The sequence below is a fragment of the Nerophis lumbriciformis genome, linkage group LG02, assembly GCF_033978685.3.
Source record: "Nerophis lumbriciformis linkage group LG02, RoL_Nlum_v2.1, whole genome shotgun sequence".
In the NCBI taxonomy this organism is placed as follows: Eukaryota; Metazoa; Chordata; class Actinopteri; order Syngnathiformes; family Syngnathidae; genus Nerophis; species Nerophis lumbriciformis.
The window spans coordinates 46393084-46465172 of record NC_084549.2 but is presented as its reverse complement, the minus strand read 5'-3'; positions in this window follow the sequence as shown (position 1 = coordinate 46465172).

Below are 72089 nucleotides of genomic sequence, written 5' to 3'. Positions count from 1 at the left end.
TTTAGAGAATGCAGTGCACAACTGCGCACACAACAAGGAGACGAAGCAGAAGAACGAGGAAGATACAGCCGTGGCGACGCCGATGACGAGTAAGATGAAGAAATACGCTTGTAAGTTCCAAGCAGCAGCGGCGATTGGACCTGGATAGCCTCCGGGAAGAAGTAGTGGAGTACCAAGTGCTTGGCAGTGAAGATCTTCCTCAGGAAGCAAAGATTGACCGGTTTTGGGCCATGCTAGGGAGAGATGGAAGATTCCAGACTCTAGTGCATTTGATGAAAGCACTTTTGTGCGTGCCACACAGCAATGCATCATCAGAGAGGGTGTTCAGCATGGTTAGAAAAATAGTGACAGAGAATAGAACAAGGATGAACAATTCAACCCTTAACTCAACAATGAGTAGATGAGTGTTATGTGTGTGTATATGTGTAAATAAATGAACACTGAAATTCAAGTATTTATTTTATTTATATATATATATATATATATATATATATATATATATATATATATAATAAAATAAATATATATATATATATATATATATATATATATATATATATATATAGCTAGAATCCACTGAAAGTCAAGTATTTCTTATATATATATATATATATATATATATATATATATATATATATATACATATATATATATATATATATATATAGCTAGAATCCACTGAAAGTCAAGTATTTCTTATATATATATATATATATATATATATATATATATATATATATATATATATATATATATATATATATATATATATATATATATATATATATATATATACTGTATATATATACTTGACTTGGTGAATTCTAGCTGTAAATATACTCCTCCCCTCTTAACCACGCCCCCAACAACGCCCCCGCCCCCACCCCCCACCTCCCGAAATCGGAGGTCTCAAGGTTGGCAAGTATGTGCGGGTGATCTACTAAGACTGCGTGTACATCACATTCATGCAGGTGTCGCTGTGATGCAAAAAAAATAAATAAACGGGTAGGATCTGATAGGACTGAGCAAATGTATGTTCGTGATAAATTTCAGGTTGAACACAGTGATCAGCTGTGCGCTTATATAACTCGATCAAATATGGCGGAACAGCTAATCCGAGTCGACTTTTTACCGCCCTACTTCCGGTTACAAAGTACACAGAAGTAAGCAGAACCCTAGATATGAACAGAATGGCCAAACTTAAAAATGACATTGTGAGCAGTAAATGATTATATTCATCATAAACCCAATCTTCAGTCTGATCGCATTCATTCATCCAACCTGTATGTCTTCGAAAAATTAATAATGTCATAATTCTTCGCCTGCGATGAGGTGGCGACTTGTCCAGGGTGTACCCCGCCTTCCGCCCGATTGTAGCTGAGATAGGCTCCAGCGCCCCCGCGACCCCAAAGGGAATAAGCGGTAGAAAATGGATGGATGGATAATTCTTCGCCAAATAGTTGGTCGTGAAAATATATGATTGACTAATAACCACAAAACAGTCAGTGGCGGAAGAAAGATGCTTCAAAACTCACATCAATGTCCAAACACTTTATATGAGTGGTTATAGGAATATGTGTTTAAATGATTTTGGCCTTAAAAGTGTTGGCCATTTCTATGGTATTAATTGTAAAAGACTTTTGTAGATCCACCATTGATGTGCTAAAACCGTTTTCTTGTTTAAAAGCTACATACAATATTAACTGTCAGTGACGTGCGGTGAGGTTCATGGCTGGTGAGGCACTGACTTCATCACAGTCAGATTTACAAACATATGAACCCTAAAGAGTATCTTATTCACCATTTGATTGGCAGCAGTTAACGGGTTATGTTTAAAAGCTCATACCAGCATTCTTCCCTGCTTGGCACTCAGCATCAAGGGTTGGAATTGGGGGTTAAATCACCAAAAATGATTCCCGGGCGCGGTGCCGCTGCTGCCCACTGCTCCCCTCACCTCCCAGGGGGTGAGCAAGGGGATGGGTCAAATGCAGAGGACAAATTTCACCACACCTAGTGTGTGTGACAATCATTGGTACTTTAACTTAACTTCAACTTTACACATACAAACTGTAGCACACAAAAAAGCAAATTTAATAAAAAAACGTTATTATGGTCTTACCTTTACTTATAAATGAAGTCCATGCGCCGCTGTTGTGCTGGATTAATGCACCCCCTGACTGGAGTGTTATATCAACTAAAGCCCTCACTTCAACTTTCCACGTGCAAGATTGAATCTATTTAAAAAAGTGTGACCGAGGGTTTATAAATGTCGCCGATACTGTATGAAACTACAAAATAACAAACACGGAGGCTCCAGTTTACACGAGGACCACTTTATTTACCTTCTTTCAAAAACCTATACTCCACTCCAACGTGTCATCACTTCCGCTCTTAGCGCCTTCAAAATAAGAGCTCAAGGCATATACTGTATAACAGCGCATAACAGGAACTTAACATCACAAAGAGGAAAGCCCATACAAATAGGTTACAAAAGTTATTTAATAAGAAGCCAAAAAGTGCAAAAACAATAATGTTCATGTTGGAGGAGTTGTGAATTAGGTACACCTGCAGTCTGCAGGTGTACCTAATGTTGTGGCCCTGCAGTCATTCACAACTCCTCCAACACGAACATTATTGTTTTTGCACTTTTTGGCTTCTTATGAAATAACTTTTTTAAATAGATTCAATCTTGCACGTGGAAAGTTTAAGTGTGGGCTTTAGTTGATATAACACTCCCGTCAGGGGGTGCAAATTCTACGGCGGGGGTGCAGGAGGCGGATTTCTGCGAGCCTCAGCCAGTGCGTCTTTTGCAGCCGTTTTATGATCGCTCAGCACAAGAAATACGTTACACACATACAGTTGTTGACAAAATACACTGTATATTATATACCTCAGCTAACTAAACTATGGAAATGTATAATATAGTTCATATAGCAATACGGTCTCCTTGCACAGGAGGCCAGCAGTTAGCCGAGTCCGCAATCCATGGTGAGGCACAAATGAGTGACGTGCCTCAACTGGCTGCTGTTCACCGCATCGTCTCTTCTCAGTATTTGAACGGCAAATGTGAAAATTCAGCGATTTTGAATAAAAATAATCTAAAACTGGTGACGTTAAATGGAAAATAACTTTATAGTATAATCACTGGATACATTTAACAATTTAATAATTTTTTTTTTTCTTTTTACATTTTTTTTCTTTCCATGATGGCAGGTGAGGCGGGGCCTCACCTGCCTCTAGTGACTGCACGTCACTGAACTGTTATTTGTTCAAGCACATAATACATATTAATAAAGTGTTTGGATGTATTCATTAAATCAATGTAGCCAAAACTGTCAGGTATGGAAATAAACACACAGGTCTGGCTATAAGAATAACACAATTGCAATGTATTCTTGGTTGCCAAAAAGTGATGTAAAGTAATATTTTGATATTGACACCTCTCATCTGTGCATACATTACTAGACTACCCTCAGTAGAAAACATGTGTCTTTATCAACATATTATTTTGAATAACTAAAATGTCGTTTGGGGTTGATTTTAGCTTTTTAAAGGGTGCTTCAACACGTAAGTAGTACAGTACTGTAGGTACTTTATTATTATATATGTAATTATTTTATGGGTATGAAACACGTAAACAGTACAATAGGTACATTATTATCATATATGTAACTCTCTTATGGGTATATAGTGTACTTCAAAACGTAAACAGTACAGTATAAGTATTTTGTTATCATATATGTAACTCTCTTGAATGAATACATCCAAACACTTGATTAAAATTAATTATGTGCATGAACAAAGATTAGTTATTATTCTATGTAGCCTCTAAACAAGAACACGGTTTTAACACATTAACATCGGATCAATAACAGTCCTTTACAATCCCGTTATTACCATAGAAATGACCAACTCTGTCATTTATCGGACACGATAAATGCTTAGATCATTTCAAACACATATCCTTACGATATCAGTTGTGGAGAGAAGAAGCCCGAAAGTGTTAAGTGCTTTTGTGGCGCGGTGGCGGAATACATTTTTGACGCGGAATCAGTTTTTGGCGCATCACTGATAGCAGCAAATAATATATTTGACTTACGGTTGTGTCGATGTCAGAATCGACGTCTCACCTGTAGATAGCATCATAGCAGTAAGAATTAAACGTGTCCTGTTCACTAGCTCCCTGGTGTACGAATAGTACATGTTAAGCCACATATATTGTTTTGACGGTGACTTCCTTATCCCACAAGGAAAAGCATCTGGTTGGCTTTTGTTCATACCTAACCCAACCCCTCTTTCAACTTACGCCATTTAAGAGCTGTGATTGGATATATTCCGAATTTGACCCACCCATCGACAAGACAAAACTAAATCTGATTGGATTTCGTTTCTGTCAACTTTGTTGTCTTGTAGTTTTACTTTTACTAACATGACAGTTAATTGTTTTATCGTCTTAGTCAACGTGCCTTTGTTTTGATTACTGGCCATCTTATTATCAAATGCTCCGAAGTTAAGAATAAATAAATAAAATAAACACCTTCCAGCCCAGTGTGAACATAGCCACAGATAATAGAATAGAATAGAATGCCTTTTATTGTCACTATACACGGGTACAATGAGATTAAAATCAACTCCAGTATCAGTGCAACAGTCTACAAATGTGCACATTATAGGAAAGAAAGAAAAGAAAAATAGTGCAAAAGGAGGTAAGGTGCACAGTCCAGTCCTGAGAATGAATGTTCTGAATGTGTTGTTTAAATATTATACTATATGCATTTATACAGAAGCATTCAGACTGTGGGTGGAAAGTAAAAATTGCACACAGAGAGGTGCTAAACTAAAAAATCAGTGCCTATGAGAGTTCATGATAGTGCACGATGTACCTATTCTTTATTGTAGTCTTTCAGTAAGTGATGTGATGTGTTCAATGTGAGCTTCTGCGTGTGGTCATGTGACTACCTGGCTGTGTTGGATTGGTGAAACAGAGTCATGTGATAGCGTCTCAGGCAAAAGTCTCCTTCACAAACCAAGACAATGACATCGTGCAAGCAGAATGATAAATAGATACAAATAAAAGCAGTGATCAGAACGGAACTTGATGTAAATACGTTAGAGTAGTGCTTTCGTCACAAAAAACCCTAAGTAAAAGTACAAAGTATGTTGTGTTAAAACTGGGTGGGGGTGCAAATCTTTGCCACACCCCAGGCACTGGTAATCAATGATTCCCTGCCTATACTCTGGAGGGAATGGTCCGCACAGAAAACAAGTCAACGTCTCAGTCATCCAGCATGTTGTTTAGTTCTTCTGCTGTCAGGGTCCACTGCTGTAGTTTTTTCTCAGACTTCACTTCAAGATTTGACTCAACATCAAGTGGGAAAAGCTTTTAGTAAGAGCACTGTGTGGCGCTCTCTAATGCTTTACCAAATGACAAGAGAGATTGTGCAAGGATGTGATATGCACAAATTGAAATGATAAACTATATTTTACAGTGGAGGGCAGCGGTAGATATACTGCTTGGTAATAGAGCTTTCAGTCAGTAATTAGGGAGCATAAAAAAAACCTGGGCTGAAGTGATGAATACACCACATGGACACACAAACAAACATATTTCAAAAGCACAGAAACACATGTCTTTACTGCAGGTGATTCTGGAGGCCTCACGAACCGCCTGGCACCCAAGCAGGTCTGACAAGGGGCTGCATCCCTGCTTTTAATGACCCTCCGGGGAGCCCTTACCTGATGGGCCAGCCTAGCCAATGTGTCCAGGTGCAGCAACACAAGCGTTTCATTAAAAATTAAAGCCAACGTTTTGGAGCAAAGCTCTCAGTCGGCACAGAGGGGGAAAACGGGAGAGAGTATGGTGATTAAAAAAGAAAACGGTAATCCATGGCACAGTTCCAAAAGCTTGCGCAGGCCCCTTTACCCAACAACCGGCTTCCCAAACTATTTCTCTCTTTTTCTTTCTCATCGGATTCTAACGTCACCTTGGCAAAGGATTGTGTGGAGCATATTTCCAGTGGTGACGATCATTGCACTTATTGTACATGTTCAGTCAATTAAACATCGATTGTTGTTGTGTGCTTGTTGAAATAAGAACAGAATGACAGGATAGTGTCTTTCGTCTTAGTATAAATATCATGTGAATTTAAAGTGTCTATAATTAAATGCAGTTATCAATTACAGCCGTATATATTTTGATTATGGTTGTTATGTAAAACTACAATCAATCCCTTTGAGGTACAGTACTGGCCAAACGTTTGGAAACACCTTCTCCTTTCAATGCGTTTTCTTTTTTTTCATGACATTGTAGATTGTCACTGAAGGCATCAAAACTATGACACCTGTGAAGTGAAAACCATTTCAGGCTCTTGAAGCTCATCGAGAGAATGCCAAGAGTGTGCAAAGCAGTAATCAGAGCAAAGAGTGGCTATTTTGAAGAAACTAGAATATAAAATATGTTTTCAGTTATTTCACCTTTTTTTGTGAAGTACATAACTCCACATACAAACTCTGTTTCCATATGAGTTGGGAAATTGTCTTAGATGTAAATATAAACGGAATACAATGATTTGCAAATCCTTTTCAACCCATATTCAGTTGAATATGCTACAAAGACAACATATTTGATGTTCAAACTGATAAACATTTTTTTTTTTTTAAATAATCATTAACTTTAGAATTTGATGCCAGCAACACGTGACAAAGAAGTTGGGAAAGGTGACAATAAATACTGATAAAGTTGAGGAATGCTAATCAAACACTTATTTGGAACATCCCACAGGTATGCAGGCTAATTGGGAACAGGTGGGTGCCATGATTGCCATGCTCAGTCTTTCACAAGAAAGAGTGGGGCGAGGTATACGCCTTTGTCCACAACTGCGTGAGCAAATAGTCAAACAGTTTAAGAACAACCTTTCTCAAAGTGCAATTGCAAGAAATTTAGGGATTTCAACATCTACGGTCCATAATATCATCAAAAGGTTCAGAGAATCTGGAGAAATCACTCCACGTAAGCGGCATGGCCGGAAACCAACATTGAATGACCGTGACCTTAGATCCCTCAGACGGCACTGTATCAAAAACCGACTAAAAGATATCACCACATGGGCTCAGGAACACTTCAGAAAACCACTGTCACTAAATACAGTTTGTCGCTACATCTGTAAGTGCAAGTTAAAGCTCTACTATGCAAAGTGAAAGCCATTTATCAACAACATCCAGAAACGCCGCCGGCTTCTCTGGGCCCGAGATCATCTAAATGGACTGATGCAAAGTGGAAAAGTGTTCTGTGGTCTGTCAAGTCCACATTTCAAATTGTTTTTAGAAATATTCGACATCGTGTCATCCGGATCAAAGGGGAAGCGAACCATCCAGACTGTTATCGACGCAAAGTTCAAAAGCCAGCATCTGTGATGGTATGGGGGTGCATTAGTGCCCAAGGCATGGGTAACTTACCCATCTGTGAAGGCACCATTAATGCTGAAAGGTACATACAGGTTTTGGAACAACATATGCTGCCATCTAAGCGCCGTCTTTTTCATGGACGCCCCTGCTTATTTCAGCAGGACAATGCCAAGCCACATTCAGCACGTGTTGCAACAGCGTGGCTTCGTAAAAAAAGAGTGCGGGTACTTTCCTGGCTCGCCTGCAGTCCAGACCTGTCTCCCATCGAAAATGTGTGGCGCGTTATGAAGCGTAAAATACGACAGCAGAGACCCCGGACTGTTGAACGACTAAAGCTCTACATAAAACAAGAATGGGAAAGAATTCCACTTTCAAAGCTTCAACAATTAGTTTCCTCAGTTCCCAATCGTTTATGAGTGTTGTTAAAAGAAAAGGTGATGTAACACAGTGGTGAACATGCCCTTTCCCAACTACTTTGGCACATGTTGCAGCCATGAAATTCTAAGTTAATTATTATTTGCAAAACAAAAATCAAGTTTATGAGTTTGAACATCAAATATCTTGTCTTTGTAGCATATTCAATTGAATATGGGTTGAAAAGGATTTGCAAATCATTGTATTCCATTTATATTTACATCTAACACAATTTCCCAACTCATATGGAAACGGGATTTGTATGTTCATTCATAGTTTTGATGCCTTCAGGGACAATCTACAATAGTCATGAAAATAAAGAAAACGCATTGAAGGAGAAGGTGTGTTCTGTATGTCAAATATTTTGGTTATCTTATGAACAAAATATAATTTATTTACCTTGGTGTTAAAGAAAAAACACTTCTAAGAATGTGTCAAAACAAATATTTTGTTAGCTTGGCAGTTAGTTGTTTTATGTCATGACTCTTCATGACTATTTGGTGTTAGCTGTATTATTTTTCTGTTTTGATGATATTTCCATTCCAGCGATGTTATTTTTAGCTTCCACTTCCTGTGTGCTTCCATTGTCTGCCACTGAGCGCTGGCCCCCACACCTGTCCCTGATTGGCAATCAGGACACACCTGTTCCAAGTTGCCAATCAGAGTGTTTCTTTATATGCCAGCCCTTATCTTTAAACATGACTGGTATATAAAGACTAAATGCAACCACGTCAAGTGTAGGCTTTTCCGTGCACTCACTCCGTAGCTGAAATAGGTTTTATTTGCATTCATTAAATAGATTTTTTTACCTGCATTCTGCCTCCCATCTCTGCATTTTGGAGTCCCGCTGCCACGTGACAGTTTTAATGCACAATACCACCACCGAGAGTAGTGGAATGTAGTGTTGGTACCGGTACTGGTACCAAAATCGTTTCGATACTTTTCTAAATAAAGGGGACCACAAAAAATGTCATTATTTGCTTTATTTTAACAAAAAATCTTAGGGTACATTAAACATATGTTTCTTATTGCAAGTTTGTCCTTAAATAAAATAGTGAACGTACAAGACAACTTGTCTTTGTCAAGATGGGGACTATGGTGTGGTTTGTTTTCCCGTGGTGCAAAGCGACTTGACCGGACACGACGTGAAGGTAAGGACATGTTTAATATTTTAACTCAAAAGGCTCAAAAAGGTATAAACCAAAGGCGCTCACAGCGGAGGTAAAAAAAAACGTGGCTATGAAAACAAAAGGCGCACACAAAGGCGGAGAACAAACTTGACTACTGAAACAAAACTTGCAAACTATGGCATGAATAAAGAAAACTTACTTGGAACGGGAAAAGAGCATGAAAAAGAACAGCATGGATCATCAACAAGGGTAGAGAGTGATGTCGCCAGGCTGACTGCCTGGCAACTACAGGCTTAAATAGTGATGACATGAATAGTGAAAACAGGTGCGTGACTCAAAATGTGAAAACGTGAGACAGGTGCGTGACATGACGATGTGAACCAGGTGAAACTAATGGTTACTATGGTGACAAAGGGAGTGAAGACAAGAACTAAAGTGTCCAAAAACCAAGCAAAACATAACTAAACAAAACATGATCACAGACATGACAGTCTTTTAGTAGTAAGTAAGCAAACAAAGGCTCCTAATTTAGCTGCTGACGTATGCAGTAACATATTGTGTCATTTTCCATTCAATTATTTTGTCAAAATTATTAAGGACAAGTGGTAGAAAATGAATTATTAATCTACTTGTTCATTTACTGTTAATAACTGCTTACTTTCTCTTTTAACATGTTCTATCTACACTTCTGTTAAAATGTAGTTATCACTTATTCTTCTGTGGTTTGATACTTTACATTAGTTTTGGATGATACCACAAATGTGGGTATCAATCCGATACCAAGTAGTTACAGGATCAGACATTGGTCATATTCAAAGTCCTCATGTGTCCAGGGACATATTTCCTGAGTTTATAAACATAACATACATTTAAAAAAAACGAAAGAAGATGTTGTGATGCCAAAAAGTATTGACGTAATCATAGTAGTATCGACTAAATACGCTCCTGTACTTGGTATCATTACAGTGGATGTCAGGTGTAGATCCACCAACGGCGTTTGTTTACATTTTGGCGTCGGTGAGCTACGGTGCGTAGTGAAGCATGTTTAGCTATTTAGAAGTAGCTAAAACACTGCCGACTGGGGCTGGACTTTAGCCGCTAGCTAGCTAGCCATGTCTTAAAGCACCTCTTCCGGCGGGCGTTTCAGTGTTATAACTTCACCTTTATCGTTAGTTTTTAAGCCAAAATGCATCCATTCTCCCTTTTCGGTCTACACACATTGTCTGTTTGTAAGTACTCCGTGATTGTGTGTCGCGGAACATGCTTGTGTGCTCGTAAACCAGCAATGAAGTGAAGACGACCGGTACTTTTTAGAGGCGGTATAGTACCGAATATGATTCATTAGTATCGCGGTACTACACTAATACCGGTATACCATACAATCCTGGTGGAATGGAACAGTATTGATTTCTATCAATAAATGCCAATACATTAACTCTGACCTATTTTTACTGTCCTCATCAGGAATAATATACATAGGGTTCAATTGTGTAGCATCTCAACTTGCATCAGAATTAACATCCAGTTCTATTATCATATATAATCTGAACAAGGGCAATATCTGGCTTTTTTTGTTGTTGTTGTTAGTTATCGTGCATTGGAGGACCTTTTGATACTGCGAGGATACATTAGTTTGTGAATTGGCGAGTGAGTGCATTTCATAGAACTATACAAAAGTCAAATCTGTTTTTAAGCCAAGACAATACAAACAAAATGGAAAGCTCTAGCACGCAGACACTTGGTGTCGGTCTTCTTCACAAAACGCAATGGAGGCCTGCACTCTCTGGGTGCCACTCTGAGTTCCAGAATAATTACCACGCTCTTCAGAGAAATAATTTCGATGATCACGTCTGTAATTTCAGAGTTAGTTTGGTAGCTACAATCACATGCTTTATTAGAACCAAATGTAGGATGTGAGATGTGATGGGACACTTTTATGCTTTAAAGGAATACCACATTTTTCTCCTGGGAGAAATTACTGTTGATTGCACTAGTTGTAATGAGTGTGGAATTGTGCCATGAAAGGGATTTTTTTTTTTATCACTTTAATAATATCAGTTCTTTTTTTTTTTTTTTTTAGTCTTTTTAGTCATGCTCAGATGGTGCCAGAAATAATTGAGTGTTTGTATGCTTGTGTGTGTAAACAGCTGCATATGACTCAAGTCTTAGGATGATGGCTGTTCTTGGCATGTGTGATGTGTGCCTTCAGGTGCATAGTGTTCTCCATTTCACGCATAAAAGAGTTAGCTCACACACACACACGCACACACACACACAAGGCACATTGACAAGGTAAATGCATGCAAAAACATCTACCCACCTACACAGACACTGGGGAGAGGAGTGGTACAAAGTCGGTGTGTATATCAGATCCTCACAGCGAATCCTGCTTGATTGACTGCGTGTCTGATGTTTCGCTGTCTGCTGCCTCATTATTACAACTTATGCTGTTTTTCAGATGAATAATTGATCTTCCTTTTGTTGGGAGAATAACTATTTTGTAGTACGGGATTAGAATGTTCCTTGTCTATGATTAGAAATGTCCTCAAATCGAAAATATATATACTATTATTTTCTTTAAAATGTTTCAAATAGCCAATAAATGCAATTATACAACTCTAGTAATAATGTCATAGTTCAACATTATTTTTGTGCAAGTTATGCAAGTATAATGTATTAGTATTCTGGATAAATTTAGCAATGTTATGACAATGCTGGGAAATATTGAAATGTGTTTGCAATATTTTGGACCTTTCAAAAGATAACCTTAATATTTAAAACCACCTCTTCATAGCATGCAATGCTTTTATACCAGTAGTGTCAAACGTGCGGGCTGGAACAGGCCCGCAAACAGGTTTTATCCGGCCCGCGGCATGAGTTTTTATAAGTATAAGAATGCGCCGAAATTTGTGAATGAAAGAAACTGCTGTTCTAAATGTGTCCACTAGATGTCGCAATTGCAATTCTTTGTATCTTTGTAAATTATGCTACATATGTAAAATAACAAAAAACAACAACACATGATGTTAGTGCTCCAGTCGAGGAAAATGAGCAAACTCCATAAATAACTTCCTGTAATTTGATTTTGATATTATTTTTTTATCTTGACAGATTGAAAATTAACACCAATGAGTTGATTGATGAACATTATCACATGATTTAATCAGAAAGTATAAATAACGACTAATACAGATATAATACTATTAACCGCAACATGTAAGTGTAAAAAAACAACAACAACATTGTGATTTGTACATTTTCAGAATGTGTTTGTTCTATTTTTAAACAAAGAAAACAATCCGAAGTTGTCTTTATTTTTAGGTTATCGTGCCGTGATTTTACCAGTCCGGCCCACTTGGGAGTAGATTTTTCTCCATGTGACCCCCGATCTAAAATGAGTTTTACACCCCTATTTTATACACACCTGCAGAAATGATCACCTCTGATGAAAGTTGTATACTTTTTGATACAGCTTTTTTCATATGGATGTGCAGGTGTACCGAATGTCATCTTGCAAGTGTAAACATATTACCTAACTTTAAGTTGAAATTTGAAATCTTGTATGAAAATTATACAACATAAATTGGCAAGAAATACTTCAATAATGAATAAAGCTAAATATTTTCTTGACCAAAAATGACTCAAAAAGGACTCCATATTTTTTACTGCTCACAAGTGTTACCATATATGGGTTATTGTGTAGAAATATGGGAAAATAACTACAAAAATACACTTTGTTCAATTGCCGTGTTACAAAAAGAAGTCAGTTAAAATAATACAAAATGTTAATTATAGGGAACATTCAAACCCTTTACTACTGAATTAAAAAATATTAAAATGCATCGAATTGGTGCATTTGCAAACAGCTAAAATTATGTACAAAGCAAACTATAACCCGTTAGCCAAGAATGACCAAAAATTCTTCTCAACAAAAGAGGAGAAATATAACATTAAGGAAAATCTTTACTTAAAATATTTATTTGCACGTAAACACTCAGTATGTGGAATAAAATGATGGACTAGATTAATTAAAGAAAGTACTAATATGATCCAGTTTAAGAAACTGTTCAAACTCAAAGTGTTTACAAAATACAAGGAAGAAGAATCCCGATAAACATCTCGAACCTTAGTAAGAAATGATATCATTTTCATGGGCCAGTTTATCAGATGATGTGAATCACAACTTATAACTATTTTTGTCTGAGAACTTTATTGATTATTTATTTGTTTAATTTTGATTGTGTTACAAACTTGGCGAAGGAAGTAAACAAACGTGTTAAAAATTGTTACGAAATTAAAAAGGGGAAGGATTAAATATGATCTGCTTCTACCTACTACTTTTTGGACAGGTTTTAATGAGAAACTAGAAATGTGCGAAATATGAGTGTCATATTGTAACTGCATGCATGTTGAAAATAAACTAAAACCTTAAGTACCCTCATGCGTGTTAACATAAACTATAAAACTTGCAATTAAATATTTTTGTTACATTTTTCTGTTCAACATTTTGTCTGTCTTCACCTGTAATTGACAGAAAAAAAACAGTGTTAAACATTGACAAATTTTATGTCTACTATATTTCGTGGTTAAATTCCTGACCTATGAGTTTTATTATTGCATATTCTTTTTAATCTGGCTAAATAAACCTTTTTCCCTGGCATATGCAAAACACGCACATACTTAAATGACATCAATCTTTTGTCAAGCAGGCAACAATGCATGCTAAAAATCCCACTTCTCAATCTGGAACAATCTGTTGCAATCAATCAAATAAAACATAACTCATGCAACAATTATTATTATTTTCCCCCTAAAAACATGAAACAATTAATGTGACACGGTGAGGAAGGGCAATCTATAGTTTTGGAGGATTTATTCAATTTGCATCTGTAATTGTGTGCAATTTACAAACTCATTATTTTACAATTTACTGCATTTAACAGCTGCTGGAGGGCAGATAATGGAAGGACTATAGGGGGCTAGCATGAGCCCCTGATGGACCCCAAACGTGATGTGAAGCGTTAAAATAATGATGTCCGTCTGTTTCTTCTTAAGTTGTCAGATTTCAGTGGGGAAAACCCTGCATAATAACTTCTCATCTCCCTTTGATAGAAATACATGGCACCCAAAAATGCTAGTTTTGACCAAAAAAACACATATTCCAATTTTGAGAGAAATCCCCTTCTTAAAGAACTTCACTTTAGGGGTCAATGGAGGAATTTTAGAAACTACCAATTATAATTTGGTCCTGTCAAAAACACTTTTGTCAGTTAATACTGACAAAAAGTGACACAACCATACTGCTTGACAGCCTTTGTGCTTTTCCTTGCATCTGGCGTACCCGCAAGAGTCCACGAAACAACTGGCATACCACTTCTCCTTTTTGGATACAGGCTTGATCTGCCAGCAAGATGGCCTGGTAAAGCTTTATTCCACTTTGGAGAAAAAAGTTGGATTGCGAATCCTTTACTGTGCTGGTTTGTGTATCTTCCACTCATAATTGATTGTTTACTTTCCCTTTTTTATTTCTTTCACTCTGAGTCTGTGAGTATGCAATTTTAATTAGGGAAGCTGACCGGGCTGGTGCATGATCCGCAGCCTTGCATCTGTCACAGGAAAAAAGTGATAGTGAGACACCGCTTCCCTTTTCATCTTCTCTCAAATACTACATCCTCCCCATCCCTGATGCGTGAACCGGACTTGAGCAGCAGGTGCCATATTATTGTGTACAGAAAAGCAATTAGGCAGCATATTGGATGAATGAGGAGTGCATTAATATTAGCAAGTGCATTTGTCAGCGGCGTTTGATGCAAGTCCTTTTCTTTCCTTTCTGCAACATTAAGATTGTGGCGCTCATAAATTCACTGCTTAAACCACCATCTGCTGCGCTGTCAGCCCACACCGAGGAAAACGCCGAGAGAGGAGCCATTTATTCCCTTCTGTCTCCCACACTGGCGAAAGAGTGAAAGACAGATAGATAAGAAGAAATGCATTCACTCCCCTTTAGATTTTTTTGTTCCACAGGGAAAGGCGATGTATTAGGATTTATGGAGATGTTTGGCTCACACAGAATGACAGTGCTCCTAAATCTACCTTTTTCTTTGTGTCTGCAGTGCTACCTTCTGCTTACCCAAGCACCGCTCCTCAATGCACTCAAGGAGGACATCCATCCTTACAGGCGTAAACATAACTCACAATAAACATCTGATTTTGTAATTACAGTTCAGTAAAGTTCAGAGAGTCTCTCCAAAATATATTCTCCCGACCAATGCGAGAATATTCAACATAAAGTCAAACCCTTTGCTTCTTGATGCAGGGATTTTCATCTTGCAACATGACACTCTTACGACTGCATGCACAATCCTGCTAATCTGATCAGGGAAGAAAAAAACTGTGGTTTTTGTCACACACACATGCGCACACAGTATATATACATAAATATATTTACATATATTTATGTATATATATGTATGCACATATGTGTGTGTATATATATGTACGTATGTATATATATATATATATATATATATATATATATATATATATATATATATGTATGTATGTATATATGTACGTATTTATGTGTGTGTGTATATGTACGTATGTATATATATATGTATATATATATGCATACATATAAATATTCCGTGAAAGTTTAGTTGTTTCTGGGACACAGATAGTACCTTCAATAACAGGGCCACACATTAAAATTAGGGATGTCCGATAATGGCTTTTTGCCGATATCCGATATTGTCCAACTCTTTAATTACCGATACCGATATCAACCGATACCGATATCAACCGATATATACAGTCGTGGAATTAACACATTATTATGCCTAATTTGGACAACCAGGTGTCAAAGCGTGGACTTTGGGGTTTGTTTTCCCATGGTGCAAAGGAAAGTTGGCGCGGGCAAGGCGTGATTGTAAGTACATGTTTAATTTTACACTAACAAAAAGAACAAACGAAAAGCGCGCACAAGGCGGAAGTACAAAAACTTGGCTAATGAAACAAAAACTTGCACAAAGGCAAAAACGCTAAACATGAAATATACAACACTCACTGTGGCATGAAAAACGTGCATGAAACAATGGCTTGGCATGACAGGTAGCAGAGGTAGAAAGGATAGATAGATATGATAATGTCACCAGGACGAACAACAGAAACAGACCGGCTTAAATAGCAGTGACATGATCAGTGAAAACAGGTGCGTGACTCAAAACGTGAAACAGGTGCGTGACATGACAGGTGAAAACTAATGGGTTGCTATGGTGACAAAAACAAACAAAAGTGCACAAAGAGTCCAAAAACAAAACCGAACATGACTAAAACAAAACATGATCACACAGACATGACACCAGGTATGATGAAGATAAGGTACTTTAAAAAAAAATTAATAAAATAAAATAAGATCAATAAATTAAAAACATTTTCTTGAATAAAAAAGAAAGTAAAATAATATAAAAACAGTTACATTGAAACTAGTAATTAATGAAAATGAGTAAAATTAACTGTTAAAGGTTAATACTATTAGTGCATCTCTAATTATAATTATTTCAAATCCCTTTATTTTGGTCTTACCCCTCCAAAACAGCACACTTGTAATATGTGACACGCCTTCTAAAAAGAAAAAAACAACTTTTGACATGATAAAAATGGTGTCAAAACCAATAGAATAGAATGTACAACTAACACCTACAGTAGTTTTATGAAAAAATGTAATAGTAATGTACTGCATTTACCTTAGAGAGGGAAGTCCGAGCAGCTTCTCCGTCAAACACACCATCAGCAGCTTCTCCATATTTTCATAGATAAATCCGTCGTTTAGATATTATTTTAAGTTTCTTAATTCGCGTCATTTACTTTGCTAGAAGTGCTACGCTCAAACTGCTCAACCAAGTCCGTTGAATTAAAATCTATTTTAAAATGAAGCTAAAAACATACTTCTCATATTAATATAATACAACAAATTTGCATCCATTCATCTATTTTCTACCGCTTGTTCCTCTCGGAGTGACGGGCGGGCTGGAACCTATCCCTGCTGCACTCGGGCGAAAGGCAGGACACCCTGGACAAGTCACCTCCCCTCTCAGGGCCAACACAGATAGACAACCATTCACACTCACATTTGGCTTTGCCAATCAGCCTAGCGCATAAAGTACGTCCCTTCCTGTCAACTTATTTAACGGCAGTCGTATGGCAGCTACATTCATGCACGCTGTCACTGTTACCATGGTTTGAATTTATTAATCATCTTTATTTAAATGACAAAGTAATATAAAAACCCTACATTGAAAATAAACATCACAAATTAAGAATACCATATTTTTCGGAGTATAAGTAGCACCGGCCGAAAAGGCATAATAAAGAAGGAAAAAAACATATATAAGTCGCATTTTTGGGGGACATTTATTTAATAAAATCCAACACCAAGAATAGACATTTGAAAGGCAATTTAAAATAAATAGAGAATAGTGAACAACAGGCTGTCACGTGGGGTTGCAGCTTGCTGCGGTTCGTTCTCTCAATGCAACAATGGACGGCTCCGGACGACAGTGTGAAGGTAGGCTTTGGTTTATTAACATAAATAATCCAAACTACCAACAGTACAGGCAACACAACAAAAAAGAAAGGCAGGCGTGCCTAAAACACGAGAGGCTAATCACTTAAACAGATGCTATGACATGGAACTACAAAATTTACTTGGTAACAGGCGTGATACAAACAATGAAGCGAGGACGAGTGATTAACAAAAGCGGACTTAAATAGTGATCTCATGATTAGCGACAGGTGTGTCCCAAACAACAGAAGCAGGTGAAAATCATAAGTAACCATGGTGACGAAACAAACTCACAGGTGCACAAGCAATAACAAAAAGGGTCCAAAACTAACAGAAAACACAAAAACATGATCCGGACCACGGATCATGACACAGGCTGAATAAGTGTACGTTATATGACGCATAAATAACCAACTGAGAACGTGCCTGGTATGTTAACGTAACATATTATGGTAAGAGTCATTCAAATAACTATAACAGATAGAACATGCTATACGTTTACCAAACAATCTCCATCCATCCATCCATTTTCTACCGCTTATTCCCTTCGGGTCGCGGGGGGCGCTGGAGCCTATCTCAGCTACAATCGGGCGGAAGGCGGGGTACACCCTGGACAAGTCGCCACCTCATCGCAGGGCCAACACAGATAGACAGACAACATTCACACTCACATTCACATTCACACACTAGGGCCAATTTAGTGTTGCCAATCAACATATCCCCAGGTGCATGTCTTTGGAGGTGGGAGGAAGCCGGAGTACCCGGAGGGAACCCACGCAGTCACGGGGAGGACATGCAAACTCCACACAGAAAGATCCCGAGGCCGGGATTGAACTCACGACTACTCAGGACCTTCGTATTGTGAGGCAGACGCACTAACCCTTCTCTCCACCGTGCTGCCCACCAAACAATCTGTCACTCCTAATTAGAGATGTCTGATAATATCGGCCTGCCGATATTATCGGCAGATAAATGCGTTAAATGTAATATCGGAAATTATCGGTATCGTTTTTTTTTATTATCAGTATCGTTTTTTTAATTTTTTTTTATTGTTTTTATTTTTTTTATTAAATCAACATAAAAAAATACAAGATACACTTACAATTAGTGCACCAACCCAAAAAACCTTCCTCCCCCATTTACACTCATTCACACTCATTCACACTCATTCACACAAAAGAGTTGTTTCTTTCTGTTATTAATATTCTGGTTCCTACATTATATATCAATACATATCAATACAGTCTGCAAGGGATACAGTCCGTAAGCACACATGATTGTGCGTGCTGCTGGTCCACTAATAGTACTAAACGTTAACAGTTAATTTCACTAATTTTCATTAATTACTAGTTTCAATGTAACTGTTTTTATATTGTTTTACTTTCTTTTTTATTCAAGAAAATGTTTTTAATTTATTTATCTTATTATTATTATTATTTTTTTTTTTAAAGTACCTTATCTTCACCATACCTGGTTGCCCAAATTAGGCATAATAATGTGTTAATTCCACGACTGTATATATCGGTTGATATCGGTATCGGTAATTAAAGAGTTGGACAGTATCGGAATATCGGATATTGGCAAAAATCCATTATCGGACATCCCAACTCCTATTCGCTAAATCCGATGAAATCTTCTTCCTCGGTGTCACTTCTAAACAACTCTGCCAACTCCAAAGGTATGCGCCGCTTCCTCTTGCCGTTTTCTGCTGCATATTTCACTACATCCAGCTTGTAATCTACAGTATATGATTTCCTTTTTGGTGTCATTTTTGTTCAGCCCTTCTCAGTTTTTATAAGTTACCGCCAATGTTGAAATTATCCATTTTAATAGCTACGGATGTAGTAGCAAGTAGCATCCCATGACCCACAATGCACTTCTGCCATGACCCGCCCGCGCCAAATTTTTATTGGTTGACGTGTGTGTGACGATTGCTGACATTCGCCTCGTCTCTTACGTGAATGAGATAAATAATATTATTTGATATTTTACGGTAATGTGTTAATAATTTCACACATAAATCGCTCCAGAGTATAAATCGCACCCTATGAAAAAAACTGCGACTTATAATCCAAAAAATACGGTAGTCTTTTTAAACCGTCACTGGATCGGCAGCAATAAATTAAACAAAAAAACAAAGTAATCAATTTTTTTTACTACTTCATTTACATCACTACACAATACTCACAATTGCACAGTGGATTTAAACGCCTCATTTGGAAAAATTAACATTTAACACACTTACTCATTAAGATTCAGTTGCGTCATTCACTGCAATGACAGTAGAGTAAAAGTGATTGACATTTATACTACCACTTGTTCATTTTCATATTATTGTTCTATAATATCCCAACACGTGACATAGCAGAAGCACCATAGTAAACATTGCAAGGAAGTGACGCCATCTTTGCGCAAGCCTGGACCGATCGTGTCTTCCCATCGTGTAGCCTCAATGCCACTGAATGCCGACTCCTTCCTGCTTCCTCAGATGACCTCGCACTCCTCCCATGTGTTTCTATACACACGTCTGTTGTCTCTTTTTGCTACTCTCTTCAGTTTGCACTTCATCTATTGTAGCACTCTCGAGGTTAGCACTATTTAGTGTCAGCCCTGCGCGCGACTTTCTCTGTTTTATCTTCTTCCTGCTATTTTTACTTGGCGCCTTATTCAATTAGATCCTTTTGTCGCCTTTATTTTTGTATCCTGCTGCTTTGTGTGAACTGAGTATTTACTATATTATTTAATGATCCTATACGCAGCCATGTTTTTGCATCCTAGGGTAACAAAACCAAATCATGGTAGAACACAACATTATATTAATTGACATTTTATTAATTGACATTTTAATTTACATTCATTATTGAATTATAAAATAGTCTGCTAATTCGAAGTTTACATTCACATTTTTGCTCAAAAAATGTTTTTGTGAGGTAATAAACACTTACAATGTATTTTCTATGACAATCATTGGTACTTTAACTTTAACTTTAACTCTGTCTAGTAAGTAATGTGATAAATAACAACTCCTGCTGTAGAAGAGTGAAAAAAAAGGCACAAGGCTCATCAGATGATCTGTCGACCCAGATGAGCAAGAACACCATCGTGGTCAGTGGGCCAAGAACAGCACGTATGATCATACTTGCCAACCTTGAGACCTTCGATTTCGGGAGGTGTGTGGGGGGGGGGGGGGGGGGGGGGGGCGTGGTTGGTGGGGGGGCGGGGGCGGGGGCGTGGTTAAGCCCCCAACCATTTACAGCTAGAATTCACCAAGTAAAAATTAAATAATAAATAAATAAATAAATAAACATATTCATATATATATATGAATTTAAATAAATAAATTCATATATATATATATATATATATATATATATATATATATATATATATATATATATATATATATATATATAAGAAATACTTGACTTTCATTGAATTCTAGCTATGTATATATATATATATATATATATATATATATATATATATATATATATATATATATATATATATATATATATATATATATATAAATAAGAGAAATACTTGAATTTCAGTGTTCATTTATTTACACATATACACACACATAACTCTCATCTACTTATTGTTGAGTTAAAGGTTGAATTGTCTATCCTTGTTCTATTCTCTGTCACTATTTTTCTAACCATGCTGAACACCCTTTCGCAGGTACCCAGAAAGGTTTCGAGTACCACCAAAAAAACTGAATCTCTGAAGACAGTATAAAAATCTGTGTTAAAGGTGTACAAATACTGTTTGTAAAATAAGCATGTGAGGGTTAAGAGTTCAGTACTAAAAAAAAAAGAAAAAAAAGAATGTGGCTTAAGTACAGTTTTTTAATTGAGCTGCTGCATTTTTTGGTTGGGTTGTTTATTTATTTTGAGTAACTTCTACATTTCTAAAAGCGGAGGAATGTAATAGAGTGATCTATGTTTGTCTGTTGCCATCTCCTGGTGAATGTTGGCTATAGTTAAGTATGTGTGTGTATGTGTGTAAATAAATGAACACTGGAATTCAAGTATTTCTTTTATTTATATATATATATATATACATAATAAAATAAATATATATAGCTAGAATTCACTGAAAGTCAAGTATTTCCTTTATATATATATATATATATATATATATATATATATATATATATATATATATATATATATATATATATATATGAAATACTTGACTTGGTGAATTCTAGCTGTAAATATACTCATCCCCTCTTAGCCACGCCCCCAACCACGCCCCCAACCACGCCCACGCCCCACCCAGACCACGCCCCCCACCCCCACCCCCACCTCCCGAAATCGGAGGTCTCAAGGTTGGCAAGTATGGTATGTAGTGTCCTTGCCCTTGGTTGGAATTTAATTTAATAATATTATATTTATTTCCCTGCATTACATGTTATTCTATTGCGAATATTGTACATTCTGAGAGAGTTGTGTGAGCTGAGAGGTGTCTGAGAAAAATGGTCTTTATGATTGTCTGTAATTGTTTGTTGTGTAACCTGTGTACTGTATTGTCTTCATTTTAAATGTCTTTGGTCCCCCTTGAAAACGAGATGCTGCATCTCAAGGGGTTTTCCATTAATACATTCAAATTCGAATATATATATATATATATATATATATATATATATATATATATATATATATATATATATATATATATATATATATATGTATGTGTGGGAAAAAAATCACAAGACTATTTCATCTCTACAGGCCTGTTTCATGAGGGGGGGTTCCCTCAATCATCAGGAGATTTTAATGGGAGCATTCACATACCATGGTTTATATAGGGCACAGAGTGGGTGGGTACAGGCTGGCGTAGGGGCGTGGTGATTGGCTCATGTGTTACCTAGGAGGTGTTTCCGTCTGTGGCGGCATGCTGTTACAATTTCGCTGCGCTTGTTGAGGGATGACATGTCTGGACGGTAAATAATAAACAGTTTCTCTTTCAAGCATAGGTTGCATCTTTTATTACCACTATTGTAAGGTGTGCTGGATGCAAGAATTTGCCATGTTATTGAATATTCAACATTATTGTCTTTGAGGTCCCAAATGTGTTTGCTGAGTTCTGTGGTATTCCGCAGGTTTTGGTTCCTGAAAGAAGCCTTGTGATTGTTCCATCTGGTTTTGAATTCTCCCTCGGTTAATCCTACATATGTGTCGGATGTGTTAATGTCCTTGCGTATTACCTTTGATTGGTAGACAACTGATGTTTGTAAGCACCCCCCGTTGAGAGGGCAATCAGGTTTCTTTCGACAGTTACAGCCTTTGTTGGTTTTGGAGTCGCTCTGTCCGGGGGCCGACGGCTCATTTGCAATTGTTTTGTTGTGGTTTGAGATGATTTGTCGTATATTGTTCATACAGCTGTAGCTCAATTTAATGTTGTTTTTGTTGAATACTTTTCTTAGGGTGTTGTCTTTGGGAAAGTGTTTGTCAATCAGATTGAGGAATTTGTGTCCAATGTTAGTTGAGACGTTTTTGCTGTATGGGGGGTTGTACCAGATGATGTCGTTTCGTTTTCTGTTCTTTTTTGGCTGGTTTCCTGGCGTGGGTTCATAGGTGAGGGTGAAATTGTATCCGCTTTCATCAAGGGCTTGGTACGGGGGGGTTGCTTGGTCAAATTCAGCTTTGCTAGATGACAGCATCGATAGCCTTTTATTGATTCCGGTAGGTATTCTTTTCGTGGTGGTGGGTGGGTGGTTGCTGTCATGGTGCACGTATTGGAGTGTTGTGTTGGGTTTCGTGAATGGTTGGTAGCTGTTATTTCTCAGGTTGAAAGTGACGTCAAGGAAGTTGACGGTTTGCTTGTTGGCTTCAATCGTGATCCGTAGGCCGTTCTCTTTGAAAATTTGGCATATGCGCTTCTTGGTATTCTCGCTGCTCCTTGGCGAGGCGCGACACACTGCCAGTCCGTCATCACGGTAAATACCAAGGTTCAGATTGAGGCTAGCGAGCTGGGAGAGGAGGAAACTCCCAACGAGTTCACACGTTTCTGCTCCGTCAAAACTTCCCATAGTGACGTCAAATGTTGCATTGTTCTTTTTTTGCCATGGTGTACTGTTGTGGATGAGAATTTAGTTTTTTGCGTGGATGATGATGTTTCTTTCGTTGCCTGTGATTGAGTCGTAGTCTGAGGCGAAGTCTAGTGCTTGAGTCAGTAGGTCTTGCGTGATGGAAGGGTAAAATTCTTCGATATCAAAGGAGATAAAGTACTGCTGCTGTATTTCTCCATTGGTTGAGTGGTGTTTTGTCCTTGATTTTTGTGTTGACTCTGTCCGGGATTATTTTGCTGATTTTTCCTATTTCAGATTTAGTTGGGTTTATTAGTCGGCATGTTGGGTTATTTGCGAAGTTGGGTTTGTGGTCCTTCAATGTGATGAAGGCTTCCTTGTTGGCTGTGGCGTCCACCCTGTCCTCAATGTCCAGTTCAGCTGCGATCCTTTTATTTTCCAGGTGGATGTTCTGTAAGGTGTTGGGTTGCGCTTTTTTGTATGATTTGGTGATGCTTCTGTCCAGTAAGGTGTGATGTTCTGGTATGTCCATTCTGTAGAAGTTTGTGGTTTTATCGGCAGCTATGATGAGGTTGTTTACTTTCTTGATGCGCTCCTTGTCATTTTTCAGCTTGGTGAGGAGTGGGTTGCAGATTGGCTTGAATTTGACTGATTGTATCATTTTGAGCATGTATTTCTCAAAATTCTTTAGTTCCTCAACTGTGGGTGGGTTCTTGGTAGATTTGAATCCGTAAGTTTTCTTTTGCGTTCCTTTTGTCTCAGGGCGGAGGAAAACATGTGCTTTCCACCGCATCCCACCACCACGAAAAGAATACCTACCGGAATTAATAAAAGGCTATCGATGCTGTCATCTAGCAAAGCTGAATTTGACCAAGCAACCCCCCCGTACCAAAAAGCCCTTGATGAAAGCGGATACAATTTCACCCTCACCTATGAACCCACGCCAGGAAACCAGCCAAAAAAGAACAGAAAACGAAACGACATCATCTGGTACAACCCCCCATACAGCAAAAACGTCTCAACTAACATTGGACACAAATTCCTCAATCTGATTGACAAACACTTTCCCAAAGACAACACCCTAAGAAAAGTATTCAACAAAAACAACATTAAATTGAGCTACAGCTGTATGAACAATATACGACAAATCATCTCAAACCACAACAAAACAATTGCAAATGAGCCGTCGGCCCCCGGACAGAGCGACTCCAAAACCAACAAAGGCTGTAACTGTCGAAAGAAACCTGATTGCCCTCTCAACGGGGGGTGCTTACAAACATCAGTTGTCTACCAATCAAAGGTAATACGCAAGGACATTAACACATCCGACACATATGTAGGATTAACCGAGGGAGAATTCAAAACCAGATGGAACAATCACAAGGCTTCTTTCAGGAACCAAAACCTGCGGAATACCACAGAACTCAGCAAACACATTTGGGACCTCAAAGACAATAATGTTGAATATTCAATAACATGGCAAATTCTTGCATCCAGCACACCTTACAATAGTGGTAATAAAAGATGCAACCTATGCTTGAAAGAGAAACTGTTTATTATTTACCGTCCAGACCTGTCATCCCTCAACAAGCGCAGCGAAATTGTAACAGCATGCCGCCACAGACGGAAACACCTCCTAGGTAACACATGAGCCAATCACCACGCCCCTACGCCAGCCTGTGCCCACCCACTCTGTGCCCTATATAAACCATGGTATGTGAATGCTCCCATTAAAATCTCCTGATGATTGAGGGAACCCCCCCTCATGAAACAGGCCTGTAGAGATGAAATAGTCTTGTGATTTTTTTCCCACACATACATATATTGCGCTCTACTACGGTATCGAGCACTATTTTTTGGATAACCTTATTAAGACATATATATATATATATATATATATATATATATATATATATATATATATATATATATATATATATATGTATATATATATATGTATATATACTGTATATATATATATATATATATATATATATATATATATATATATATATATATATATATATATATATGTATATATATATATGTATATATACTGTATATATATATATATATATATATATATATATATATATATATATATATATATATATATATATATATATACACAGGTAAAAGCCAGTAAATTAGAATATTTTGAAAAACTTGATTTATTTCAGTAATTGCATTCAAAAGGTGTAACGTGTACATTATATGTATTCATTGCACACAGACTGATGCATTCAAATGTTTATTTCATTTAATTTTGATGATTTGAAGTGGCAACAAATGAAAATCCAAAATTCCGTGTGTCACAAAATTAGAATATTGTGTAAGGCTAATACAAAAAAGGGATTTTTAGAAATGTTGGCCAACTGAAAAGTATGAAAATGAAAAATATGAGCATGTACAATACTCAATACTTGGTTGGAGCTCCTTTTGCCTCAATTACTGCGTTAATGCGGCGTGGCATGGAGTCGATGAGTTTCTGGCACTGCTCAGGTGTTATGAGAGCCCAGGTTGCTCTGATAGTGGCCTTCATCTCTTCTGCGTTTTTGGGTCTGGCATTCTGCATCTTCCTTTTCACAATACCCCACAGATTTTCTATGGGGCTAAGGTCAGGGGAGCTGGCGGGCCAATTTAGAACAGAAATACCATGGTCCGTAAACCAGGCACGGGTAGATTTTGCGCTGTGTGCAGGCGCCAAGTCCTGTTGGAACTTGAAATCTCCATCTCCATAGAGCAGGTCAGCAGCAGGAAGCATGAAGTGCTCTAAAACTTGCTGGTAGACGGCTGCGTTGACCCTGGATCTCAGGAAACAGAGTGGACCGACACCAGCAGATGACATGGCACCCCAAACCATCACTGATGGTGGAAACTTTACACTAGACTTCAGGCAACGTGGATCCTGTGCCTCTCCTGTCTTCCTCCAGACTCTGGGACCTCGATTTCCAAAGGAAATGCAAAATTTGCATGGTTGGGTGATGGTTTGGGGTGCCATGTCATCTGCTGGTGTCGGTCCACTCTGTTTCCTGAGATCCAGGGTCAACGCAGCCGTTAAGCCTTAAGTAATATTCTAATTTTGTGACACACGGAATTTTGGATTTTCATTTGTTGCCACTTCAAATCATCAAAATTAAATGAAATAAACATTTGAATGCATCAGTCTGTGTGCAATGAATAAATATAATGTACAAGTTACACCTTTTGAATGCAATTACTGAAATAAATCAAGTTTTTCAAAATATTCTAATTTACTGGCTTTTACCTGTATATATATATATATATATATATATATATATATATATATATATATATATATATATATATATATATATATATATATATATATATATATATATATATATATATATATATATATATATAAACCCCGAAAGGGACAAACGGTAGAAAATGGATGGATATACATCCATACAGTATTTTATATACACATATTATATATATTTTTATATTTATATATATTATATAAATACAGTATTTTTTTGTAAGTGTCACAGTACCTCTGATGGCGGTGAGCACACAGACTGCTTAGGGGTTGTATTTAGACATAATATATACGCAGATACAGTGTATGTGGTGGGATGAGGGGTGTGTGTGTGGGGAGGGGCGGGGGGGCTTTCCCATTAAAATAGTAAAAGAAAGGAAGAAAAAACAGAAGTGGAAGATTACTGTCACACGGCCGTCACCATGACGGTGCCCTGCAGGCATTACGGGGGTGAGATTGGCGGGGGTCGGCTGGTTGGACGGGGAGTTTGGGAGATCTGGGTGGGGGGGTGGGGGAGCTTCCTCCCTCCTCAATGTCTTTCTCTCCCCTAGCCCCTTTCTTTCCCTTGGTGATTAGCGTGCCCTGCGGTGAGCGCTAAGCGGCCTAATCTGTAACACTGAGGTGGTGGGTGTAAAACTCCACGACAGATAACAATACGCGGCGCTATACTGAACACACAAACACACCATCAATACATTTTTATATGAATTTGCATCTGCACAAGCTCGCCCACCTTCTCTTCCATGTGCATATTTGTGTAATAGGTTCATTTAGTTAAATCGTTAACGATAAATTATGGCTCCATCTAGTTTGTGGCATTTTCTTTTCATCTGGCGGATTGCTTTTGAAAATGTGCTGCTGATTATGGCGATTGTCTGATTAGATCACTGTATATAATTTGATAGAAAGAACATCCTTGACCGTAAATGTCCTTTACACAACACATCTGAAAGATTTCTGCCAACTTGTTTTGAACTCCTGACGACACTGATCGGAAGAACAGCTGCTCCTCATTATTTGGATATTGTAGTTTCTGTGTCGCTCACAAAAAAACCCCAAGACTATACTTATTTAATGGAAAGCTGTAACAAACAATGAAAACAGTCCACTGTAGAATCTAATTCGAAGTTAGTTTATTTTTTGTTTTTCGGTGCATTGCCAAAATTGCTGTAAGTACCGCCTCAGATTTTTAATTTATTTAACAAGTATATTTAATATTTTTGGCCACAGTAACATTACACACAATTTGAACAGTAACAGTCAGTACGTGTGCATGCACTAAATGCACTAATTCTGAAATGGTTTGGCTCTAAATAAGCCTCCGACAGCCCACGGAAACACCTTAATCCGATTGTGTTCGGTTTTTGAACACACCTGGATTATGCGATTGAAAACCCGATCATTTAATGGTGTGTGTGCGACCGGAGAGTACCCTTCGTATGACGCATGCGCCAGGATACAACCCTGAAGCCACTAACATTCAATAAAAACATAACAACAATTGTAATGAAGAGACTTTTTATCTGATTCACAAAATGAAAGAACAGAACGTTTTGAGATGCATCAATGGTAGAAAAAAAGAAACAGATTTATTTAAGGAAGTAGCTAAGGAAATGGAGAATGCTGTCTTAAATCGGACTCCCAAACCAAATACGAATGAGATGAAAGATAAAGAAGCATGTAAATTTAAAGGCGAATAATAAAGTGTACACAAACCTCTTCACGCTGCATTTGTGCACTCTAAACTGATTAACTCTGTATTCCACACAGCTGGCAAGATAGTCGAGAACTATTGAAAACTTTATCTGGAACAGTATCAGTTGGGGAACAAACGGTATTTTCCTTCGGATCGTAAAACTCTTTCCATCAATCCACAGAGACTTTTGAATGAACTCCGAGACATTCAAGAGTTTTGTTTTCATGATTCTTTGTACGAAAATTCCTTCGAAAATTCCTTCTTTCTTTGTTTCTTGGTACTAGCGTCATGTTCGTAGCGCAATCCAAGATAATTTCTTATGCTCTGTGCTATTTAACATCACTATAGCCATTAGATACATAGTATTTGTAATCTGTGCCAATATTACAGTGGACATCAGTTAAAACAAGTTGTAAGGATCTGCAGATGGCTAGGATGATGTCATCAGTCAACCAGAAAATAAATTCATTTATCCGCGCTAAAATGAAATAAGCCCCCCCCCCCCATTATACAGGAGGCACATGGCATATGACCAATAGTGTCTTCAGCATATTTATTTATTTATTTTTACACATTTAGATTTAAGATTTAGATTCAAAATTTAGATTAAAGATTTAGATTCAAAATTTAGATTAAAGATTTAGATTTAACATTTAGGTTTAGATTTAACATTTAAATTTGACATTTATATTTAGATCTAACATTTAGGTTTGTATTTAAAATTTAGATTTAACATTTAGGTTTACATTTAAGATTTAGATTTAACATTTAGCGCTCATATTTATATTTAAGATATAGATTTGAGATTTAGATTTAAATTTACGATTTAGGTTTGGATTTAAGATTTAGATTTAGATTCAACTTTTAGGTTTAGATTTAACATTTAGAATGTACATTTATATTTACATCTAGCATTCAGGTTTGTATTTAAGATTTAGGTTTAACATTTAGATTTAGATTCAACATTTAGCGCTCATGTTTATATTTAAGATATAGATTTGAAATTTAGATTTTACATTTAGGTTTAGATTAAAATATTAGATTTAGGTTTGGATATAAGATTTATATTTATATTTAAGATTTAGATTCAACATTTAGATATACCATTTAGAGCAGGCCTATCTAACTGGCGGCTGGTTCTTCCTGAAGTCCAAGATCATCTCCTTGGCCTTCTACTTGTTGATGCAGGGGTTGTTGTCACCACACCAGCTTGGTGCTTCACCTCCCTCCTGATTTGTCCCAATTGGTGATGCATCCTACTACAAACGTGTGGTCCACGAACCTAACTTTGTGCCAGTTTGGCTGAGCAGTCGTAAGTCAGCATGGTGAAGAGAAAGGGGCTCAGCACAAAGTCCTGAGGGTGATGACAGAGGAGGAAGTGCAGTGGATCCCGACAGTCTGTGGTCCAGCTGGAGAGTCTCTAGAGACTTGCTTGGGCAGTCAATTAGCAAAGCGTTGCAAAAATCCAACCTGGAGGTCATGAAAACATGGACTAACTTTTCAGCGTCAGCAAGCAACAAGAATTGTTTATATATATATTTTCTTATTTTGCTAGTGAAAAGAATCTGTTCTTGACAATTGTGACTGATGTTTGTGTGTTATAGGAAAGAAGCCGGCGGATCTTCATGCAGAGAACCCACAGGAGCCCAGAGAGAACCATCACACCCTTCTTGCTAAGAGGTAAAAAAAAATGCTGCCCTGCTACCACTAATGACACCAACATAAGGAGTTTGTAAGTCAGGAGCCCCCAATTGGGTGGGGGGCTACTGACACTGGGGTATGTGTACAGATATTCCAACCCACACTTGCTCAAAGTCACATTTTTAAAACAAAAAATAGAACAAGAACAACAGCTTATCTTAGTTTTTAACAAAGCAGATTTAATAAATAAATGTCTCATTGGTCACAGTTCCCCGCGGCCCGAATTAAATGTTGGCTTTCATTTTTCCGTGTCCGCACACGTGCGCACTCTTACCACGTGTGCCCACCAACAGGAGAGATCGTCGCATTCGAAAGGATTATAAAAGGGATGCAAAAAAGGGAACAGGTGATCGGGACCATAGGCACCGATCCCGTGGGTGTTTCGGGGCCCGAATGATGGCAAATTCTTTCTCACCACCAAGCAAAAACCGCGCATGCTCAGACCCCTTCTACACTAAGGTTATCCAGGGTAAATCCCACCTAACCTTATCCTGGTCGTTTAAGACTCCCTCCGTCAGCTGGCGCAACACGACCTAATACGCATGCGCGGAAAATACGCACGTCATAGTCACCTCAAGTGTTGCTTTGTGTGCAAGTTCTTAAATTGAACATATCTGAACAATATCCAGTGTTGTGGTATTTCAATCAACTGGAATCCAGTGTGCTGTGGGGCCCTATTGTAGTGAATCACACCTGAGCCATCATAAATTAATCAAATCTTACATACATGGCGCACAATAACTGATACAGTCTGCTTTGCCAGTCCAAAAGCATTTGCCGTTTTCCGTAGTCTTCCCTCAACAGTCAGGTAATACAAAGCACACGCAACAATTTTTATCACATCCACAGGAGCTCGCATTCTCGTTGACTCTCCTTCGACAAATGGACAAAGTTTTTCGGTAAGTAGAATCACAGCTGACCTGGACATTGGACAGTTCTCTTGCTGTCTGAGAAGTGTTGTATCCCAAATAGCTTCAATCGCTTTCTCTTAAGGTATTTATGTGTGACTTCCACAAGCGTCTGTACGTGTAAAAGGAGAAACACGGGCATGTCTGGATGACTCGCCTTCATATTTCCAGTGGTTAGCTCAGAGTTATGAAACCGCTTTATTATGAAGCTGGCTGTGGCGCGTCACTTCCTGTGTGGGGCGCGGTCTTTCTGGCGTCACTTCCTCTTCGAACTCAGTTTGTAAACAATGAATGAGTCCATACAAAGCTAAGTGCCGGAGATTCAAGAAATACACGGCGCACTTACGCGTGTAAAAAATTGTCCGAGGAGGGGAACCTTAAACGATAGTTTAGTGTGGCTGAAACGGGGCTTAGGCTAAATAATTATTCGTTTAAGGGGTAATCCGGCTTATTGTAAACATAGCCTCAGAAAAGTAGCGTCAGATTTACCGCCCGTCTGAGCACCCACACTGCAAAAACTGAAATCTAAGTAAGATTAAATATCTCAAATAAGGATGATATTCGCTTATTTTCTGTCTGATAAAATAATTCTTCTCACTAAGCAGATTTTATGTTAAAGTGAATTACTTGTTTTAAGGGTTTTGGTCCTAAATGATCTCAGTAAGATATTACAGCTTGTTGCCGAGATTTCATGACCTATATTGAGTAAAACATGCTTGAAACTAGAATATCAACTGTTGCAAAGCTGTGTCATCAACACTCACAAGTATACAACTACTTTTTTAAAGCAATCATTTCTTATTTCAAGCATGAAAAAAAAAATCATGATTTTGACACAATTGTGTCTCATAATTAAAACAGATGACAGCCAAATTGACTTTGCTGTTTTATTTTCAATGAAACAAGAGAAAATACGCATTCATATAGTAGTACAGTTGGCACAGTACAGTAAACTGACAGTTAATATTTAAACATTTAACATGTGACATTTCAAACGATTTTTAACAGAAATAGTTCATGCACATTCAGATAAATTCCTCAAAATTACAATTAAAACAATATTGGCCGGGGGCCGGGCTGTATATATGCACACTAATTGACTGAAAGAGCACGCACTTGGCACGATGATGTCATGTTATCGATGGAAAAATGCATTTTTAGATTATATGATTTGCCTGAGCGGCTAGGAAACCCCGAGAGTAACAAGCGGTTGCCTTGTTGCCTTTCCATTAAGAACAATAAATAGTTTTTAGTATACGTTTGCTGGTTTCAAGAAATGTAATGCCGAGCGCATATCATTATGTCAAGATAATGGCACTAGCATTTACTTAATTTAAGAATATCTTTCAACATATTGAGCAAAAAGGTCTCTTTTTTTTCTACCAAGAAAAGTGCACTTGTTATTAGTGAGAATATACTTATTTAAGGTATTTTTGGGTTCATTGAGGTTAGCTAATTTGACTTGTTTTGGAAAGTCTTGACAAGCCACATTTTCTTGTTCTATTGGCAGATCATTTTGCTCAGTTCAAATAAAATACCCCTAATTTAGGGATTTTTTTTTCTTGTTTTTGAACACTGACTTTTTGCAGTGACTGGCAGAAATGTAGATCGGTGCCTATGATCGGGACCATAAATCACTCAGAACACCACCCTTGCGCCGTGGCTTTGTTCTTTTTTATATGCGTGTGTGTCAGGTTGGAACTCAGAAGAAGGCGGGTCACAGCGCCCTCTAAGCATGAACCTAACCGTGTCATACAGCAGCTTCAAGCTCACACAGTGTTTGGTCCACTTTAAATCAAACATTCCACAAAACATCTGCCTTAAATCAGAACTTAACGGCCTCCTCAATACACTATTTTGGTGCAGCTAATCTGCTCTGTTTTCCAACCTGACTCTTTTTGCTGTTGTTGCCAAGTTTCTCAGCCAGCATAGATTTAACTGCCTTGTCAGTATCACGGCCGCCCTAATCTCTGTAACAGCCTCAAGCCGTTCCTTAAGGAGTGATGAGACCGGGAAGAAAGGGGAGAAAAACAGATTTTTTTGAATTGCCTTTTTTATGTTTCCAAAATGAGCAACCTGGCTCAAGTGTAAACCTCGCAGCAAGTTGTTTATGCAGCCTTCTCTTGGTCCTTTGAGAAAGAAGGGTTGGACTAAATGGAAGTTGGAGGTTCGATGCAAGCAGCAGACTTGGCACAGTATGATGTCTTGTGTTCTGAATTAGCAAGGTCCCCCTTCACCCTCACTTCTGCTCCTCTATAACTTTCCTTTTTTTCTGTCAGTGGCCCACTTCTTTCTCCACTTTTTGCTTCTCAAAAAATAGCAGTAAGTATTCTTTGACAAGTCCTTGTTGCTCTGCAAGGGATGGTTTACAGTTTGGCTAAAATGAATAGACCTAATTCACCAATGTGTTTTGTGAAAATGAACTTAAATTTGTGGATCCTAATGACAGCAGACCTTGTACAGTAAGTGATGTTTTATTATGTTTGTTAGCTCCCATGAAGTCTGCAGTGAGTAATAATCAATGATGTTGCAAACAATGTGATGTGTTTTTTAAATGAATGCGCCGCGTATGCTTAAAATGATCAAAATACGTAAATATTAAATGTTATTATAAATGTGCCTGTTATTACATTACACAAATACATAATGTATTTAAAACTTTCTTTTTTTTCTGTCAGTGGCCCACTTCTTTCTCCACTTTTTGCTTCTCAAAAAATGGCAGTAAGTATTCTTTGACAAGTCCTTGTTGCTCTGCAAGGGATGGTTTACAGTTTGGCTAAAATGAATAGACCTAATTCACCAATGTGTTTTGTGAAAATGGTCTTACATTTGTGGATCCTAATGACAGCAGACCTTGTACAGTAAGTGATGTTTTATTATGTTTGTTAGCTCTCATGAAGTCTGCAGTGAGTAATAATCAGTGATGTTGCAAACAATGTGATGCGTTTTTTAAATGAATGCGCCGCGTATGCTTAATTCAAAATACGTAAATATTAAATGTTATTATAAATGTGCCTGTTATTACATTACATATATATTTACATAATGTATATAAAAGTTTCTTTTTTTTTCTGTCAGTGGTCCACTTCTTTCTTCACTTTTTGCATCTCAAAACATTTTATATTCTTTGACAAGCCCTTGTTGCTCTGCAAGGGATGGTTTACAGTTTGGCTAAAATGACTGGACCTAATTCACCAATGTGTTTTGTGAAAATTGTCTTAAATTTGTGGGATTTACAAATAATTTTTAAACAGTGCACGCCCATGGCACTCTCACGGGAAAAATAACTTCTTATATCCAAAGGTATTCAAAATGATGGTTATTTTTTAACTATGACAGTATTCCAAATAGTGTTAAGATTCTGAAAATTAAGGCACTCTGCATAAAATGGCTGTAGTTCCCAAATGGTAAATTTGATGCTTTTGGGAAACTAAAAGCCTTGATTGTTTTATTCCAAATAATTGTGGTGCTCACTTTTGAGCATAAAAGTGGATATAAAAATACTTAAATGGGCTGTTTGCAACCAAAATTGGTGGTCCAAGAGGAGCTTTGAAAGGCTGAAATCATGGGTATCCCAGCACAATATAAATAATATTACCTTGAGCAACACAATGAACAATCCACTTTTTAAAATTACTATACCGAAGTTTAGCGTATTAAACAATTTTAACATCATTAATGCATAAGTTTAAAAACTTAACATCTTCAACCTGGGTTTAAACCCAAGACCTTGTACTTTGATTTTCAAGTACAAGTGACGCGCACCACGAGAGGCACCAGGAGTTGTAAGAGGAAATCTGTCTTCATATTCTAATCAGTAACAGAGCATGACGTGGCCAGGAGTACGTTTGGGGTAAAATTTCATATGAAGCGCCTTGTCATTCAATAATTCTTGTTTACACAAAACGGCACATGACTGACAAGACAACAGTGTTATACCGACAGCGTTTCACATCAATTTCATTCAGGTGAAACCAACATTAGAGACGTCAGTATAATTTATTGTTAACGTAATGTTGACAGCACATTTTGAATCGGATGATGTTTAAAGAAAGAGTGGACTTAATTGCGTTACGTTGTCTGGAGTTGTAGCGGGCTGTGCATGACCAAAGATCGTACATTGAGAGAGGATGATCTACCACATGGTGATGTGCAGTGCACACAATGTCATACACAAAGTATATTTACTGTCAGTCATATCATCTTCTTTTTGTCACCTAAAAAAATACTGAGGTCATGACTTCGGTTACGGACATTTTTGCAACCTTTATGTAAATGTCTGAAAGGCGCTAATTCATCAAAATATTTAAGGGTTAAACCCAGCCCACGTAATGACGTAAACATGACATAAACTATGCCCGTATGTAGCCAGTATTAGGAATAACGTTGTTACATAATAACAACGTTACAAACATTAACCATTTTTCTAGAGACGACTAATCAAATTTATTACTTTTACGTACGTTACGATGCCGTTATCATACTGGTATGCTACTTTTGAGTGTCAGAATTCAAGCAAGTTCATTTTACGAGTGCAAGCATCAGCCACCACGCACACCAGTGACGTGCAGTCAGGGGAGGCAGGTGAGGCTGTGCCTCACGTGCCATCATGGAAAGAAAAAAAATGTGAAAAGAAAAAAAATAATTAAATTGTTATATGTATCCAGTGATTATACTATGAAGTTATTTTCCATTTAACTTCACCTGTTTTAGATTATTTTTATTCAAAATCGCTGAATTTTCACATTTGCCGTTCAAATACTGAGAAGAGACTTGCGGTGAGTCAGCAGCCAGTTGAAGCACGTCACTGAGTTGAGCCTCACCATGGATTGCGCAATGACTCGGCTAACTGCTGGCCTGCTGTGCAGTGAGACCGTATTGCTATATGAATTATATTATACATTTCCATAGTTTAGTTAGCTGAGGTATATAATGTACAGTGTATTTTGTCAACAACTGTATGTGTGTAACGTATTTCTTGTGCTGAGCAATCATAAAACGGCTGCGAAGACGCACTGTGTGAGGCTCGCAGTAATCTCGCCTCCTGGTGGTAGAGGGCGCTAGTGATCCCAAAGATCATTCTTGCAACTACTCGGCTGCAGAAGAAGTGACAACAAGCAGCAACATTTAGCAGCGATCGTTTATTTTTTCCTCTCACATGGACTTTTAACATGGAGGATTACATATCTAAAATAAAACAGTTTTCTAAACTGGACTTTCAATCGAAGCAGGAGGTAATACTTAAAGGAAGATCTCCATCGAGACAGAGAGACTTTTAAAATTGAAGAAAGATAAACAAGTTATCGATGCTTTTGTTCAAAAGGAGCGGCGCATGGACTTCATTTATAAGTAAAGGTAAGACCATTATAAAGTTTTTTTTTTATTAAATGTGCTTTTTTGTGTGCTACAGTTTGTATGTGTAAAGTTAAAGTTAAGTTAAAGTACCAATGATTGTCACACACACACTAGGTGTGGTGAAATTTGTCCTCTGCATTTGACCCATCCCCTTGATCACCCCCTGGGAGGTGAGGGGAGCAGTGGGCAGGAGCGGCGCCGCGCCCGGGAATAATTTTTGGTGATTTAACCCCCAATTCCAACCCTTGATGCTGAGTGCCAAGCAGAGAAGAATGCTGGTATGAGCTTTTAAACATAACCCGTTAACTGCTGCCAATCAAATGGTGAATAAGATACTCTTTAGGGTTCATATGTTTGTAAATCTGACTGTGATGAAGTCAGTGCCTCACCAGCCATGAACCTCACCCCACGTCACTGACGCACACACACACACAGTTACGACGACAGGGGAATACTGAACAACAATTCAATGCAGTGAAAATCACCAACAACTATAATCCTACAAGACTCCAATTGTGGACCAAGAGAGAGACCGTCATTGACGCACGTTCAACCGCACATTCTACGTCTTCCATTCAGTCACTCCCCGCCGACTACCAATGTTGAGCTAACTGCTGTGCTCTAAGCGCGCCCCCTGCTGACATCACGCGTCACTTGGCAAAAAGGTCACCGGCTTTTAAAAGGCGCACAATTACACACCCTGCTTTCATGAAACATCTCTCAACTGCATATTCCACGTATTTGAAATGCATTAATTACTTTTCCCGGTAATTAATTACATCTAATAAAGAGTAATTCGGTTTGTAATTTAAATACTTTTTTTGGAAAAGTAATGAGTAACTGTAAATATTTTTATCATTTTTAAGGTAAATTTCACTGTACGTAACTCGCCTGCACGTATATTACCTTTGTGTGTGGTTATAGCAATTTAGGAAAGTTTATCTACTAATGTTAGCTATCATTGAATGTATTGCTTATCATAACAACATGAGTGAAAATTGTCATGTAGAAAGAATGGGGGACGGAGAATAGTTTCTTTTGGACTGCTCTTGAGTTTGTGCATGCGTTCCCAAACATCTAACAACTCAGCCTCTCAAAACGAACCGTTTTGAAAGGAAGCAAAACAATGTTTTTTACCAAAAAGCACCATTACGTGTCTTGTAGATCACAAGGAAGTGCTTTAAATGTAGAAAAAAAAACAGATTTATGACCCCTTTAAGATGCAACTTCTATTAATTATGTTGTGTAAATCACTCATGTAATGTTTTCCCTGAGGGGTGATGTTGTTGTTTGTGTGACGAGATTGTATTGAGAGTGAAGACATTTTAAAGTGATCATAATATGATTTTTTTTTTTACATTCAGAACACTTTCTTGTGGTCTACATAACATGTAATGGTGGTTCTTTGGTCATTATTTTGCATAGATTATGCTTTACAGATTGTTTTCAAGCTGCTTCCTGACTATTTTGCGGACACTTTTATTTACGTGGCTCCACTTCGACATCCTTGTTGTAGTTTTTAGCACTTCCATAGCGAGTCTACTCACAGATACAAGTTCCAACTATACACTAATTTCTATTAGAAATGGCAACAGCGAAGGATGCATGTCCATGTACGAGCCAGTCTGCCCCACAATAAGATTGACAACAAAAAAGAAGGAGCTTGTTGGCTATAGCGTTGGACTACAATGGCGGACTCATGTAAAGCACTTTGGGTAAATTTCCACCATATACGAAGATACACTATATTGCCAAAAGTATTTGACCACCTGCCTTGACTCACATATCAATCATCAATCAATCAATCTTTATTTATATAGCCCTAAATCACAAGTGTCTCAAAGGGCTGCACAAGCCACAACGACATCCTCGGTACAAAGCCCACATACGGGCAAGGAAAAACTCACCCCAGTGGGACGTCGATGTGAATGACTATGAGAAACCTTGGAGAGGACCGCATATGTGGGTAACCCCCCCCCCTCTAGGGGAGACCGAAAGCAATGGATGTCGAGTGGGTCTGACATAATATTGTGAGAGTCCAGTCCATAGTGGATCCAACATAATAGTAAGAGTCCAGTCCATAGTGGGGCCAGCAGGACACCATCCCGAGCGGAGACGGGTCAGCAGCGCAGAGATGTTCCCAGCCGATGCACAGGCGAGCGGTCCACCCCGGGTCCCGACTCTGGACAGCCAGCACTTCATCCATGGCCACCGGACCTTTTTTGTACTGGTGCACAGTCATGTTGGAAAAGGAAGGGGCCTGCTCCAAACTGTTCCCACAAGGTTGGGAGCATGGAATTGTCCAAAATGTTTTGGTATCCTGGAGCATTCAAAGTTCCTTTCACTGGAACTACGGTGCCAAGCCCAACTCCTGAAAAACAACCCCACACCATAATTCCTCCTTCACAAAATGTCACCCTCCTACCACTTGGTGGCTAAGTTGCTGTTGTTCCCAAACTCTTCCATTTTCTTATAATAAAGCCGACAGTTGACTTTGGAATATTTGGGAGCGAGGAAATTTCACGACTGCGTTTTTTGCACAGGTGGCATCCTATGACAGTTCCACGCTGGAAATCACTGAGCTCCTGAGAGCAGCCCATTCTTTCACAAATGTTTGTAGAAACAGTCTCCATGCTTAAGTGCTTGATTTTATACACCTGTGGCCGGGCCAAGTGATTAGGACACCTGATTCTAAACATTTGGATGGGTGGCCAAATACTTTTGGCAATATAGTGTATCTACTGACGTCACAATTGGGAAAAACATCACTATTGGGGCAAATTCCAAATGGCTCGTTTGGAGGAAGTACAAATGAAGGCAATACTGTTTTATAAATATCTCTACAATGCCTCCATGGTTTGATTTTAACTTTTCGGGACTTTTTCATAACCCAAATACACAGAAAAAGGTACCAATAGGTTTTGAATAATAGGGCCCCTTTCCACCAACAATACCAGTTTTTCCAACTGGTATTGTTGGTTTTCAAAATCCCTAAATTCTGCTAAATTTCGGTAAAAATGGGTCATATATTTTTGGTGTATTAATTCTAAATGTGCCTGTTCCTTTATAAACTGTGTCAAAATAAACTACGCGAAAAAGTTTTTCAAATCAAAAAAGATTTTTGCAGAGTACTATTTTTTATACTACAGCATTCTTGAACTGGCCTGCCCGTATCCTCATTGGCCTTTTGCAATATGAATACTGTCATACACTGACTTCATTAATCACACAGTGGTGCGGATCTTGATCAGAGAGGTACAATTTGTCAGCTGTATGCAAGCATGAGTAACAGATCACTTGCCATTACATTCACCATACAGAGGGCAGTAGCGAGAGATGCAATGATGTGGTTGTGTGTAGGTGTGTGGCTCTTTGTGTTCGCGTTGATGTATCAGGGAGCCTAATTACCGAGTAAAGAACAGGTGGTGAAATAACAGCAAACCAATGTGACAACAATAGTGGTATCAAAGTATATGGATGTGATTGAAGAATAGACATTAAAAGGGAACTGCACTTTTTTGGAATGTTGCCTATCGTTCAAAATCATTATGAAAGACATGACGACGGAAGGATTTTTTTTAATGCATTGTAAACATAAATAAACATTAATAAAAGTCCGCTAACAGCCAATGGGAGCTCCACCATAATATCCAATAAATAACCATTCAAAAAGCGGCAACAATACTCCATTTAGATTTCATGACTTAAATATTAACCAAGTATTAGTGATATTGTTATTACAAGCGCTAACGCAGACAAACTATTTATAGCGGAGACGTGATCACTTCTGTGTGTCCCTATGTTTACATCATCGAGTGGTCTGCTGCTTCCTCGCTTCCTTGCTCCCTGTGATATTATTCCAGATCAGTGGTTCTTAACCTTGTTGGAGGTACCGAACCCCACCAGTTTCATATGCGCATTCACCGAACCCTTCTTTAGTGAACAATAAAATGTTGTTTTTTTTCAAATTCAAGACAAAGTTATATGTTTTTGGTAACACTTTAGTATGGGGAACATATTCTAAGTAACAAAGACTTAATTTAGAGTTTTTTGGACACTAGGGGAACATATTCTAAGTAACAAAGACTTAATTTAGAGTTATTTGGTTAGGGACCCCGACTTAAACAAGTTGAAACACGTATTCGGGTGTTACCATTTAGTGGTCAATTGTACGGAATATGTACTATACTGTGCAATCTACTAATAAAAGTTTCAATCAATCAATCAATCAAAAAAAGGGTTAGGGTTAGAGGGTTAGGGTAATAATAAGGCCATGCAGAATAAGGCATTAATAAGTACTTAATAATGACTAGTTAAGAGCCAATATGTTACTAATTTGCATGTTAATAAGCAACTAATTAATGGTGAATATGTTCCCCATACTAAAGTGTTACCATGTTTTTTTACTGGTGCACAAAATGAACCGTGCATGAACATCACCTTGTTCAAAGAACAAAACCAACACAATGCATAAACTCACAACAAATTACACACCTGCAAATCAGTGTGACTTCTGCTGTTGCCGTATCTGTAATACGCCGATAGGGAGAAGTTTTTATTTACACGATGAGTCGGGTGTTTCTTGACCACTGCCGAACCCCTGAGCCCGACTCACTGAACCCCTAGGGTTCGATCGAACCCGGGTTAAGAACCACTGTCCTAGATCATAAATTATACCTCTCACCTGGAAAGTAGATTGCTGAGAATATAATCCAACAAGTTGGGACACTTTGACAGCCATTTAGGGTCTGGAAATGGTGAGAACGACACAAAAAGACACTTGGTCCACCCTTCTTTGCTATGATTATGAGACATTCTTCATCTAAATGGCAATATACTACCATCCTATCAGTCGGCATCCTAATAACAGCAGACATTGTACAGTAAATGATGTTTTATTATGTTTGTTAGCTCTCATAAAGTCTGCAGTGAGTAATAAACAGAGATGTTATAAAAAAGCAAACAATGTGATGCGTTTTTTAAATGAATGCACCACGTATGCTTAAAATGATCAAAATATGTAAATATTAAATGTTATTATTAATGTGCCTGTTATTACATTACATATATATTTACATCATGTATATGAAACCCTAAAGGAGGTGTTTGGTTGTTTTTTAAGGACTTTGTAGGCAGAATAGAGCGGCCCCCATAAGCTCCATTGTAAGCAGACTTTTGATCGCATTAATTAAATAATAAGAATGCAGTACAAAAATGTATCCGTCATCAGCCCTTTAACAGGAGGGTTGCATATGACATCACATCCGTTTTTCTTCTTCACGGCTTAATTCAAGCAGCTTGTGTGTAATATTAAAACAAGTGAGAGTGAGTGTAGGGTTTGAGCAGAAAATGCTGTATTGCTGTTCTGTTCTTGGGTGTTCCAGTCGTTCAAATAGAGAGCTAGAAAACAGCTTCCAAAGAGTCCCAAAATATCATGAAGGTAATAAAGTCAGGGGAAAAACTAATGGAAATGACTCTTAAAAATATCACTTTCATCATCTTTTGGAATACAATCTGCAGCGATCGCTTTGTAAAATGTTTGTTTGAACTTTTGATTTGTTTTAGAAACTTTCTGTGATGTAATCAAGTTTATTCTGTACTATATTAGTAGTGTTTGAGAGCAGAACTAAACTTAAAGAAAGGACAATATATCGCATTAGTTTGTGTTCTTTTGTGGTTTCTATGCCTAAATATAAATACAAAGACCTGGTTGTGCAGATCATGTTAAGTCCTAGAAATAAATATTGTGATTGTTGGTCCAATCCACCGTATTTTCATTGTCAATTTTTATAACAGAAATCATCAGTAGCCTAATGGGACTCTAGACCCTCGCCTGAAACCCAGAAGTGGTGTGCATCTAGGTCACGTGATTGCATCCCAGGTATAGGGTAAAAAAAAGTTAGCTCAAATGAAGCCCCAATACTGTGATTCACCGTGGCAACCGCCCAAAAGAACTATTTCACTCTTTTAAAGTCAGAGATTTTAATACAGTCTACCCGGAATTCGAACACATCTTTAAAAGAAAAAGTAATCCTGCTGCAGCAGTAAAAGAGTGTGAAACGACTTAACAGAAGATTGGTAATCAAATCAATTTACCTTACTGCATTACAGTCCATTTGTTTGTACTCACCCAAAAGAAAAAAGAAAGAATAAGAAAAATGAGTGGGGGACCATCACAACTAACCCTAACTGAGGCAGATAGGCTGGGTTGAGCCAGAACATTGGCGGGTTGGTAGCTGATGGAACACCAGGAGGGATCCAACCTTCTTTTAAAGGGGAATCGTTCATAATCCTTATTTGAGATAAGAACACATAACATTTTCTCTTTTTTGTGCAGTCTAAATCGTAAAATAGGGTCAGTACAAGACGGCTAACAATGTAGCTAAATGGAGTCACCTATATCTATCATCTAGTTTTACAAATATCAAAAAACTGCAACCCATACTCCATTTACATGATGTGGCCTGTATATTACCTAAGTATTAGCGACACTGTTATTATAAGAGCTTACACTGAGGAACTACTTTTAGTAAGACACGTCTTGATCACAGAGAGGCAACATAGCTACTGCAGCTCTCCACTGAGCTGCTGCATCACCTCTAAATTGGTAAACATCTGAGCTAAACTATAAATTATGCCTCAAACTTGTATAGTGGACGGTTGTGGCCATAAACCGAGACGTTTTTTTAAATTTTCAATGCATCATCTGAAGACCTTGCCAGGACAACGTGGCAAGATGCTTTGCTCCCAGCATGAATCATATATATATCTCTAAGGAGTGAGGATTATGATGAATTCATCATCTAAATGGTGAACACAAGTCTTGTGCTGAAAGATATAAACGTCCTGTCAGTCGGCATTCCAGTAAGAACGGACATTGTAAGTAGGGAAGATGCTCGAAACCGGTTTTCCCGGTTGTTCGATGAGAAAAGAACCAAGACCTCGGACTCGAATCGCTTTTTGAGAACCGGTAGCCGTTATCGAGACCACTATAGTAAAGAAAAAGAGTTGGTTCTCTATTCGAATCCCTGGAAACGACTCCCGTCCCGACAAGAAATGCCCCGTGTGACATCACAAAAAATGACGTCACGTAGCTCAGTCATTTGTCACGGTGGGGTGCAGCGGTTCGTTCTCCCGGGACGCAAAACTGACGGCTCCGGACGAAAGCGTGCAGGTAGGAGATGATTTATTTCTCATAAATCATACACATTACAACAGACAGGAACGAAACAAAAAGAAAGCGTGACGTTCGCACGAGAAGCTAAAGCAAAAACTTACTTAGCACAGGAATACTAGAAGCTAAGGTAACTTTAGCACAGGAATCATGAGCTCGAAAACCAGAATGCCAACGTAACTGTTGCAAATGCAAACAATGAAGCCACGACGAGTGACCGGAAAAGGCAGGCTTAAATAGAGTCTCTGATGAGCAACAGGTGCACGTGCAAGGCAGGTGAAAATCATAAGTAACCATGGTGACTAAAACAAACCCCCGAAGTGCACAAAACAACTAAGGAAGTCCAAAACTAACAGAACATAACTCAACAAAACATGATCCGACAAATATATACATCATTTACTGTCTTTTTTATAATAAAATATCTGTGAATTAGTATATACAACAGTTGTGTAATATGTAATTAAGTAATTCAGTCATTATTAATATACTGAGATGAAGAATATCTTATTTTCAATAAGGTTGAAAGTATTTCTCATAATTCTTCTTCATTGTACTTTGTAAGCATTTAATTCAATTCCACATCATTTTAGCTGTTTGCAATTTTACCAAATCATCGAACTTCAATATTTTTGACTCAATAAATAAAGTGTTTGTATGTTCTCTATATCCAACATTATGTATCAGTCTAATTAATTTTTTTTGTAACACGGTTAACGAATGTATCGCACATTTGCAGTTATTTTCCCACATTTCTGCACAATAACTTAGATATGATAATACTATAGTAGCGAGCAGTAGAGAATGTGAAGTGATTTGTTAAACCAAATATTGTGTGTTTTTTTTCCATATACAACAACCTATCTGGACTCGATAAGAGAATCGATAAGGAATCGGTTCGATAAGAGGATTCGATAATAGGATTCGATAATAGGCTCGAACTCGATCATTTCTTATCAAACATCATCCCTAATTGTAAGTCATTGTTTTGTTATTTTTTTATTTTGTACTGCACATTAGCAATACTGCTACATAATGGTTAGTGTTTCACTACAGCCGGGTCTGTTTAGCACCCAGTTTCTTTAACTCAGATTATTCAGGTGAAAAAATATACGATTTTGGAGCATCAGCTGTCCAAAGTAGCCGTTGTTGGCTCTAATAGTTATCATTGAACAAAATAGCAAACAATTTGATGCACTCTGTGAAAGAATTTTGCCCAAAGAAAAAGTTACGGCAATGCTTAAAAATGCTTGACCATAATACGGTACATATTACATTTTGTTTCTGCATTACATATATACTTCAGCGTGTATATAAAACGTTGATGGAGGTTTTTGGCTGTTTTTTAGAGAACTTTTTAGGCGCAATAGATTGAATTCTCACTATCTGCATTTTTAGCCACCTATTTCTAGCTGTTATTTATGATTTAGAATACACAAAAGAGACAAACATGTGTGTTCTAGTCTCACATAGGGATTGTGAATGATAGGCAAACTCCCTCCCAAAGAAGTACAGTTCCCCTTTAAGACACAAGTGCCTATATATATTGTAAATGGTCCACTGCTTTTTCTTTTAACATAAACTGTGTGCATAAAATGTATTCCCATTTCACATATTTCATGCATTTTTCATATGTGCCAACAGATTCTGATGGTGTAATCTGCCTTGCTGAACACAATTGTTCGCCAGAACTCCTTGCAGCAATCAGTAGGTTATACTCAATACTTACCTCAAATATCACTAATATATAATACACTTCTTCACAGGTTGAGGTTGATGAAGACACAGCTTGGCTAAAACCGAGAAGGATCCCATATTGATTGCAGTGTTCATATTTTAGTCTTTAGGTATCACCCCAGATCCATCTTCATACATTCTTGTGTAAAATTCAGAACTTGTACCCTACACTTAAGCACTGTAACCGAAATGGTCTTCCTTTTTTGCAAAATATAGTTGCAAACCAGGCTGAGCACAAATGAACAGAGAGCAATGCTTAATAAATATGGGAGGTTAATTGTGTTAAACTTGTACTTGTAATCGATCTCAATCTCCTTTTTATTAACAAGAGCTACACAAAATCAATCATCTTCAGAAATAAATAAAAAGTTTTTTGTGTAAAATATTGTAAATATTTTCTTATAACCTGCCTGTAATAAAATATAAAATTAAAACGCGAAAAATGAACTTCATTATTATTGTATTATTCAAAAAGGCATTTTACTCAATTATGCGCTGCTTTTTTGCATCCATTTTCTACCGCTTGTCCCTTTTGGGGTCGCGGAGGGTGCTGGAGCCTATCTCAGCTACAATCGGGTGGAAGGCGGGGTACACCCTGGACAAGTCGCCACCTCATCACAGGGCCAACACAGATAGACTTGCAGTGAGAATTAATTGTAAAGTAGGAAGATAAGTAGATTATTGCTTACGAAATATAATACTACGTATTATGTTTCAGTCTGTTTCTCAGGGTACACTTATGATATATTTGTGAGTTCTGCACAGACCCTGACGACTTGGTCTTCGCAGCTTTAACATTGATGTTTGCTCACAAATGATCTTGACAGTGCAGAAAATAAGATATAATGGTTTAGGCTGTGGTTTTGAGACATCCATCCATCCATTTTTTCTACCGCTTGTCCCTTTTGGGATCGCGGGGGGTGCTGGAGCCTATCTCAGCTGCACATGGGCGGAAGGCGGGGTACACCCTGGACAAGTCGCCACCTCATCGCAGGGCCAACACAGATAGACAAACAACATTCACACTCACATTCGCACACTAGGGCCAATTTAGTGTTGCCAATCAACCTATCCCCAGGTGCATGTTTATTAGTCACATAAATGCCTTGACTACCTACTTACCGTACATAATCTGTTTAATTTTCTTATTAAAGCATTGAATCATATTGACGTGCAATTGCACCAATTTTTTCCCCCCGATTCCAATGCCGAGTTATATTAAGGCTGGTATTGGCAATAACCAGCCAATACTGATACTTTGTGCAAATATACCTAATGTGGCTGCTAAATTTTAAAAAGTTGTGTATTTTAAATAATAAAGTATCTCATAGCATAAAAAAATACAATACAGAGTTAAATATTTATTTTAAACTCTTGAGTATATTTAGGTAATGGCATGAATAACGATATAGCCAATACAACAGAAAAAACAGGACAAAATCATACAAAGTACAAAACAATGGTGTTTCAAACCATAAAAAAGGAAATTTAACACAAGTATTAAAACAAATAATTATTACAAGCTTTTATTAGGACAAAAAGGGAAAAAAACCCCCACTAAAAATGTGGAAAAAAAAAAGAGCAAAAATTAGGAATTTAATGAGAAAAAGCTAATAATTAATGATAATATATTTATTCACCTAAGTGTTGTCTTTAAATATACATCTTTTTATATAATTTTTTTTCAATTGAAAATGTATACCAAAACGCACACCCTTACCCTGTTCTAAGTTATTCGAAGCTCTCGAAATAGAAATAAAATAAACATTTTATATAGCTTAGATAATATAGATAATATAGTTTAGATAGCTAAGCTAAGCTAAGCTTTTTGTGACTGTAGAAAATCCAAATCAATATTGTTTTTTCCGTTTGCCATAGTCACAGCTTTTCACGGTAGAACTCCACTGCTCTTTTCACTGTGAGATTCTCCGGTGTTTCTCTTTTATGCATTTTATTCAACTGGAAAGTTTGCTTTCACTGGTAGTTTCCATTGCTCTCTTTGGACAGTCGTACTGGTAACCAATAATAAACACATGATTATTATTGCACTGGGCGGAAGGCGGGGTACACCCTTGACAAGTCACCACCTCACCAGACAGACAACATTCACACTCACATTCAGACACGGGGGCCAATTTAAAAATATATATATTCAACTGTTATTATATCTTTGCTACAGAAAAAGATACTTGTTAAAAAAGTAGCTAAGCTACTGCCAAACTACTGGAAAATGTAGATTAGCTACGTAGCTTAGCTACATTTAGCTTGTTACTGCCCATCACTGCTTTTTTGAGAATATTATGCCACCTGGTAAGTTTTCATTGTATCCACTTGTTTGGGTGTACAGTATGTGTCTCTAACTTCTCTTGGTGGAAACTGTCCCCCTCAGTCCAGCTTCTCTTCTCCTGTTAATTTAATGTTTTTCAGAGTGGCGCCCTGATCCTTCTTATAGACTGTCTGCTCCATGATAAATCAATGGATGTATAAGCAAGAGAACTGCATTAAATTGCATAATCTAAGTATGTTAATCAGTTAAACACAATCTGATTAAGGTGTTTACATATGTTATGTAATGTTGGTTTTAACAAAATTCATGTAATGATTACTGTATTTTCCGGACTATAAGCCTCACCCATTAAATTGTATTAAAAAAATGTTTCCATATATTAGCCTCGCCGGACTATAAGCCACATATATATATATACGTTGTAGAAATAATTATTTACACAGAACAATTCTGTAAATATTTTATTTACATACCTTAATTGTTTCCAAACGGTGCCTGTAACACAGCAGTAAAACGGCTGACCAAACAAAACAGACGTCATCCACATGGACCCACTAGCTGCATAAGCTACCTGTGCAATCAGCTAGACAGACTCAATAACTCCACGGTGACGTCTTGGTGAATTTACTGAGGAATTTGTGAAACTGAAACAAAACAAAAATAATTAAAAAGTTAAAGTTAAAGTACCAATGATTGTCACACACGAGGTGTGGCGAAATTATTCTCTGCATTTGACCCATCACCCTTGATCACCCCCTGGGAGGTGAGGGGAGCAGTGGGCAGCAGCGGTGGCCGCGCCTGGGAATAATTTTTGGTGATTTAACCCCCAATTCCAACCCTTGGCTGAGTGCCAAGCAGGGAGGTAATGGGTCCCATTTTTTTTAGTCTGGTATGACTTGCCATTGTAAGTTAATAATAATAACACAGACACTCGTAAATGTGTTAGCAAATTAGCTCACGATAACGACCCTAGTATCATTACACTGCGATAGCACGTACAAATGTGCTTGAAAACACTCCTACAGCTATCCCACTTGGGATGGTTTAGTAAGTATAAACAGATTTAGTTATACCATAAAACTTACAAAAGTTGCTTGGAGTGATGAATGAAGATGAAATGTCACTCTACTTCTGGTTTGAAAGCACTAAATGGAAGGACACTGCAGCACCTGCAGTGAGCAAACTCGTCCAAAAGATAGGGCATAGCACAAACAATAAAACAATTTGCTTGTTACGTTGAATTTAAAACCAATTGATTGTGGTTGTTAGTATAGCACAAACAATACAGCTGTCATGTCTGTGTGATCATGTTTTGTTTTGGTTATGTTCAGGTTTGGTTTTTGGACTCTTTGTGCACTCTTGTTTGTTTTGTCACCATAGCGACCATTAGTTTTCACCTGTCCTCATGTCACGCACCTGATTCATTTGAACTCACACACCTGTCACTAATCATGCCACTGTTATTTAAACCTGTCTTTTTCTGTTGATCGTCCTGGTGACATTATCCTATCATACCTCTGCTCACTTCATGCCATGCTACTTCTGACACCCCTGCTAACTCTGTTTGACTTCATGCTACCATAGTTCCATGCCAAGTAAGTTTTGTTTATTGTTCATAGTTTCTGCCTTTGTGCAAGTTTTGGTTTCATTAGTCAAGTTTGTGCTCCGCCATTTTGCGCGCCTTTTGTTTTCTTCCTTTTTTGTAGTCTGTTAGTGTTTAAAATAAAACATGTCCTTACCTTCACGTCTTGCCCGCGCCAACTTTCCTTTGCATTCCGGGAAAACAAAACACCCCAAGGTCCACGTATTGACAAAAACATCTTCTAGTTGTATTTGCTTGTTATGTTCAATTTAAAACCAATTTATTGTGGTTATTAGCGAAAAAAAATCCATAAATTAGCTGCACCGTTTTATAAGCCGCAGGGTTCAAAGTGTAAAAAAAAAGTAGTGGCCTATAGTCCTGAATCTACGGTAGATTTTTTTTAGTGCATGTAAACATATTAATTGCTGGATGAAGCCAACAACTGGGGGGGGGGGGATTTTTTAATTTTTTTCTTTTTTAATTTTTTTTTTTCATAAAGAAATACAATCATGTGTGCTTACAGACTGTATCCCTGCAGACTGTATTGATATATATTGATATATAATGTACATATTGTGTTTTTTGTTGATTTAATAAAAAAAAAAAAATAATAATAATAATTCTTGTGCGGCCCGGTACCAATCGGTCCGCGGACCGATACCGGGCCGTGGCCCGGTGCTTGGGGACCACTGCTTCACTTTTATGAATCTTAACACTGAACAGAGATCCACGTATGCAACAAAATGTGATTGTCTATTTCAAGAGTGTTGCATTCATCCTCATTTTAAATTAGGTTTTTACTTTTTTTATTGGACCATTTTACCTGAGGTAATGGAGTTTCTTAATAATGCACATACTCATTACACGGGTACATAAGAAAATGGATGGATGGATGGATATCAGCTAGAAAAGGTTCACAATAATACATCTACAAAATAATATAATTTGGAGTGGAGACATGTGCATAAATATAAGCTTTATAACAAGCCATAAACAAATATGCCATTAATGTGTATGCATGTGGTTGTGTGATGTGTATCTTTGAATTTCCATGTACGTTTTGTTTTGTCTCAGATGCTGTGTAATAATGAATGAATAGCATATCAAACAACAAAAGAATAAGTACATCAGTAAGATACTGAAACATTGTATAAAAATGAACAAATACACTCCATGACTATACTACATATGAAATGAATAACTGGTAAGAGACACAATGGCATATTGATATGCAAAAAGTTTTTGTGTTGCGTGGGCAGATGTTTCAAATAAAAGAAAAAAATCCCTGAGGTTGTATTTCGCCTCTCGTTGAAAAAAAATGCTTTGTGCATAATTTAAGCTGTTCCAAAATACCTTATCGGTGAATTTCAAAAGTTTCGATTGTCGGACTCGAGACTGTTTGTGTTCTCTATGACTGCCATTTTAAATAATCCTAATTGTTCTTTTTAACAGGATGGTCAGTGATGAACAGTGTGAAGTGTTTAGTGCAGAACTTGTTTACATCGACACTCTACACCAGGGGTCGCCAACCCATCAATCATGATCGACCAGTCGATCAATGGGACTTGACAGGTAGATTTCGAAAATATGAGGACAAATAAATTATCACATCAGTTCCCTCTTCTCCCTGAAAACATTCGCTGCTCTGCAGTGATGCATCCCGCCAGTGTCAACACAGGCTCCCACCACGAGCTCAGTCCCCGAAACCCGGAATTTACTCCGGTGCTGACATACCACCACCATGTGACTGGCATCCCTTTATGTGAACAGAGGGTGAACAAATAGACTACTAAGACTATAGAGGCTACAAGAGCTGACCTCTACAGCAGGGGTAGTGCGGCACAGGTGCCATCTGCGGTCTGTGACTCGTTTGGTGGTAAGGTGAGGTGGACCAAGTTGCAACAAAGACAAAGTAGAAGCAACATTGAATTGCTGCTCAATATAATGTACTTCAAAAGAGTGGAGTAGGATCCCAAAATACAAACACAGATGAAAGTTTAATTGACAAAATTACTCAAAACAAAGAGAAAAGCCATGAACATACACCACAAAGGACATATGCCAACCAGAGGAAGACTAGACAACAAAATGAGAATTAGATAAACACACTAAGTAAACAACTCAATACACCTGGACTATGCGCGAGAGTAAGGAGAGAAGCGAATGGAGAAAATTATGGTCAGAGCAAGCGCAGGTGAAACTCAGGACTCAATTGAGCACATGGGGAACAAAACACAGAACAATAGAAACAGATCATGACAGTACCTTCCCCCCGGAGGACGGATTCCAGAGGTCCTGGAGTCCAAGAAAAGATGTCAAAACAAAAAAAACAGGATGGGTGGAGAGAGGCCTAGATCCAACATAAAAAGTCACTTGACCTACCAGTCAGGGGACGGCCAGAGAACTTAATGGGAGCCTCTTGGCGGGCAGACTAAGAGGAATCAATGGGAGCCAACAAGGACGGCAGGGCCAGCGGAGTAAGAACTTAAGAGAATTAAGAGCAGAATTGAAAGTGTAACCAAAATAGGCAGGTACACAATCCAAATCAGAGAACAGAAAGTAGTTTTTTGAACTCACACTCAGAATCTTCAAGGTCAGAAGAATAGAATCGCACCAAAATGTGGGGGACAAAAAATAAGGAGAAGCCTTATAGCAAGCAGGCTGATGGCGTTTATGTGTTTGAGAAGGTTGGTGACCACTGCCCTACACCATCTATTTGTATTTGTGTTTGAGTGGCTTTGCTGCTAGTACTGTAGGCATAGGTACCAAGTCACTGTACCTTGGAATAAATACCAGTACATTACAGTACCATTTGTTGGTACTTTTGTGAGTGTTTTTTATAGTAACAAATGTTAACTTGTTTAAGAACATCTCATTGATTTTATCTAACAATTTAACAAGCACGGTGGGACAGGGGTTAGTGCATGTGCCTCACAATACGAAGGTCCTGAGCAGTCCTGGGTTCAATCCCGGGCTCGGGATCTTTCTGTGTGGAGTTTGCATGTTCTCCCCGTGACTGCGTGGGTTCTCTCCGGGTACTCTGGCTTTTTCCCACCGCCAAAAACATGCACCTGGGAATAGGTTGATTGGCAACACTAAATTGGCCCTAATGTGTGAATATTGTCTGTCTATGTGTTGGCTCTGCGATGAGGTGGCGACTTGTCCAGGGTGTACCCCGCCTTCTGCCCGAATGCAGCTGAGATAAGCTCCAGCACCCCCGCGACCCCAAAAAGGGACAAGCGGTAGAAAATGGATGGATGGAATTTAACAAGCTAAAGATAATAACTGTGCTGTCCAAGTGTAATACACTTTTCTTACACAGTTTTGTTGCAATTATGCATTCATTTTAGTTTGTCATAGGTGTGTTGCTGCAGTCATGAAGTCGTCATTGCCATTAAGTTGGATGTGCCAGATTGTTGAACTCAAAAGTGTTTACCTGTAAGTAAAGGTGAGATGGACTCCAGCCGTTTCCTTGTAACATGCTTTATATTTATAGTTTTGACTACCAAATTAGGGTGTGTTGAAATCTCAATGTGCAATCTACAGTACTAATCAGAAGCATGTATATGGCATATCCAATTCGACTTAGCATCAAGCTGATATAGCCTTACTTTGGAGCACTTTTAATCAGGCATGCTTGCTTTGATGGCTTGGAAAATTGCAACATTACTTTGAGGCAGTCAGCTATGAATACGCCTGTTTGCCCGCAAAGTGTTTGAGTCAGTGCCATGTCAACCCAAGTATCAAAAATTGTTACTGTTTGATTTTACAAACCCCGTTTCCATATGAGTTGGGAAATTGTGTTAGATGTAAATATAAACGGAATACAATGATTTGCAAATCCTTTTCAACCCATATTCAATTGAAAGCACTACAAAGACAAGATATTTGATGTTCAAACTCATAAACGTAATTTTTTTTTGCAAATAATAATTAACTTAGAATTTCATGGCTGCAACACGTGTCAAAGTAGTTGGGAAAGGGCATGTTCACCACTGTGTTACATCACCTTTTCATTTAACAACACTCAATAAACGATTGGGAACTGAGGAAAATAATTGTTGAAGCTTTGAAAGTGGAACTTGAAAGTGGAACTCTTTCCCATTCTTGTTTTATGTAGAGCTTCAGTCATTCAACAGTCCGAAGTCTCCGCTGTCGTATTTTACGCTTCATAACGCGCCACACATTTTCGATGGGAGACAGGTCTGGACTGCAGGCGGGCCAGAAAAGTACCCGCACTCTTTTTTTACGAAGCCACGCTGTTGTAACACGTGCTGAATGTGGCTTGGCATTGTCTTGCTGAAATAAGCAGGGGCGTTCATGAAAAAGACGGCGCTTAGATGGCAGCATATGTTGTTCCAAAACCTGTATGTACCATTCAGCATTAATGGTGCCTTCACAGATGTGTAAGTTACCCATACCTTGGGCACTAATGCACCCCCATACCATCACAGATGCTGGCTTTTGAACTTTGCGTCGATAACAGTCTGGATGGTTCACTTCCCCTTTGGTCCGGATGACACGATGTTGAATATTTCCAAAAACAATTTGAAATGTGGATTCGTCAGACCACAGAACACTTTTCCACTTTGCATCAGTCCATCTTAGATGATCTCGGGCCCAGAGAAGCCGGTGGTGTTTCTGGATGTTGTTGATAAATGGCTTTCGCGTTGCATAGTAGAGCTTCAACTTGCACTTACAGATGTAGCGACGAACTGTATTTAGTGACAGTGGTTTTCTGAAGTGTTCCTGAGCCCATGTGGTGATATCCTTTAGAGATTGATGTCGGCAGAGGTGGGTAGTAACGCGCTACATTTACTCCGTTACATCTACTTGAGTAACTTTTGGGATAAATTGTACTTCTAAGAGTAGTTTTAATGCAACATACTTTTACTTTTACTTAAGTAAGTATTATGTGGGCTTTGTACCGAGGATGTCGTTGTGGCTTGTGCAGCCCTTTGAGACACTTGTGATTTAGGGCTATATAAATAAAGATTGATTGATTGATTGATTGAAGTATATTTATAGAGAAGGAACGCTACTTTTACTCCGTTACTTTTATCTACATTCAGCTCGCTACTCGCTACTAATTTTTATCGATCTGTTAATGCACGCTTTGTTTGTTTTGGTCTGTCAGACAGACCTTCAAAGTGCCTGCCTTACTGGTGACGTTTCACTTCGTTCCACCAATCAGATGCAGTCACTGGTGACGTTGGACCAATCAAACAGAGACAGGTGGTCACATGACCTGACTTAAACAAGTTGAAAAACTTATTGGGGTGTTACCATTTAGTGGTCAATTGTACGGAATGTGTACTGTACTGTGCAATCTAATAATAAAAGTTCCAATCAATCAATCAAAAGTGTGAAGGAAAAAATATACTTTTTTTATTTCAACCGTACATCCCGTCAAAAGCCTCAAGACTGACCGCACGTGAGGACGTTCCTGTCTTCACAATAAAAGTGCCGCTCCATCGCGCCTGCGCTTTCAAAACAATAGTCTCCGAAAGCCAGCGCAAACAAGCTAGCAAGCTACGGAGTTTGACGCCAATATATTTCTTGTAAAGTGTATAAAAACGAATATGGAAGCTGGACAAATAGGATGCCAAAAACCCACCACTTTCATGTGGTATTAGACAGAAAGGAGGAACTTTTCTTCTCCTCCATTTGAAAACATGGACATTATCATCACTACTGTCTGATTACAATCAATGCAAGTCATCAGAATCAGGTAATACACCAACTTATATTCTAGTCTTCATTAAAGAAAGGAATCTATATGTTAAACATGCATGTATATTCATTAAAACACCTTTAACATGTAAACAAAAACAGCAAAATAAATACATATAAATGATATACTGTATATATCAATGTATATGTATGTATATATATATATATATATATATATGAGTGTGTATGTTACTCATCAGTTACTCAGTACTTGAGTAGTTTTTTCACAACATACTTTTTACTTTTACTCAAGTAAATATTTGGGTGACTACTCCTTACTTTTACTTGAGTAATAAATCTCTAAAGTAACAGTACTCTTACTTGAGTACAATTTCCGGCTACTCTACCCACCTCTGGATGTCGGTTTTTGATACAGTGCCGTCTGAGGGATCGAAGGTCACGGTCATTCAATGTTGGTTTCCGGCCATGCCGCTTACGTAGAGTGATTTCTCCAGATTCTCTGAACCTTTTGATGATATTATGGACCGTAGATGTTGAAATCCCTACATTTCTTGCAATTGCACTTTGAGAAACGTTGTTCTTAAACTGTTTGACTATTTGCTCACGCAGTTGTGGACAAAGGGGTGTACCTCGCCCCATCCTTTCTTGTGAAAGACTGAGCATTTTTTGGGAAGCTGTTTTTATACCCAATCATGGCACAAATCTGTTCCTAATTAGCCTGCGCACCTGTGGGATGTTCCAAATAAGTGTTTGATAAGCATTTCTCAACTTTATCAGTATTTATTGCCACCTTTCCCAAATTCGCTGTCACGTGTTGCTGGCATCAAATTCAAAAATGTTATCAGTTTGAACATCAAATATGTTGTCTTTGTAGCATATTCAACTGAATATGGGTTGAAAATGATTTGCAAATCATATGTTCCGTTTATATTTACAGCTAACACAATTTCCCAACTCATATGGAAACGGGTTTGTACATGAATTGGTACCCTGTAGTAGCGATTCAATTTGGTCTGTACCTATGAAAGTACCAAATGTGTTACCCATCCTTAACCTCTATTGCAAGTAGCATCATTTTGGTTGCATTTAGTAAAAAGATAGTTTGCATGACTATCACCGATAACCTTCCAAACAATTGACAGAAATAAAACCATACATTAAGGTATTCATTTATCATTCCGCCCATCCCTAATAATATTTATGACTAATATTTCACTTCAAAGACGCATGGGGTGGTGTTTATTGTCTAAATATAGTAATAATAACAAAAACAAAAAACAGATGTAACTACAAAATTCCTCCCATGATTGCCTTCACCAAGTTCCCATAAACCCATTTTCTTTTTGACATGCACACACACACACACACACACACACACACACACACACACACACACACACACACACACACACACACACACACACACACACACACACACACACACACACACACACACACGCACACAATGCAACTACCTCTGGTGCATATGTCCCAAATGGCACAGGCAGCGATTTCACATCGAACTAACCTTGATCAATAAGCCTAGAGCATAGGTCGTTTTGTGGATGCTGCATATGAGTGCTGAAATAAACTTTGTGCAACAGTTTTAGAGTGTGTGAGCCTTTGTGTGTGTATTTGTGTGTGACTTAAGCTGTATGTGTTCAACTGATGCCTAAGGGTCTGCAGTGAACGGTGCTAACCGGCCCTCTGAACTCCTCCCTGTAAACAGAAAGAGAAAGCCATCGGGCATGTGCAAGAGGACGGCATGCCATTTACCTGGGCTACAGATGTTTTTCAAAACATCTGGGATTTTTTACACACGCACGCACACACTCAAGACACTCCCGCCTGCGCCTGAAACACAAAAGCACACCTTTGCTCCGTTGTCTCCAACACAAAACCACTTCAAAGATTTTTCTTTTTTAATTTTTTTGTTATATAGGCAGCTCTGAAGAGCCAAACTACTCTCTTTGTGTGCACTTTTCTCACCCGCTGAAAACAAAGTGCTGTCTGCATCAGCTGAAAGGATTTGTCTGAATATATTCAGATTATTTTCAATGTTACGAAAACTAGGACTCCTCCACCTGTATGTGGTGAGAGGAAGCTGTATGTTTGGGCCACCGTCACATCTTAAACGCAGGCCTTTGAGGAGTCTGCTGACATTTGGATGCACTCGATGCTTGGAAATAAACAAACACAAGTAGCCACAGTAGTGCAGTTCAAGCCTCCAGTGTGTGTGTGTCATGGAAACATGACTTTTTCTGAGAAATGGTAACAATATGTCCACTAATGCAGTGATAAATCCCACGAGAGGTACAAAAAAGCGTTATCCTCACCTTCCGCCTTACCTGAACCTTGGTTAGGCATGTGTCTGTGGGAGGGTGGAGTTGAATACTGCTGACCTAGATGTGTTAATTGGGTCATGGGAACACCACCTCCCACACACTGGATGTTATGGGGTTGGCTTTGTGGTGTGTGTGTGTGTGTGTGTGTGTGTGTGTGTGTGTGTGTGTGTGTGTGTGTGTGTGTCAGTGTAGACAGGGTTAGGACACTGGGGCAATGCCCTGATTATACTCAGATTAGTTTGGGGATTTCACTGCTCCTCCTCTTGAGCTTTACTCCTCCCGATAATGCTGTCTTTCCTTTTGTTTTCCCCTTTGGCTTTCACCTCCTTTTGTAATCCTTTCACTCCTCTTGCTTTTCATTACCGACGTTTTTTTTTGTAGGTATCCACGTTACGTATCTTAAAGAAGACCTAAGAATAAATAAATAAAGAAACATTAAAGGCTGTGGTTATTTCAAAAATTCAGTTGTGTTACATTAAACATGTACAATGAATATATGCATTGTTTTTTTTATTTCTTCAAATATATTCGTATTGTTTCCATATTTTGAATTGAAAGAAGTCTGACAGTGTCAAAAACCCCGAAAAGATATAGCAGAGGGCACATTATGAATTATACATCCAGCATAGAACTGGACAGTTACAGTAAGATAACAGAATGTCTTTTCATTATCATATCTAATTGCATATCCTCAAATGTGATACTTATACTAACCCCTTGTGCGTTTCCTTTGTGGCTCTGCTGCAAGTTTGCTGCGTTGTCCACCAACACTCACTGGCAGAGTGCGCCGCTCCTCCAGACAGCAGGACATACATCAACTCCAAAGAAATTGAGAAAAAGGGTGGACTTGGTTTGATTTAATTGTTTTTTTCCCTGATTTTTGTGCTTTTAACATGTTTATTTTATTTTCATCAAACAAATGTATTACCTCTGCCAGGAGGTTATTTGATCTTTGGTGTCAGTTAGTTAATTAGAATGATGTACAGTAAAACCAACTTTCCTTCCGTATTGGTACCTTAGTTTTTGTGTAATGGGGATCTGCATAAGTCTCAAACATGTGAAATCAAATAATGAAGGTATTTATAAAACAATCTCGCCTTCCTTCATAATTTATAGAAAGGAGCCGTTTGGAATTTGCCCCAATTGTGACATTTTTGTACAGGCATTGTAATCCGACGTTGGTCAACAAGGTTTTTTTTCTCTATCCTCTTGTTGTGGGGCAGACTGGCTCGTACAGGCACATGCAGCCACCACTGATGCCATTTTTAATAAAAAGTAGTATATACAAACCCCGTTTCCATATGAATTGGGAAATTGTGTTAGATGTAAATATAAACGGAATACAATGATTTGCAAATCCTTTTCAACTCATATTCAATTGAATGCACTACGAAGACAAGATATTGGATGTTCAAACTCATAAACTTTATTTTTTTGTTGCAAATAATAATTAACTTAGAATTTCATGGCTGCAACAGGTGCCAAAGTAGTTGGGAAAGGGCACTGTGTTACATGGCCTTTCCTTTTAACAACACTCAGTAAACGTTTGGGAACTGAGGAGACATGGCTTTGTGGTGTGCCAGCAACACGTGACAAAGAAGTTGGGAAAGGTGGCAATAAATACTGATAAAGTTGAGGAATGCTCATCAAACACTTATTACTTATTATTTGGAACATCCCACAGGTGAACAGGCAAATTGGGAACAGGTGGGTGCCATGATTGGGTATAAAAGTAGATTCCATGAAATGCTCAGTCATTCACAAACAAGGATGGGGCGAGGGTCACCACTTTGTCAACAAATGCGTGAGCAAATTGTTGAACAGTTTAAGAAAAATCTTTCTCAACCAGCTATTGCAAGGAATTTAGGGATTTCACCATCTACGGTCCTTAATATCATCAAAGGGTTCAGAGAATCTGGACAAATCACTGCACGTAAGCAGCTAAGCCCGTGACCTTCGATCCCTCAGGCTGTACTGCATCAACAAGCGACATCAGTGTGTAAAGGATATCACCACATGGGCTCAGGAACACTTCAGAAACCCACTGTCAGTAACTACAGTTGGTCGTTACATCTGTAAGTGCAAGTTAAAACTGTCCTATGCAAAGCGAAAACCGTTTATCAACAACACCCAGAAACGCCGTCGGGTTCGCTGGGCCTGAGCTCATCTAAGATGGACTGATACAAAGTGGAAAAGTGTTCTGTGGTCTGACGAGTCCACATTTCAAACTTTTTTTGGAAACTGTGGACGTCGTGTCCTCCGGACCAAAGAGGAAAAGAACCATCCGGATTGTTATAGGCGCAAAGTTGAAAAGCCAGCATCTGTGATGGTATGGGGGTGAATTAGTACCCAAGACATGGGTAACTTACACATCTGTGAAGGCGCCATTAATGCTGAAAGGTACATACAGGTTTTGGAGCAACATATGTTGCCATCCAAGCAACGTTACCATGGACGCCCCTGCTTATTTCAGCAAGACAATGCCAAGACACGTGTTACATCAACGTGGCTTCATAGTAAAAGAGTGCGGGTACTAGACTGGCCTGCCTGCAGTCCAGACCTGTCTCCCATTGAAAATGTGTGGTGCATTATGAAACCTAAAATACCACAACGGAGACCCCCGGACTGTTGAACAACTTAAGCTGTACATCAAACAAGAATGGGAAAGAATTCTACCTGAGAAGCTTAAAAAATGTGTCTCCTCAGTTCCCAAACGTTTACTGAGTGTTGTTAAAAGGAAAGGCCATGTAACACAGTGGTGAACATGCCCTTTCCCAACTACTTTGGCATGTGTTGCAGCCATGAAATTCTAAGTTAATTATTATTTGCAAAAAAAAAAAAGTTTATGAGTTTGAACATCAAATATCTTGTCTTAGTAGTGCATTCAATTGAATATGGGTTGAAAAGGATTTGCAAATCATTGTATTCCGTTTATATTTACATCTAACACAATTTCCCAACTCATATGGAAACGGGGTTTGTATATAAATATGTCAGGTTTTAGTATGTGAGCGTCCAGGCTTCCACCCACAGAGACAGAGTGAGTGGATAACCTACATGAGGCTTCACTTTATTTTATCCGCTATACATAGCTCAAAATGTTATGGGTACATTTTTATTACAAGTTCAAGAAATGCTAGAAATGGGATTAGGAAGAAGCGATTACATTTTGGGCTTGATCCGGATCACCGTCCGGATTCACAACTTTTTTACTTTTTGGAGATAGGGCCTAACTCCACCCGCCAAATGCTTTTCTAGTTTTGTTTATGTGTCATACTTCCTGTCTCGTACTACCCCGTCTGTGCAAAAATGACATGGCGTTGCTGCAGCATCCGGTAAAAATAGGAACTTTGTGCAGAGAGTTGCGTGGAATCAGAGCTGGGACACAGTAGAGCTGGTGTAATTGGACACATTGACTCGAGTGGAGGAGTATCATCTCTGCAGCAGCAACGCTACACAAACACACTCGTTGTAATTTAGGGGTTTGTCAGGACGCAACAATCCTCGCTCAGAACGCTAACTGACCAGCTACTGCAAATTGTATTTGTAGTACCTGCTTTTGACAATGGGAACACTTAAATCAGGGGTGCCCAATACGTCGATCGCGAGCTACCGGTCAACCGCGGAGGGTGTGTCAGTCGATCGCCAGCCAGCCATTAAAGGACTACTGAAATGCGATTTTCTTATTTAAACGGGGATAGCAGGTCCATTCTATGTGTCATACTTGATCATTTCGCGATATTGCCATATTTTTGCTGAAAGGATTTAGTAGAGAACATCGACGATAAGGTTTGCAACTTTTGGTCGCTGATAAAAAAAGCCTTGCCTCTACCGGAAGTAGCAGACGATATGCACATGACGTCACAGGTTGTGGAGCTCCTCACATCTGCACATTGTTTACAATCATGGCCACCAGCAGCGAGAGCCATTCGGACCGAGAAAGCGACGATTTCCCCATTAATTTGAGCGAGGATGAAAGATTTGTGGATGAGGAAAGTGAGAGTGAAGAACTAGAGGGCAGTGGGAGCGATTCAGATAGGGAAGATGCTGTGAGAGGCGGGTTGGACCTGATATTCAGCTGGGAATGACTAAAACAGTAAATAAACACAAGACATATATATACTCTATTAGCCACAACACAACCAGGCTTATATTTAATATGCCACAAATTAATCCCGCATAACAAACACCTCCCCCCTCCCGTCCATATAACCCGGCAATACAACTCAAACACCTGCACAACACACTCAATCCCACAGCCCAAAGTAGCGTTCACCTCCCCAAAGTTCATACAGCACATATATTTCCCCAAAGTTCCCAAAGTTACGTACGTGACATGCACATAGCGGCACGCATGTACGGGCAAGCGATCAAATGTTTGGAAGCCGCAACTGCATGCATACTCACGGTACCGCGTCTGCATATCCTACTCAAAGTCCTCCTGGTAAGAGTCTCTGTTGTCCCAGTTCTCCACAGGCCAATGGTAAAGCTTGACTGTCATCTTCCGGGAATGTAAACAATGAAACACCGGCTGTGTTTGTGTTGTTGCTGCAGTCGTCCGCAATACACCGCTTTCCACCTACAGCTTTCTTCTTTGCTGTCTCCATTGTTCATTGAACAAATTGCAAAAGATTCACCAACACAGATGTCCAGAATACTGTGGAATTTTGCGATGAAAACAGACGACTTAATAGCTGGCCACCATGCTGTCCCAAAATGTCCTCTACAATCCGTGACGTCACGCGCAGACGTCATCATACCGAGACGTTTTCAGCAAGATATTTTGCGCGAAATTTAAAATTGCACAACACATGCCATATTGGCATGTGTTGCAATGTTAAGATTTCATCATTGATATATAAACTGTCAGACTGAGTGATCGGTAGTAGTGGGTTTCAGTAGGCCTTTAAAAATTTGTCCAAACAAATTGCCCATCATCAATCTTCACTATGACGTCACATTGGCGGCACCCGAGGATTTTGTGAGACAGGAAGACGAGAAACACTTTTTTATTTCAACAGACTTGCGCCGTACATGTCGTCAAAAGCCTAAAGGCACAGTTCCTGTCTTCACAATAAAAGCGCTGCTCCATCCTGCCTGCGCTAACAAAATAAGAGTCTCAGAAAGCTGGTGCACACAAGCTGTCAAGCTCCGGAGTTTGCCGTCAATGTATTTCTTGTGAAGTGTTTAAAAACGAGTGTGGAAGCTGGACAAATAAGATGCCAAAAACCGACCACTTTCACGTGGTGTTGGAGAGAAAGGAGGATTATTTTTCTCCTCCACAATGTAAATTCGAAAATGTGGACATTATCAGCACTACTGTGAATCCTGTCTGATTCCAATCAATGCAAGTCATCAGAATAAGGTAATACACCAATTATTTATATTCATGAAAGAAAGAAATCTATATTTTATGGTTATGGTTTGAGTTTATTTCAAACATGCATACAATTACAAGATGATACCTGTGTTAAACATGCTTGTTTTTTTATTCAACAAACATGTTGACTAAAAATGTCTGTTTCATATAATTAAATATGAATTATAAATATATATAAATATATATATATATATATATATATATATATATATATATATATATATGTGTGTGTGTGTGTGTGTGTGTGTGTGTGTGTGTGTGTGTGTGTGTGTGTGTGTGTAAAGATGAGGTGGATTACCTTGACTTGCTCATTTGTAAAGTAGCTTGCCTGCTGACAATGTGTGGGCACCCCTGACTTAAATAGTGTTTTCAGCCATGGTGAGGTGGGAAGCAATGGAAAGGACGTGCAATTCAGCCGGGATATCTCCCATTTCCTGTAAGACTGGAAATGATAGTTTGCAGTTATGTAGAACTGATTCATTATGCTATAAGGTGCTCTATTATAGGTCGGCAACATGTTTTTTACATTTGTACATTCGTATCTTAGAATCATTTCAGATTGTGCACCTTATGCCATTGATTTGAATGAATGAATGCATTTATATACTTTATTTCCAACGTGCGGCTACTTTATTCCACTTGAAGCACTTGATGATAAAACCTTTTGTATGTTTGAAAGGGGTAGGATGAAGCATTAGCCTCTTAATTCCTAACCCTTCTCCTATTACTACCTAGTACTATGAGTTATCTTTCACACATTTGATTGCCGCAATTCACGATGAACACTATTGTGGGTAACTTCATTGTTTATTGTTTTTTTTTTTTATGTGTGGCTCAGGACGGTGGAGAGTTTTAAAAATGGGAAAAAAGCAACTTGGGAAACAAACAGCGTTCTCCTCTTTCCACAGTCTTGTGTGTTGTTAATAGAAGATGATTCATGCGAGTCTGTATATAAATTGGATTTGGAAGCAGAAAATTAACACACAAGTTGTGCCGTTACTGAGGAAGTTTCAATACATTTATAGCGTGAAACTTCACACAGAAAATCGTGGGTGTAAAATATTCAAAAGCAATTGCTGTTCATGGCCACAAATGGAACTGGATTCAGTGCCAAATGTATCCCCCTTGACAAACGAGACAAACCTGTGGCCAGACGGTGAACATCCTTTGGTCAGACACCGCCAACTGGTGTCCAGTGAGAAATAGCCCGGCCAAACAGTGCCTTCAGGCTGGTTGGCTTGTGTTATAATAATCTGTCTGCATGAACAGACAGAGAGGTCAGCTGCAAATAAATATGCTGCAGATTAGTATTATCCCTGCAGTTCTTGTGACCTTTACCTTGCAAGATGTTGCATGTCTTGATGGATTTTTTTTTCATTCCCATCCCAAGACACATTGGGGCATGTGATCAGTGCCTCCCTTTGGCTGCTTGGTATAATTCCAGTCCTTGAGGTAAAGATGGCACAGACCGGAAGTTGGCACACCTCTTCGGTTCATCGCTGCCTCCTCAAACAGTACAGTGCCACTTGACTAAACACACACACAGGCCTCGGATAGCCAAAGCAAAATGTACAGCCAAGTCCACTTGCAGGCCATGGGAGGGTAAACAGATACTTTGGCCAAATACACAGACGTACACGTCCAAAACCAGCAGTGTAGTCACGCTCTGCAGGGATTCCCAGTGTTTGGCTCGGTGTCTCCCCGGGAAACTCCAACAGCAAAGGGAAAAAGAGGTTGGGGGTAACTGTGGCAAAGAAAGCTGGACAATCAAATATTACAGTGTTTAACACTTCATATTCACTCCCCACCGATTCCATTGTTAATTGCCACTGCGCCACCAGTGGTCCTTTCTAAAATGACTTTTGAATTGAAGCATATGGACAAGGAGCCGCAATGGGAGTCTTGAACGACTTGAGGAAGGGTCCCATTAAATAAGAGCTGGCTAATTACTTTGTCCTCCCTTTTGTCCTGCGCTATGCAGGCTCCTGCCGCCATTCATATATCTTCTTATAATGAGTACAGCCAGGGCCTGGCACCTGCGCTCGGTAATTAAACAAATAAATTATCCTTGCACAGAAATATTTGTACTTACCAGGACTGATTTATACAGTTGCACTGTTGAGCTTATTTTTATTGGCTGCTTTTTGTTCGTCAAAGGGACTGTGAAGGAAAGACTCCTCAGCTCAGTGATGAAGAGCTCAATATGTTCACACAACTATTGTCTTGGAGTCAAGATCCATTGTTGCTGTTTATTGTCGGAGATTTAGGAGAAGGCTAGGACTAAGGATTTACGTGGTTGCAAGGATTCCTGCTTGAACAGATTTCTTAAGAGAAAAATACATTCTCGTGCAAATGTTTTTTCTCCAAGGGCCAAAGTGAAAATGTGCCAATGGGCAGCGGGCCAAGCAACGATTTTAAGCATACAGCAACACCATGAGGGAGGAATTGAGCCTCCTACCATCACATTGAGGTAGTGGATATCATTATATGCGATAGATGGCATCTAGTAAGACATGTGGACATGCCATCAATGATTGTGTGAGCTTGAAAGTATTTTCAGGATGAATATGTATTAAATTTGAGAATATGTATTACATTTGAGAATATGTATTAAATTTGAGAAGCCATTCTTTTGCAGCCAAACAAAATGACTGGGCGGCCCAAGTTTGACCCGCGGTCCACACTTCAAGCACCTCTGGTCTAGTGCTTTGGATGCATACTGTGTATTGGCTATTTGGAATTTGCGCATTTTGCGCTGTTTGGTCTGTGTGGGTGTTCACGACTGAGTGCTACGCAAATGCACTTTCTAAAGTGTATTTTTCTTTTTGTCAAATCTAAACTAGTAGAGAAATTACATACAAAACTAAAAAAAACATTCAGAGAGCGCAGCCCTCCGCTCGGCCCTATGTCCCTGTAGTAAAAAAAAAAAAGTCCTGAATCCAAAAGGTGATCCAAAATGTAATTACTTGTTCGTTGTCCCATTTCTGACATTTCCTGAAAGGTAAAAGAAAATCTGGCCATAACTTTTTTGAGTTATCTATAGCGGAATGAAAGCAATGGAGTGAACACTCTTGTCTGTCTCCACTATCTTGGCTGCTGTGAGGTTGCTCTCTCACACACACACACACACACACACACACACACACACACACACACACACACACACACACACACACACACACACACACACACACACACACACACACACACACACACACACACACACTTTTTCAGTTATTTTTTTAACCAATTACAATAACGGCAATAATTATATAATATTTGAAAAAAAACAATCTATTCAACCCAGCAGACAGCATTTTTTTTTAATACTGGAGATTTGTTCCAAAATAAATCACAAAAGCTGCTACGCCTTTGCTTTATGTTTTTACTGCCAAAATGTTGGTTAGATAGCAAAATACCAAACACTATGCAAACTGCACCAAAATGCATGCCAAGTAATTCAGAAATAATTTCTAACACAATTGTTCACTTCCTTTTTTCGTTTTTAAACACAACAATAAATGAATAAGTAAATATCAATACAGTTCACATACATAGGTAGTTAATTTACTGAATGGTTCACATAATTTAACGATTATGTGCCATTCAATAATTAGGTTCAATATCAATTATCAGCATTCCTCTTGCTTGTACTTTGTGAACACTTTGAGTTTAAACAATTCCTCAAACTGGATCAAATTCGTACTTTGATTGATTTCTTTGCTTAATCCATTCCATATTTTAATTCCACATACTAATATACTAAATGAGTTAGGTGTTGTATGTACATACAAATGTTTTAAGTTTAAATTGTTTCCACTTTTGTTGAGAAGAATCGTTGTACATTCTTGGGTAGCAGGTTATAGTTTCTTTTGGGCATGATTTTAGCTGTTTGCAAAAGCACCAAATCTTTGAATTCCAATATTTTTGATTCAATAAATAAGGGGTTTTGATGTTCTCTATATCCAACATTATGGATTATCCAACGTTATTTGTTTTATATTTGGGGTCATCTTATATTTAGATCAACAAGGTAATTAATAGAGATGTCCGATAATGTCTTTTTTTGCCGATATCCGATATTTCGATATTGTCCAACTCTTAATTACCGATTCCGATATCAACCAATACCGATATATACAGTCGTGGAATTAACACATTAGTATGCCTAATTTTGTTGTGATGCCCCGCTGGATGCATTAAACAATATAACAAGGTTTTCCAAAATAAATCAACTCAAGTTATGGAAAAAAATGCCAACATGGCACTGCCATATTTATTATTGAAGTCACGAAGTGCATTTTTTTTTTTAACATGCCTCAAAACAGCAGCTTGGAATTTGGGACATGCTCTCTCTGAGAAAGCATGGGGAGGTTGGGGGGCGGGAGGGTAAGGGGTAGCGGGGGGTGTATATTGTAGCGTCCCGGAAGAGTTAGTGCTGCAAGGGGTTCTAGGTATTTGTTCTGTTGTGTTTATGTTGTGTTACGGTGTGGATGTTCTCCCGAAATGTGTTTGTCATTCTTGTTTGGTGTGGGTTCACAGTGTGGCGCATATTTGTAACAGTGTTAAAGTTGTTTATACGGCCACCCTCAGTGTGACCTCTATGGCTGTTGACCAAGTATGACTTGCATTCACTTGTGTGTGTGAAAAGCAATAGATATTATGTGACTGGGCTGGCACACAAAGGCAGTGCCTTTAAGGTTTATTGGCGCTCTGTACTTCTCCCTACGTCCGTGTATCACTCCGTACAGCAGCGTTTTAAAAAGTCATACATTTTGATTTTTGAAACCGATACCGATAATTTCCGATATTACATTTTAAAGCATTATCGGACTGCCGATATTATCGGACATCTATAGTAATTAACATATAACATACATTCATTACAAGGGTCATGCTGATTAATTATTAACATAACGTAAATGCCTTTTGAGAAAATTCCCTTAAAAAAAACTCACAAAAGGCTTCCATTTGGGACATTTTGGTCTTGTTTGAGGTTAAAGCTGTCCTCTTCATACCCAGGTGTGTAGTGTACAATAGCCATAGTCATGAGTGGCTTCCGTCTGTCCAATGCTTGGGTGGGCTGATTCACTTCAGTAAATCCATCATTTCTGAATTCTGACTCTGTGAATAGGAAAGTCCTCCTCTGCCAGCATAACCCCATCTACCTGCTTTCTGGCCTGATGCTGGTTATTCAAAAGTTGAAATTGAAGCTTTGTGTGAAATCTTTTTCACTGTTTGCATTTTGCATGAGTCAGATCGTTGCAATTCTGCAAGTACTGTACACAAACAGCATTTACTGCAATACAATAACATTAGACAATTGATCACAGACCAGAAGAGTTTACTTATTACTTTAGCATGATGTTATTTAGGGAATATAAATTAACATGTACATTGTACATGTGACATAATAAAGGTACAGTGTCACAAGCTGGCAGCGTGGAAGGCAACGTGACCCCAGGATGTAGAGACACAAGACGGGTAATAATTTATTCAGCACAAAAATCAGTGCAGCGAGGGAGTGCACATAAAGCAAACACCTGTCTTATTAGCATAGCCACTAAACAATGATAAATGATCCAACTCTATGCCGAGGCATATAAAGAATCCTGATTGGCAACAAGGGACAGGTGCGTCCTGATTGCCAATCAGGGACAGGTGAGGGAGCTAGCAGTCAGGCATTGAAGAAGTGGCAAGGAATGAAAACACACAGGAAGTGAAAACAAGAGCACTGGAACACAAATAACACCAAGAAAAGGAAAATAAACAAGTCCAAAACTGTTTTGGAAGAAAAAGACAGACAAGGATTTGAGCAGGACATCAATAATCAAAGTCTTTCCAGTTGAAATCCCACTTCTTCTATTCCAGTCACTGCTGTTGCGTCTTTGGCTGAGACACTTCACCCTCTTTTGCCTCAGAGTCACCCACAGAAGGATGCTTTGCTCGCCTATGACCCAGAATCAGTCCTCAGGTGCTGCTACTCAAGAGTATGGATGAAATACAGAGACAATTTACAATGTACATTGTGCGACAATTCCTTTTCTGATAAATAAATGACTTTAAGGAAAAAGGACAACATTGCTGTTGCTCACTCATAATTTCTTCAAATCTGAATACAAAAGGCTCAAAGTAAATACTCAAAATCTGGCTGTACTGAGCTTTCGGTGCTATGCACTGCAAAATCATTTAATCACTTGATGGTAGTTTATATCTCGTTCTCTGTGGATTTTTCAGCCAATTATAATCTAATCCATGTTTCGGAATATTCTAAGAAATGTTTCATGTCAAGCATTATAAAGTGAATGCAGGATGCCTCTCATAGAATGTAGGGCAATGGTCAAACCCACAAATCAACTTTATGCTCAAGTAATAATACAAATGTAGAATACTGCTGATACAACATTGTGGTAGAAGCAAGCATGTTACTGGAATAAACTTTACATTGCAAGTGTACTTATTTAATTTGACTATGTGTCACATTAGCTATTGGTTATCATTCCTCTAAGATGTCATAAGTAAATGAGCAGGTTTCATACAGACAGTAGGTCACTGGCTTTATTCCTGCCCCCCTCCTTTCTTCCCTATTTTACAAAAACTGCATATAAAACCACATGAGCCTCAATTTCCTCCACGGCTGATGGAATTCCCTATTAGTCGGCTGCAGAACGTCTCCCAGCTGGGAGTCTCAGTTTGAATGTGCTGCGTTAAAACCTAATGAATGTCATAATTAACTGGATAACTTTACATTTAGAATGGAATTGGCTGTTATAAAACCATCTACCTTTTAACTCCTCACTCATCCGATGTCCTATCGCTCATTATTCACCCCCAAAGATGACATTTCCCGTTTTGACTTGCTTTGTAGCGTGTCTCAATTTCATATTTTTCTTTACTTTTTTTGGTTTGAAACCGAAGGCTGCAGGTTTCACAACACTCCTGACACTTTTGTTAATAAATCATTGGGAAGTTAATGAAAATTGCATTCAGGCATAACCAAAATGATTGTGTTCTTTGTCATGCTAATAAAGTGAAATATGTTCATCTACTGGTGAATGTCTGCACATTACCAGAAACTTGTGTGTGTGTGTGTGTGTGTGTGTGTGTGTGTGTGTGTGTGTGTGTGTGTGTGTGTGTGTGTGTGTGTGTGTGTGTGTGTGTGTGTGTGCACGCTTCACCATCACCTCCTCTCTCTTTCTCACCCCATCCTTGTTTACTCACCCTCTCCTTTCGCAAAGATGAATGCTTTTGCATATTTATTCCATAGGTTATCAAGAAGACTTCAAAAGGTTCCTCAAGCAGATGTTTGTGTTGCACTAAATTGCTTGGAGGAAAATAAAAGGAGATGGACGCCATGACTTGGTGTTGACCTCCACTTATTTTTCTCCTTGCCAAGCACGCCTCTCCCCACCCCATTCTCCCTTTCCTCTCCATTTACCACCTTTGCATCTAGGCCTTGCACACAGGAGAGCGGAACCTAATTTACCTCACAAGTTTGAAATAAATCAGATGCTGCTAGTTATAAAGCAATGTTTTGAAGTGCAGTGATATGCAGGATATGACCAAGTTCAAGAGCCAGCCTTGCATGACATTTTCCAAATATTTTTAATGATGGAATAATAATAATATTACATTTTCAGCCCATCTTTTATTTTTTAATTTTTTTTATTTTTTAATGAATTTATTTATCAATCAACAAAACAATACACAACAATACCACAATAATGCAATCCAATTCCAAAACCAAACCCGTTCCAGCAACATTAAGAACAACAATAAACAGAGCAATTGAGAGCAATTGAGGACACACAAACATGACACGGAACAATCCAAATGTAGTGAAACAAAAATGAACATTATCGACAACAGCATCAATATCAGTAACAATTCCAAAATAGCAGTGATTAAAAAACCCTCATTGACACCATCATTAAAAACATTGATAAAAAATAATAAAAAAATTAGAAATGAACAATAGTGTCACAGTGGCTCACACTTGCATCACATCTCACAAGCCTGACAACACACTGCGTCCAACACTCTCCACAAAGATACAACAAGTCATATCTTGGTTCATTCAAGTTGAAACAAATTTAAATAATGGATCCCATATTCCAATATATGACTCATTATTAGCCCATCTTTAACAATACAGTCTTTTTAGAATGTATTTTATTGTGTGTTTTTTTTATATATATTGTAAAAATCAATAAATAACACTTAAAGTTAATACCCACAAGAAAGGATGGCAATTTATAAGATTCTTTCCAGTTCCGATTCCTTTCTTTTGATTCTGCTTAACGGTTGTTCTCTTATCGATTCTTATTTGGAAGAAAAAAGGGTGGCTTAGCCTCAATTTTGTTTAGTTTAGAGCGAACATGACCTTACAAAGCCTGCACTGAGGTCTCAAGAGACACATGTAGAATTTAAGAAAAATATCACTTTTTTGTAAATTGATTTCAGAAATTAATATTCTTCCGTAGAATTTAATCATGTACAAATTACATAATAATGAAACATTTAGTAACATGCCTTATTAACGTATTACATGCAAAGTGAGATATGTCAAGCCTTTATTGGTTATAATGTTGATGATAATGGCTTACAGCTTATGAAAACTTTGAACTTAAAATCTCAGAAAATTTAACATTTCAAAAACTGTAAGCCAGATGATCAAGATTATAACAAATAAAGGCTTGTTATATCTCACTATGCATGTAATGAGTAAATATCGCAGATTAGTTTCACATTTGAAGTTAATTGCTGACATGAATGGACTTTTACACCATATTCTAATTTTATGAGTTTCAACATGTATAATATAATGACTGTGATCAAATCTGGTTGCAGGAAAACATCCAACTTATATCTGACTACAATTGAACATTCACCTACCAAAAATGCTAACTTTTGATCACAAACTTAGTCGCTGCTTTTGACCTTCGTCTAGCAGCAGAGGTGAACTGAAGCGAGTACTGCCCGCCTCGGAGCCAGTCAGAATCGGTTTCTCCTCATGCTCATCTAAATGAGAAGGCATTCCTTTCGATTTAACACATAATATCGCTAACATGATAGGAGGCGTTAGTACTTGTTGTATTCAGATGACGTGCTTGCATTACTGCTGCTGGGATGAGATTGGAGTGGTTCAAAACGCGACTTTCATTCATAATTATTGCATGCTGTGTGGTCAAATGTTTCAGCATATTGTTTGGATGTACTCCTCTTGATGAAATACCAGTCTTTAATTATTACAAGTAGCTCTGTTGCAATCTTGTCTTGCAAAATGTAGTGAACTTTAGAGCGTTTGTTGTACCCAGACACCGCCATTTTGAGATCTAACATCACTACGCACGTTGCGTAATGACGTCATCCCCATCCGGAAGAATTGATAAGAGA